This window comes from Lichenostomus cassidix, chromosome 6, assembly GCF_008360975.1.
Source record: "Lichenostomus cassidix isolate B80296 chromosome 6, HeHo_3.0, whole genome shotgun sequence".
Taxonomy (NCBI): Eukaryota; Metazoa; Chordata; class Aves; order Passeriformes; family Meliphagidae; genus Lichenostomus; species Lichenostomus cassidix.
This window is the reverse complement of record NC_139487.1, coordinates 925,202-996,682: the sequence shown is the minus strand read 5'-3', so window position 1 is coordinate 996,682 and position 71,481 is coordinate 925,202.

The window sequence follows — 71,481 nt, the reverse complement described above, 5'->3', positions numbered from 1 at the left end:
TTTGAAAATTCAGCATTAAAAGCTTTGATCAGGCAACTCCGGAATTGCTGCTTGCTTTTAGGGTGTGTGTCAGGGAGCTCTGCTGCTCCTCACTCTGCACGAGTTGCTTGCTTTCTCCTTGATTGCTCAGCCGCGAGTGAATTTAAAACCCTGATTATTTATATATTACAGGTGTAGAAAGTTAAGTCACAGGCTATTTATATCTACTTTAATAGGTGGTTTTTTAGGTTTTCGTATTCTCACCTTTGTGGGATTCTCAGGGTTCCTTGTTTTGTTTGTTGGCATTTTTAATGAACCCTGTTTTAATTAACTATTTATGTTGGGGTTTTTTTTAGGTTAGGAGATGAATGCTCACGTTTTGATGTCAAAATCCATCACTTCCAAGTGACACCAACAAGGTTAAATCCAGATTTTATCTGTGCTTGCTTAAGTACTTTGTGGGAAATATTGTTCTTTTTGGGAAATATTGTTCTTTTTGGGAAATATTGTTTTGTGTGCTTCGGGGTGGTTTTTGTGCTCCTTGGGATTTCTGTGTTTGTGAAGTTCATTAAGATACAGGATGTGGAAATAATTAAGGATTTTAGAGGTTTGGAGCAGCCTGGGGTGGTGGAAGGGGAGGAATGGATGAGATTTTTGGGTCCCTTTCAACCATTCTGGGATAAGGAAATGCAGATTTAAGAGAATATAAACGCTTTTTTGCTATTTTCTGCTGTTTTTGGCTCTGTTGTGGGATATCCCTGGCAGGTCATCTCTGCTCAGACGAGGACAAGGAACAAAGATCAAAGAGCTCCAAGCAAAAAGGCTTTAAAGACTTTGAATGTTCCTCGGAGCTGGGTGAAGCACTAATTTGTAGCTGGCTGTGTCACTCGTGCCAGCTGACAGCGGGGACAAAGCCACCCTGCTGCCAGCCCGGCCGGGAGTGCAGGGCTGTCCCAAACCAGAACTCACCTTGTGCCACCCTGGAGCTCCTGTCCAGCTCTGCCAGCGAGCTGGGCTTTCCTGCTCAGGGCTGTGCCAATGGGCTGAGCCTCGGGTCATCTAATTATCTGCTCTGTGCTAATTAACTGGCTGAGGAAACTCCTGTGCATTGCTGAGATCCTCCTCAGCAGCTCGGGGGGCTCAGTCCAAACTGGGAGCACAAATCCAAACTGGGAGCACAAATCTAAACTGGGAGCAAAAATAATCCCATTTTGGGAGAAAAAATAATCCCATCCTGAGAGCACAAATCCATCCTGGGAACAGAAATCCACCTGGGAGCACAAATCCCAATCTGGGAGCACAAATCCAAACTAGGAGCACAAATCCCATCCTGGGTGCACAAATCCATCTTGGGATCACTGCTGAGGGACCCCTGGGATCCTGAGGCAGCTCTGGAGAGCCCTGAGGAGCTGGAGGTGTCCAGGGAAGGGAACAGAGCTGGGAAGGGCTGGAGAATCCTGAGGGAGCTGGAAAGGAGCTCAGCCTGGAGCAAAGGGGATCAGGGGGACCTTGTGGCTCTGCACAGCTGTGACAGGAGGGGACAGCCAGGGGGTCAGGCTGTGCTCCAGGGAACAGGGACAGCAGGAGAGGGAACAGCCTCAGGCTGGGCAGGGAGGGGCAGGGTGGACAGCAGCAGGAATTTCTCCATGGAAAGGGTGCTCAGGAGCTGCCCAGGGAGGTTTGGAGTGCCAAACCCTGCAGGTGTCCAGGGAATTCCTGGCTGTGGCACTGAGTGCTCTGGGCTGGGGACAAGGTGGGCATTGGGCACAGCTGGGACTCTGGGAAGGATTTTCCAGCCTCAGTGATCCTGGAATTCTGCGGTTTGTAAACCACCTCCTGCCCTCCAAAAACCCCATGGTGGGGTGCAGAGCAGGCAGAGCACAGAGCTGACAGAGGGTGGCTCTGAGAGGTGACATCGCCTCGGTGGGTGACACACTGGGTGACACACTGGGTGACACATTGGGAACCTTCATCAGCGGGAACTCTGCAGCAGGCTGGCTTGGGAGCCTCATTCCATCAGGGATGATCAGCCCTGCAGCTCTGCAGGGATCAGCAGCCCCAGCTGCACCGGGTTAGTGTTCATCCTGGAAAATGGAATGTGACTCCTGGAATCGCAGGGAAAAGCTGCTTCAGCAGCTCCTGCTGTCACCCAGCCACCCCAGCTTACAAAACCATTTATTCCTGAGTCCCTCCAGGCCAGGCTGGACAGGGCTTGGAGCAGCCTGGGATGCTGGGAAGGTGTCTCTGTCATGGCAGGGGTGGGATGGGATGGGATTTAGGGTCACTTCCCACCCAAACCATCCTGTCTGTGGGGTGACTCTGCCCAGGGATCTCAGTGATGAGAGCAGCAATGTCAAATATCCCAGCTGGAGAGAATCTTCTTGGTGTCCAGCTGGTGGAGAAACTTCCTTTGATCCTCATTTTAATTTGGCAGAACCTCCTCAAGGGTTGTCCCTCCACCCACTGACCCTCAACTCCAGGATTCTTTTCCTCTCCAGGATTATTTTCCCCTCCAGGATTTGGGTTGGAATTGCTCTGAAGTGCATTTCCCACTCAGGATGTTCATCCCTCCTGCTCACTTTGTTCTGCAGCATCTCAACCTGTCCTGTTCCAGTCCATGTCCTTTTTCTGCAGAAATCCCAATAAATCAGGTCACTTTGGGGTCCTGCATGGGATTTCTGCTGTGCTCTGTGGGAATGGAACATTCTGGAACTTTCCTGCATGGGAGCTTCTCCTGAATGTGAATTTACTGCAGTAACTCCTCAGGTGATTAACAAACCTTCCTAATGACTCAATTCAGCATTAAAGCCACTCGAATGGCTTTTTATTTCCCATTTATCACTCGAGGTTTCCTCTGATAACTCTGGCAGTTTGTGGGTTTTTCCTCACCTACCTTCACACAACTTTAATATTCATGTTCTCTCAGGTCAAGTGTGTTCTGAATTCCAGAGGAGCTGAAAATCAACAAAAATGTTCTCTTTGCCCCTTTTTTTCCTCTCTTGTTCAGCTGTGCAATCCTCCAGTTTATTTGGGATTTTTCTCTCTGCTGATATGAAGGAATATCATTGCTGGCCACGTTCTGATCCCAGAGTGAGAGATCACATCCTGGGTTAGCTTAACAACTCTGAAAATCCTTCATTACTCCACTGGTGGAAAATGAAAACGCCTGACGTTTCCAGACTGTATTTTGAATAACCCAATTTTTACTCCCACTTCTAAAAAAAAATTATTCCAGCAGAGAGCTTTGAACTCAGTCGTTGCACAGTGAAAATGAAGGTGAGTTTTGTTGTCTTGATATTAATTTTTATAACAATTTTTGTCTTTAATTCTGATATTTAATTTTACATTTAATTTTTAGATTTAATTTTGATATTTAATTTCTCCCTAATTTTTTTTAATTAAAAGAGGTCTCACCAGTCTCAGCAAACCCAATTGTTGTGCAAAACTAACACTGCATTTAGCATTTGGAAGCTTCTTTAGCAACCTCCTATTAGAACTGGGGGATCAAATGGACTTTCACCCTTTATTCCATTACATAACTGCAATAACATGGTGCCACCAATTCAGCAGAGCCCCGTTTGCCTCCCAGAGCTTTGAGGGGAATTTATGGGGCAATGAAAATGTGTTCAGAAAGATAAATTTCCATTTGATCCTCCGGGTTTCTGTCACAGTTTCCCACCCCTGTATGGAATAATCTGTTTCTCCTCACGAGGGTTATACAAAGGCAGGGCTGGCAGCTGAGCTTGCAGGAAGCTGTAATTAAGCTGAATTGTAAATAACTGCATGAAAGGCCTGCTGCAAACACCAATCTCAGGGCTGAACGAGCCCCAAATCCATCAAAAATACAAAAGGTGTTCCACAGGTGGCTTCAGTTTCACCTCCTTGAAATGACTTCATTAAAACGACACCAAATAATTGAATCATTCAGTTTTTAGCCACAGCCCTGAGAGTTCCTTTTCACCAGAGAGATTTTTCCTGAGGGATGAGCAGCTGAGGCTGCGATGGTTTGGAGCTGCACACGGCAGTTTGAGAGGCTGTTGGAGTTGGAAAAGCTTCTAGGATGTTGGGAAATGGTGGGGTTTGGGTAATGTGGAGCCAAATTGCTCTTCCTTCAAACGAACATTGCAATTGTCCTGATTAATGCTGGCGAGACTTGCCAAGGAATGGTTTCTTCGCTGTTTTTCAGGGTTCACTTTTGCTGTTTTTCCACCCAAAACGCCCTGGCAGGGTGATGTGAGAGGTCCTTGCAGGACCATGCTAGTCAGGGCTAAAATAAAGCTACAAAATGAAATTCAATTTGCTGTTTCAGGCTGTGTCATCCCCGTGATTCCACCCCTGCTGCATTTCTAGGAGCTGCTGTGTGGAATAGAGATGAGCTGAGCTCCTCCTTCCCATAATGACTCCAATTTCCAGAGGGAAGCCTAAGTGCTCTAATTACCATCCAGAGCCTGGGATAGGGGAGGGAAACCAGCAAAAACACACCAGGCAGAATTCCAGCCTGCTCTGCAATTCCCTTTAATGCTCAAAGCCTTTTAGAGACCTTTAGAAACTTCTGAGGAAAATCCATCCCATCATTAAATCTCTGCCTGCCCTACAAACGAGGAGCTTTGCACCCCCTGAAGGAAAGGCAGCGTTTAAATTGGTCAGGAACTGCAGCTGGTGCTCCACAGGGATGTCTGAGGACCTCAGGCAGGACAACATCCCCTCCTGTCCTGCCCTGTGACACAGGAAATCACCCACAAAATGACATTATCCCCAGCAGTGCATTTAGGGGTTTTCCCGGATTTCCCAGAGGCTGCCTGAGGGATTTGGGGAACTCTGCCTGTGTTTGCCAGCAGCTTGGACAGGTTTTGTTCCCAACGTGCTCCTCCATCCCTTTTCAGAGGGAGGGGATGCTAAATGTTCATCATCCTGCAGCTTTGGGCTGGTTGTGTGAGGTGTGAAGGACCAGCCTGCTGCTGCAAACAGCTCCTGGAGCAGCCTGGGAGCCAGAGGGCAGCATGGAATGGGCTTTGGGGAAGGAATTCCTGGCTGGGAGGGTGGGCAGGGGCTGGGATGGGATTCCCAGAGGAGCTGGGGTGTCCCTGGATCCCTGGATGTCCAAGGCCAGGCTGGGATGGTGGGAGGTGTCCCTGCCATGGGTGGGACAAGATGGACTTTGGGGTCATTCCCAGGTGCCCCAGACTGTCTGTGACCAAAACCAGCTTTCCTGGGAGGATTGATGTGAATCTCCCAAATCCAGAGCAGAGTCACCAAGGCAGGCTGCAGCCCCAGCAGTGCAGGCAGAATTGCCAGGCTGTGTGCAGAACATCCCTGATACCCAACCTGACAGGCTGTGGAGACATCTCCTCCTGCATGGAGCAGGGTGGCTGCAAACCAGGGAAAAGCAGGGACAGGAAAACTCTGGGAGCTGCTTTTGTGGGAGGTTTTGCTTATTCCTTTTTAATTCCGCCTTTATTTCTTTTTATTTGTATTTACTGCGGGTGTTTGAATGGGCACAAGGCAAAGGCTTTTATTCCCGTGTTGTTCCACAGAGCAATTCTGCATCTTTTTAAAGCAGAAAGGGCTTTAATTGAGCTCTGCAGGGGGAGTTTGCCTGATTGTATCACAATGGCAAAAGTGAAGAGAAGGATGTGCTGAGGATAATGAGAGCTGAGACAATGGAAATATCAATTTGTGGGAGTCGTGTGCTGGTGGCTCTTGATGAAAGTGGCTCTGGGATGTGCTCAGACTCATGGTCAAGGCTGGAGAGAACGGTGGTTGGTAGGATGGGATGCAAAAATGGATTTCCAAGGCCACGTGTGGTTTTGAATGGCTGAGAAGAGCAGCAGGATCCCAGTCCTGAGCTGCAGCTCCAGCTCTAGAGGGAGAGCACATCCCGCTGTCTGAGCCCAGGAACTCACCTGGTGGAGAAGGAGATCATTTCTGGGGAGGGCTGGGTGTGCTGGCTCAGTTTTTGGAGTTTCCTCGTGCCTTAAGAGACGCCAGAGATGTGAAATAAGCCCAGCTGGCTGGCCTGGAGCAGGAGGCACTGCTGCCTGGGCTGGGAGGATTACATTCAATATTCACCCTGCTGCCCTGCCCTGCTCCAGCAGCTCTGAATGGACACGAAAATGGGATTTGCAGGGACTGAGCAGTGCTGCTGGCAGGCTCAGCCCATCCTGGCACTGCTCTGTCACAGCTCTGAGCTTCCCACCGCTGAGAGAGAGCCACACCGCTGCCCGCAGCTCTGCTAATTAATGATTAGCAGGTAATTTGGTCTCTGTCGCTCCGGGCAGTTGTGCTGTGCGGCTCTGGCAGTGAGGATGCTCTGCTGGGCCGCTGGGGTGCACTGGGATCCTGTTTGCAGCAGGAGTTCAGCATTTCCAGGGTGATTTCAGGATCCTGTTTGCAGCAGGAGTTCAGCATTTCCAGGGTGATTTCAGGATCTTGTGTGCAGGAAGATTTCAACATTTACAGTGTGATGCTGAAATCCTCTTTGCAGGAACATTGAAACATTGAAACTTTTAAACATTTAAACTTTTAAATATTGAAACATTTAAACATTTCCAGTGTGATTCTGGGATCCTGTTTGCTGGAAGATTTAATTATTTACAGTGTGATTTCAGAATCCTGTTTGCAGGAACATTTAAACATTTCCAGTATGATTCTGGGATCCTGTTTGAAAGAACATTTAAACGTTTAAATTTTGAAACATTTAAACATTTACAGTGCAATGCTGGGATCCTGTTTGAAAGGACATTTAAACGTTTAAAAATTTAAACATTAAAACATTTAAACGTTTAAACATTTAAACATTTAAATATTGAAACATTTAAACATTTCCAGTGTGATTCTGAGCTCCTGTCTGCAGGACATTTCGAAGTTTCCAACCTGCAAAAATCTTTCCTATCCCATCTCAGTAAGGGAAGCTCCTTGTGCCTCAGAAACCTGCAGGTTTTATTTTGGGAGACATTCTGGGACTCTTTCCAAACCAACACCTCTGGAGGGAAACCTTGTCTTTCCACAAGTGGCTCTGATGCTCCAGCTGAAGTGGAAATGATAAAATATAGAGCGGGACATAAATAATAGTAGAAACTGGGATTTGAGGTGTTTGAGTGACTCAGAGCACTGTTTTTGCAGGAACTGGTGATGAGGAGCAGATTCTCTGTGCTGTTTGACTCAGATCACAGATTTGGGGTTGAACTGTTCCACCTACTGCACATTCCTAAAAACCAGAGTGAGCTGTTTTCCTGAGATGGGCATGAAAGGGTTTTGCCTGCTGTAAAACATCAATGGCTGTAAAAAAGCTGAACATGGACAGGTTTTCCACAGCTGAGAGTTGAACAGGAATTGATCCCTGTCACTCTGGCACAACCCAGTTTCCAGGTGTTTCTTCAATGCTGTGCTCCCAAAAATCCATTTCAGGGCTCACTGATGGCTTGTAATTACAGCTTTGTGGGAAGAGACAATCATTGCCTGGCACAGGAGGAGGAGTTTGGATGCTGAGAAGGGTTTGGAGTGAAATCAAATGGAAAATATGAGAAGGAGGGAGAGAAATGAGACCCCAGAGGAGAGGAAAAGCTGCTGTCCCGTTTAGAACTGCTGCTGTGGGATCAGCAGGAGACAAAATCTCAGTTCAGGGTGGTGAAGGTTCTGTCAGACAGGTTGGATGGTGGCTGGCTGAACATCCCTGGTGGCTCTGGGCACATCCCTGGTGGCTCTGGGCACATCATCCCTGGTGGCTCTGGGCACACCCCTGGTGGCTCTGGGCACATCCCTGCACGGCTCTGCTGCAAGAGCACCTTGGTGCTGCACATCCATAACAGCACAGTGCCATCGAGCTGGTGCTTCCCAAATTAATTATGGATTTTATAGTTATGAGCAACTTGCCAGCCCTGCTCTCTCCCAGACATTGCCAGCTCAGCTCTGAAATCATTTCCCACCCATCTCCTCCAAAGGCTGGGAGCTCAGATAAATGTTCAAGAACAACGTGGGCACTTTGCAGCCCCGCGGAACGGAGAGCACATTTCCTGCTTGAATTACACCCCAAGAGCTCAGCGTTTCCCTCACTTGTCACAAAAGGTCGTGCCAAGCTGTAAACAATCAATAGTTCTCATGTCTGGGACAGGGAAGTTGGAACAGTTTTTCACGAGCTGTGAAGGTTAAACGAGGCAGTTGCAGAGATCTATGGAGAGCCATGCAGGCTTTCCACATTTTCTGGGATGTTTAGTGCATGCTCATTACCTCTGCTGCTAATGGCTCGGGATTCATCAGAAGGATTTGGGTTGGGTTGGATCTCACACGTGGAAATAATGTATTTTATCTTTTCTCCTGGAGCCACTGGGATGTCAGGGATGTTTGTGTGACGGTTTGTGGTGAGTGAGGAGCTGAGCCAAACCCTCCAGTCTGAGCAGGGAAATGATGGTTTTGGTGTAGAATATCCCATGTTATTGAGATTTTTGGCCCTTGTTGCAGGCCTGCACTGGTTTCTCCCAGGGAACAAAGGACAGCAGGGAATGGCCTCAGGTTGCACCATGAGAGGTTCAGATGGGACATTGGGGACAACTCCTGCACAGGAAAGGTTGTCAAGCAGGGCAGGGTGGAGTCACCACAGTGGAGGTGGCACTGAGCTCAGGGACAGTGGTGACCATGGTGCTGCTGGCTGATGGTCGATGATCTTAAAGATTTTTCCCAACCTTAATATTTCTACAGTTCAAAATATTCCACATTAGCCACTTCTGACAAGTTCAGGACTCTGGGGAAGGGGAGTGTGAGGTCAGGATGCTGGGAAAGCAAGGACAGTGCTGGAAAACAGGGAATTCATCAGTCCTGTGCTGGGGAGGGGCTGGAGGTGCCTGGAGCTCCACTGGCCTTGTGGGGCTGCAGCTCCTCTCAGCCCTGGGTCACTGAATCCCAGAATCATGGAATGGCCTGGGCTGGAAGGATCCACAGGGATCATCCAGTCCTGAATCCCAAAAATATGGAATCATGGAATGGCCTGGGCTGGAAGGACCCACGGGATCATCCAGTCCTGATCATCCAGTCCCAAATCACCAAATCCCAGAATCATGGAGTGTCCTGGGCTGAAGGGATCTGCAGAATCATCCAGTCTTGAATCAGAATCATGGAATACCCTGAGCTGGAAGGACCCACAGGGATCAGCCAGTCCTGAATCCCAGAATTATGGAATATCCTGAGCTGCAAGGAATCCACAGGGATCAGCCAGTCCTGAATCCCAGAATCCCAGAATCATGGAATATCCTGAGTTGGAAGGACCCATAGGATCATCCAGTCCAAGCTCAGCCCTGCCCAGACACCCCAAAATCCCACCCCTGGCAGTGCTGTCCCCATTCCAGCTCTCCCCATGGGGAATAGTCTCTCCCAGCTCTGCTGACAGCACTAACTCCCAGCTCCCAGCCTCTCAAGGGAGGTTTGCAGTGTTGTCAGCAGTCAATCTGGGGCAGAGCTGAGCAGGATTAGTGACTAAAGCTGCGGTCCCTGCGGCCCGGGGCAGCCCGCGGCTAATCCTGCCCGGCTCACTGGCACTGCCGGCAGATAAGGAGCAAAGATCTGTTTACACATCTCCTGCGGGCTCTGCGGGATTAATCCCAGCGTGCTGCCAGCCTCTGAGAGATGGGGAGGGAGGAGTGCAGGCAGAGTCGGATCTGCTCCATCAAGGGTTTCCTCAAGGGCTCCCGGGATGAGATGGGATGAGCTTTATCTCGGTGCTCAGGATCTGAGTGCTGACAAAGCGGCAGCGCGGGGCTGCGCTAAGCAAAGCACTGGTGTAGTCTGGATCTGCCCAGGGAAGTGGTGCAGGAGGGGATGGATGGGATTTGGGAGGGTATCGTTCCTGGGAGGTGGGGAGGGATGGGATGGAATTCCCAGAGCAGCTGTGGTGCCCCTGGATCCCTGGCAGTGTCCAAGGCCAGGCTGGACATTGGGATTGGAGCAGCCTGGGACAGTGGGAGGTGTCCCTGCCATGGCTGGGGTGGCACTGGGTGGGATTTGAGGTCACTTCCAACCCAACCCATTTGGGATTCTCCAAAAGACCAAATTGAGGGCTGTTGGGATGTGAGACAATGGGATTTAATGATCTCACAAGTTTCTACATTTGCTGATCCCATTTGTCAGGGAGGAAGAAATGTTGATTAATACCATTGGGATCCCTAAATATCCCCTGAAGCCATGCAAGGTTGACAGGAGATAGAGGAGGAGTCACTGTGGGAAATGCCCCGAGCTGGGTAGCCCTGGGGACACCCTTGGGGACACCCCTGGGGACACCTTTGGGGACACCCTTGGGGACACCCTTGGGGACACCCCTGGGGACACCCTTGGGGACACCCTTGGGGACACCCCTGGGGACACCTTTGGGGACACCCTTGGGGACACCCTTGGCACACCTCGTTCCTGAGCAGGAGGAGTCACTGAGTTCCTCATCACCTGCATTGTTCACTGGGACAAAAATCAGAGATTTTCCTTTGCCCATCAGCTCAGGGCTGTGGCTCCTCTCCTGCCTGGCACAGGGCATGAGGGAACTCCTGCAGAACTGTCAGGTGTCCCTAGGAAATTAAATCCATGGAAACCTTCCCACAGTCGAGCCCTGGGACTTCAGAAACCCAAAGTACTGTGAATTCAGAGACTTTTACTTGGTTTAGGTTGTGGCTTGGTTTTAGAGTTTTTTGGTTGGTTTTTTTTCTACAATTTTTTCCATTTTCTGTCTCTGCAGGTTTGCAGTGGTGAAGGAGGAGCCCTCAGAGCAGCTGCAGGAGCTCCAAACCCTCCAGATTCAGCTTTATTCGGAGTGAATAACCCTCTGCAGGAGCCCTGCCCTGCTCGGGTGATGTTTTGTGCTGCTGGAGGAGCTCTGGGTGTGTGAGGAGCTGCTGGGAGGGACTCAGAGCACCTGCAAGGCACAGCGGGAGGGACATTCTCTAACCCAGAGCTCCTTAACCCAGAGCTCTGCCCCTCTCCTCATCCCAGCAGTGCCACACCTGCAGCAATGCTCCCAGGGTCCCACAAAGCCACTTCTGAACTCCTTTAGGAAATCTTTTATTTGTGCCCTGCCTGGATGTGTTGCAGGCTTCACATAAATATTGATGAGTCCCTGCAGATCTTTGCTATGAAAGTGAGTTCTGCCGTGATTCCTGGGCAGGAATCAGAGCTTTCTCAGCCCTGCTCCTCCTGTACTCCCTCTGCCTGGCTCTGTGTGCAGCAGTGCTGCCTTTGGTCCTTCCCAGGGTGACAAAGTGGCACAGCCCGGTTGTCCTCAGTGCCAAATGGTGCCTCAGGCTCAGGGATTTGGAGCAGGATTGAGGAGACCATGAACAGCTCCAAGTCACCTCGGAGGTGGCCTGGGCTGGGGGATGAGGGGCTGAGGGGAGCTGCTGCAGGGCTGTCACCCCCCTGTCCCCAGGGGATGGACACAGAATCATTGCCTTTTGGGAAATCCCTCTGGGAATATCAAATCCAGCCATTCCCATGGTGTCCCTACATGCCACACCAAATGGCATTTAAATCCCCACAGGGACTGGGACTCCAGCACCTCGATGGCACCCAACTCCATGGAATGGCAGCAGATTTGTCTCCCTGCAGTTATTCCCTCACTTGGAGTTGTTAAGCCACCTCTCTGTCACCACCCCTGTCCCCAAAGGATGGACACAGAGCTCACAGAATTATTTCTTTTGGGAAATCCCTCTGGGAATATCAAATCCAGCCATTCCCATGGTGTCCCCACATGCCACACCACATGGCATTTAAATCCCCTCAGGGACTGGGACTCCAGCACCTCGATGGCACCCAACTCCATGGAATGGCAGCAGATTTGGCTCCCTGCAGTTATTCCCTCGCTCAGAACTGTCGAGCCACCTGTCTGCTTCCCCTGACAATCATTTCAGGAATTATTCATGCTGTGTGCTCGGAAGGATCCTCAGAGGTTTCCTTGGGAAGCTGCTGCTCCTCAGGGACTCGGCTGCTTGATATTCACAGGGCTCATTTTCCAGCAATATCCAATTTTCCAGCTATTCTTTAAAGAAAATGAAGTTTTCTCCCCTCTCCCGAGCTGGGAACACATTTCTCATGCGGCAAGCATGTTTTCTTTTGTCTTTTTTGGCGATTGCACCGTGAAGCAGAGCAGCAGCATTCCAGAGCCCAGCTCCTGGGCTGAGTCCTTATTCCCTGGAGGCACAGACAGGTTTCAGGGAAGCTGTGGGGTTTGCAGAGGCTGAAAACTCCATCCCAAAACCTGCCCAGGCTCCAGGGGCTTCCTGGTACCTGGGGATGTTTCTCGTGGTGGTTCGCCATGGCTGGAAGGGTTAAAAGCTGAGGTTTTGTGGTGTTTTGTGATGTTTAGTGGGAATGGTGGTGAAATCAGATGCTAATTAATGAGCGAATTGCTGTAAATCCTGTCAGACAGCTGGGAAAAGCTGTTTGTTGCATGGACAGAGCAGATTTTAGGGCCTGAAATATTGTAGGGCCAGATCTGGAATATTTCAGATTTTATTCTCTCTTTTTGGTGTTATGAGGCTCCAACCTCCCTTTCTTGTGTGTCACCTGGGTTTTCCTATTTGGGAAAGGTTTTCCTTTTCAGAGCTTTTTCACCTCAGCTGGTTGGCTTCGGACACAGCCACACCCTAATGGGTTAGTCCCTGGGGAGCTGCTCTGCTCTAATGAGGAGGGATTAATTAACTGAGTTGTCCTATGGATCTGTTGGGTTTAGCGCTCAGCTCTGCCTCTCTGGGATGCAAGCTGTGAGTGTTTATCACTTCACACATGGAGCATGGAAGGGGCTGCACGGGAGGGGTGGGAAAATGAGTTTGGTGTCAAGAGGATGCTTCAGGTGAGGAGTGAAGATCCATCCGATGGAGAATGGTTGGTTTGGTGAGACAGAGATCCATGGAAGCAGCCTGGGCAGGGCTGGGGAGAGCAGGCTGCTCTCCAAGTCACTCCCAGCCCAATCTGCCACCCCGAGGCACACAGACTCCACGTGTGACACCCAGCGGGGAGGGGGAGGACAGAGCTGGCACCCCGAGCCCCTGCCTGTGTCACTCGCACGGGTGACATTCTCACTGCAATGCATTATCCCGGCAGCTGCTGTGTGCTGGGGTGGGGCTGGAGCAGGATGGGGAGATGTCAGGATGCTGTCAGCGTGTTCTGCACGAGGCTGCAGAGCATCCCAGAGCGTGCTGATGGCACCCAGAGGAGCCTGGAGCAGCCAGGGAGCACTGCTGGCCGCTGGGAGTGCAGCTGCTGCCAGCAGTGCAGAGCCAAGGGAACAGCAGATTTCTCAGCCTCCAGCCGTGCTGGGGAAGCTGCTGCCTCCTGTCACACTGCGTGTGTGCACAGAGCTGGGATGTGACTGCACTTGTCACAGCCCAGCTCATCTCCCTGGGCTGCTGGCCGTGGCTCCAGGAGGGATGGAGCTCAGGGAAGAGTTCTGAGTGTGGAGTCACCTGTGAGAGGTCAGTGCAGGTGCTCTGGAGGTTTCCCAGCTGAGCTGAGTGTGCTGGGAGCTCAGCTGGCCCAGGGCTGGTGACACCTCCAGGGCCTGCTTTGTCCCCCTCTCAGCCCCTGATCTCCACATGTCCTTCTGCTGGTGCTCACTGTCTGGAAAGGCTGCAGCTGTGATCTCAGGTGGGATTGTCACCGAAACTGTGGGAAAAACAAAATCCCTCCAACAACATTTTAATGTCAGAGAGTCAAGGCATTAATTTGTTATCTGGCCAGGATGTTGTTCTGGCCAGGATGTACCACAGAAATCATCTCATCCACACCCAGCCTGGCTGTGCACAGAGAATCATTCCATCACACAGCATTTCACTAGATTTTTCAGATATTTTATACAGTCAGAATCCACAGCAATGCATTGGGTCAGTGTTCATTGGTGCAGAGCTGAGCAAACCCCCAGGATTCAGTTCCCATTGGATCTGAATCTCCTCACCAATGATGTTCATTAGATTTTTCATTCTCCAATTCTCCTCTCAGTCCTTTCCTGCCCAGATGTCTTCAGCCCTGCTGGAGGTGCTCTGGGGTAGCTGTTTGTAGATAGCCACTGCTGGCTGCTGATGTTCTGCTGAGAGCTCTTTAGCTTTGGCTTCCTCCAGCCTGTTGATCTGCTGAGTTCATCACACCTCACCTGGTGAGAAAGAAATCCTTCCACCCTGGAAAGAAACCTAAAACTCCTTTTCCCATTGTAAAGGCAAACAAAACTCGTTGATTAAAGTTATACAAAATTTTTAAACTGCTACATTTCCCAACAGTATTTCGGAATGAACCCATTTGCACTCACGCTGGGTGTGAAAACCCCACAGCTCTCAGCACAGCGAGGCTGCTGCTGCTGCTGCCCCAGTTCTGTCCCAAATCTCCTGGTGTGCTGAGCACTGCTGTTCCTGGAAATGATGCACTTGGGCAAGTTCATCCAGGGGAAACGCTGATCTGGCAGAGAGGGAGCCTGGCTGGCAGGATGTGTTCATGCTGCTCTGCACTGCTGCAGGAGATGTTGGCCTTGGCTGCCCCAGAAATGTCCCTGCTGACGCCTGGGGAGCCTCGGGGGCAGCTGGGCTGGGCTTTGCACTGGGGAAAGTGAGAAATCACAGCCAGAAGGGTTGGGATAAAGCTCTGAGGCACAGGGGGATTGCTGGGTGTCTGGGCAGGGAAAGGAGTCAGGCTGGATGATCCTATGGGTCCTTCCAGCCCAGGATGTTCCATGATTCTGGGATTCAGGACTGGATGATCCTGTGGATCCTTCCAGCTCAGGATATTCCATGATTCTGGGATTCTGGGATTCAGGTCTGGATGATCCTGCAGGTCCTTCCAGCCCAGGACATTCTGTGATCTCCCACCTTATGTTGTGTGCGTTCATGAAGTGCATTCTCATCACATTTAACACTAATTAAATAGCTTTAATTGTGCTTGAATGGTGGAGCAGCTCTGTGTTGGATTTGGATTCTTTCAGAGCAGAGTGTCACAGACTGGTTTGGGATGATTCCCACCCTGTTGTGATGCTAAAATAGATTATATGCTAATTCCAGATGCATCTATTAAATACCCCATATTTTCTTTTTTTGTGCAAAAGAGAAGGAAATTAAAAGTCAGTTTGGTTGAACTTTCAGGGTTTGCCCTGTCATTCCATGAGGGAGAGCCAAATCCCAAATTCCCCTTCCCAACACTTCCAGGCGTGAGGAATCCACAATTCTCTGGGCACCAAGACTGGAGGGAGAGCTTTGGAACAGCAGGTTCTGAGCAGCTCCAGTGGAATTCATCCACTGGAGAATAATTGATAATAATACAATTTAATCATATAATAATATAATTAATAATAATAATAATGAATCACTGCATTTGGCACCTGCAGAGTGTTGCCCCCATCCCCTGTTTCTCCAAGAGGAATTTCAATAATGACATTCTGGTTTATGATGTTTTTGAGGTGTGATTGATGTTTTCCTGCAAACTGAAACCACATCCCATCGCCAGCCACACAATTGAAAAGTTTCAGTCCATTAAGGTTTCCTTGCTGGAGGGGACAGAGCTGCACAATCCATCCCACAGGGCAGCAGAACTTGCTGAAAATATGGAAAATTTAGCTTTCAGTGATGAATTTGATCGTCACGACGTGCTCATGGCAGTGCTGGGCTTGCACTGGGATGTTGTTTCCTGATTTTGGGATGCAGAGGTTCCTCCTGTGGCTCTCGTGTGCTCTGAGATCCCAACGGCAGGAGGAATTGTTTATTTAGCATCCCTCAGTCAGCAGCAGGGGTTGCTGGGGAGGAGGAGCTGCCCTGGCCCTGAGTCTGTGCTCAAACAGCCCCACGATGGGGAGGATTCACCTCAGCCAGGAATTCCTTCCCAACATCCCATCCGATCCCACAGACTGGAAAAAGGGTTGGTTAATGGAGGAGCAAGACTTGGACTCCTTGGACTCAGGCAGGACCTGTTTCCAGTGCAGCTCCTGCCCTCATTGCCAACATTGCTGCGACTCAAAAACCCCATAATCTAAAATCAGAATTCTCTGGGTTTTGCTAAATGGGAATTTGGGAATTTTCCAGTTCAAATGAAAAAAAAAAAAACAACCAAACAAAACAACCCAAAAAACCCCAACAAACCAACCAAAAAAAGAAAAAAAACCCAAAACCCAACAACAACAACAAAGCAAAACAAAACAAAACAAAAAAAAAACCAAAATAACCCCAAAAACCAAAAAAAAAACCTAAAACCCCAACAAACCAGCCCCCAAAAAAATCAAGTAAATGATGTTAAAATAGGAATTTTCTCACCCCAAATCACCAGGAAGCCACTACAGAACTTAGATTTCTCTAGGAGAAGAATGGAATAATATTAAAGTGATGCTGCTGTGCTGCAAACTATGGCCAAGAAATGGGTATTTGCAGCAAGATAAATAAGAAAGGAGTCAGGAAGGGCAATTCCCGAGCAGGTTGGACACAGAGGGGAGATGTGCTGTGGGTCAGCTCTGCCCATCCCATCAGCTCTGCCCATCCCATCAGCTCCGTGGGTCAGCTCTGCCCAAATCCTCCATCCCCCTGCGCCTGGCAAAGCCTGTGAGCTCCGAATGAGTCAGAAAACCCAACTTGGGGATCAAATCACCACTGACCCTGGTGACAAATATCTCTGTTATTCCCTCTGATGGAACGTCTCTGAAGCTGTCAGACAGCTGGGCAAAGCTGTTGCTGCGTGGCCAGAGCAGATTTCAGGGCCATATTCAGATTCTGGTTTCTCTTTTTGGTGTTATGGGGCTCCAATCTCTCTGTTTTGTGTGTTGGAAAACCCTGAGGAGCTCAATCCCCTCCATCCCTCCTTCCCCTGGTTGTTCCTCATCCAGGGCTGGAGTTATCTTAGTTTAACTGAAGCTTTAGGTGTGAAATGGAAGGGGAATTTTCACATCTTTAATAAATAAAATAATTTCTCAGCTAAGGACACGCCAGGCATTGATTTACAGAGTGCTTTCTCTTCACTCTCTGTTTTTCCTCCTCTTTTCCAAGCAAACAAAGCAGCGCTGAGCTCCAGAGTGAAAACGCCGCCAGGAATCCCAAATCAAGAGTGTTCACTTGAATCCAGCCTGGAGTGAAGCTTCAAAGGGCCTGTGGAGAAGTGTGGATTGCAAAGGAATCTCTCTCGGTTTGGGCAGTCAGAGAAGTATTCCCCTGACACCCAGGGCTGGATGAGAGTTGGAGGTTTTGCAGTTAAATCATCCCTCAGTCTGTGCAGAGCTGGGCTCAGTCCTGCCCTGCCCTGGGGAGTTATTCCTGCAAATAAATATCAGAGAAATGTAAATTATAATGGAGTCATGGGATGGGTGGGTTGGGAAGGACCTGGAGGATCATTCCTGTTCCATTTAGGGACATCTTACACCATCCCAGGTGCTCCAGCCTGGCCTTGGACACTGCCAGGGATCCAGGGGCAGCACAGCTTCTTGGGAATTCCATCCCATCCCTCCCCACCCTCCCAGGAACAATTCCTGCCCAAAATCCCGCCTGAAGCTCCTCTCTGTCACTTCAAATCCTTCCCCCCTTGTCCTCTCCTGATCCCTTCCACCAGAGCAGGTTTTCCCAAACCCCATCCGATCTGCCCGGATATAAAACTGTGCTTCCTCTTCCTCTTTATCAATTTCAGTGGAAAAACAAATCCCATTTCCCTCTCTTTCTGCTCTTTTCTGCTGGGCTGCTGCTCCTGTCCTGCAGAGCTCTGAGAGATTTCCCTGCTGGCAAAGGGGGTGAGGCTGGAGGGATCCCCACACCCCACAGGATCCCCACACCCCACAGGGAATCCCACACCCCACAGGGATTGATCCCCACACCCCACAGGATCCCCACACCCCACAGGGAATCCCACACCCCACAGGGAATGATCCCCACACCCCACAGGGATTGATCCCCACACCCCACAGGATCCCCACACCCCACAGGGAATCCCACACCCCACAGGGAATGATCCCCACACCCCACAGGGATTGATCCCCACACCCCACAGGGATTGATCCCCACACCCCACAGGATCCCCACACCCCACAGGGAATCACTCCCAGGGCGTTTTCTCCTCACCCCTCAGTGGGAAAGGTTTCCCAGTTCTGTGTTTGCACAGCACTGAGCACAGCCTGGCCCTGAGCTGCCCTGCAGCAACCCCAGTGCAAGGGAAAATGTGGGATTTGTGCCTCGAAACAGCTCTGCACAGCTGGGATTCCTGAGGGAAAATATTCCTCCTGGAAGCCTGGAAGCTGCAGGAATTCCTGGGAACATCAGCCCAGGGAACAGGGAGTGTCCCAGTGATCTCCACCTAGGACAGCCCAGCCTATGGGAATGGAGAAAAGAAGAAATAATCCTTTCAAGTTCCCTTTTCCCCCTTTTTTCGGATCCAGCTGCCTCACTGATTTATATTTCCCCAGTCTGGTTTGACTGGAGGTGACACTTTGCCCTCCTGCAGGTGGGAAGGTGGGAAAAGGGAAGGAGAAGGTTGGTCTTTGATCTCAGAATCTCAGGATTAACAATCAGACAGAGGGAGGAGGATAAATCAGTCCTCTGAGGTATTCTGGGGGACAAATCATTGGAAATCTTTCACGGGAGAGAGATCAGAGTGGAAAATCAGAGAAAAAGGGTAAAAAGAGCAGTGAGGAAGGTCCAGGTGGAGATCAGAGCTGGGCTTGGGTGAGGAATCCAGAGGAAATGGGAGATGTTAGTGCAGGTAAGGAGCAGAGAGAGCTCAGGGGTTCCCATGGGTCCTTTCCAAATTAAGGTATCTAAGATTCCATCAGCCTCACCCACAGATAATTAATTAATTAATTAATCATTCTCTTATAAAATTCTCCCCAGTTATGTGCATCTCAGGATGCCTTAGAAAATTTAATATCCATGTTCAAGAATGCAAGAAAAATCTTTTCATATGGAAAAAAACGGAGTGAATCCATCCCTTCTTCTCATCCCTGCAAAATTCCTGTTGATTTCTGATGTCATTCCTTCAAAATTCCAAGTGCCTGATTGTTATTGAAACGGATTCTGGAACAAACAAACCACGGGATGAGTTGTGTGTGAGTAACACCCAAAAGTTCCTCCCGAAGTTTGAAATATGATCAAGATGCCCTTTAAATCTATGCAGATTTAAATCTACTTGGGAGCAGCTGAGGAGGTTGAGAATGAATTCCATCTGCAGCCAGAGCCTTGGCTTTCCCCCCGGAGCACCTGAGTCACTGTGAGCAAAGGCTGACAGAAACCAGAGTGTCTTTGTTCTGCCATCAACCCAGAAACTTCTGACGAGAAAACAAAAAGCAAACCAGGAAAGTAGCTGGGAATGAAAGTGCTGCTGCAAAGGGGATGCAAAATGGTAAAAATCCCTCCAATTTATGATTTTAATATGTAAGAGTTGGTTGATTTCTGTGGTGGCATTGGAGCTGAGAGTGTTCTGTCCCTGTGGCACTGGAATGGAGAGAGCTGGGGGTGGAATTCCCATCCTGGTGGGGTTGGCTTGGCCAGAAATCTGCTGGGAATTCTCTGCAGAACCACGGAAAGCTGGAATGGTTTGGGTTGGAAGGGATGTGAAGGATCTTCCAGTGCCACCCAGCCATGGCAGGGACACCTTCCACTGTCCCAGGCTGCTCCAAGCCCCAATGTCCAGCCTGGCCTTGGACACTGCCAGGGATCCAGGGGCACCACAGGTCCTCTGGGAATTCCATCCCAGCCAGGAATTCCCAATTCCCAATCTCCCACCTCTCCCTGCCCTCTGGCAGTGGGAAGCCATTCCCTGTGTCCTGTCCCTCCATCCTTGTCCCCAGTCCCTCTGCAGCTCTCCTGGATTCCCTTCAGGCCCTGGCAGGAGCTCTGAGCTCTCCCTGTCTCCTTCCCTCCCCAGATGAGCATTCCCAGCTCTCCCAGGCTGTCAGAGGGGTTTTTCCTGCCTCTGGCTCCTCCTGCTCCTCACCTGCAGCATTCCCTGCTCCCCACGACCTTCCTGACAAGAGAAACCCAGCAGCGAATCCTCCCCGGGCCAGGTGTCCAATTACCGGTGACAGAGAGATCCTCTGCTCAGCAAGAAAGAGATTTACACGTCGGGCAAGGATTAGCTGGGCGTCTTTAGCGATTCAGGAGGAGTTTTACGAGCAGTGGGAGCTCAGGGCAGCACTTCTGCCGGCAGTTCCTCCCTGCCTTTGACAGGAGCTGCGCAGGAGCTGCAGGGTGTCAGAGCTGGCAGGGATTAGATGGCTGAGAGCACCAGTCAGCTCTGGGAAGCTGGGAGTTGGGAGAGAATTCCCAGAGCTCTGGGCAGTGTGCACAGCCAGAGGAAATCAGGGAAGTTCCACGAGGCTTAGCAAAGCTGGATTATGGTAGCTGCTGTGCTGGAGCTGGGAGAGAACAGCTGCAGGGGTTTGGGGAGGGTTTGGTTTGTTGGGTTTGTTTATTCTGTGTGTGTTTGAGCTTCTGATCTCCTTTGAACTCCCAGCAACAGAGACCAAGCAGGGAGAAAAATGCAGAATGCTCCAGAAGCTGAAAGAGGGGAGATTTGGATGGGATTTTGGGAAGGAGTTGTTCCCTGGGAGGGTGGGGACATCCTGGATCCCTGGCAGTGTCCAAGGCCAGGCTGGACATTGGGTTTGGAGCAGCCTGGGGCAGTGGGAGGTGTCCCTGCCATGGCTGGGTGGGATGGGATGAGTTTTAAATTCCCTTCCCACCCAAACCATTCCATGATTTTATAAAATCATCTTCTCTCTAATTCATTCTGGTGAGCTCGAGCTCTCAACAACATTGATTTTAATTAAATACACTTCCACACTCCCATGAGATTTAAATAGACTTCACTCCTCACACTTCAGGGGGGCTGGAAATATTCCTGGTGTTGATTTTTCAAAGAAGCAAAGGTAAGGTGCTGTTTGGTTGTGGTTTAAGGTGAATCTCTCTCTCTCCCTGTACCCAAAGCTGATGCAAATATTTCCTTCAGTGGGAACTGCCCTGGTTCTTCCCTCCTGAAGCTTCAGCCTCTCAGAGCTCAGAGATTGGGACTGCAGGAGGGAAAAATATCATTTAAACATCAGTGAAGCCAAAGGGAGCAGCTGTAGCGCCATAAATAGAGATATTTATTCCCCCTGTGCCCATGGTGCTGCCTGGCTGTGTTACTGGTGACTCCTGCTGATCTGTGTGTTTTCCCTTCTGAATATTCCCAGTCCAATCCCAGGGTTTGGTGGCACTGGCAGCTGTGCCAGGGAGTTTTCCATCTGAAAATAAGGAATGTGAACTCCCTGAGCTATGAAATACCTGACTGTGCCTCCTGCAGGAGCACAAACACACTGCCCTGGGCACTTGAACTGCAGCAAGGACTTGTAAAATGTTCTCCTCTTTATTTCCCCACACATATTTCCCATTTCAGTTGGTATCAAAGATGCTCTTCTGACTCAGGAGTATTTTGGGGTTTCTGAAGGGGTGGAGTTGCATAGTTCAGTTTCCTTTGAGAACCAACAGAGCTCCAGCAAAGCAATGTCCTGAAAACCCCAATAACTCCTTGTGTGGCTGTCAGAGCCTGCCTGGCACGAGGCACCCAAAGCAAGAGCTCGTTCCTCCTCTGCAGCCTCTTTAGGAGGTAATTCTGATGGGTTATTCACCAAAGGGCTCATTTTCACTGAGGGTGAAGCTTCATCCTTTGCCAGAGAGGCTTCCTGGGAATCAGAATAAATGAGCTGCTCAAGGTGGGATGTTTCTGCAGCGAAAAACAAAACAGCAGCGACAGAAAAAAAGGAAAAAACAAGGCAAAGGTTGAAGGAAGAGGTTGTTAACTCGTCCTGAGTGTGCAGCAGGTATGGCACAGCCTGAGCTCCAGGCTGCTCCTGGGTCACCATGAGGTTTGTGGTGGCCAAGGGGCAAAATTGCTCCCTGAGTGGAGGATGAAGGTGGGCGAGGGGCAGCCTGGCAGAGAAAGAGGGGAAAAGAGAAGTGGGCTGTTCTTCCAGCCAGGGGCAGAGCTGTGGGTTGGGGTTGTGGCTCCTGTTTTGCCCCGAGGGGAAGAGCAGATGGCTGGAAAACGCGGCAGAGGTTGGAGAGGTTTCTGCAGGGCTTGGCTGGGGAGATGTGCGAGGAGTTCACTGCCGTGGGAGTGAGGAAAAAGCAGATTTAGCCCTAGAGGAGCGCTGTGAGCACTGCAGGGCAGGAGGGGCTGATGTTCCCTTCCAACAGCTTCTGTGTCTGTCAGAAAGCAAGGAATGGGCGATTGCTGTCCTGCCAAGTGCAATAAATATAAAACATCAGCTCTGGACAGACACTCGGCGATGCCTTCAGCCGGAGCAGAGCAGAAATGTCTGTTCAAAGAGAGACAAAGTGTTTATTGAAGGCTCTTTGCTGAGTGACAAAGGCTCTGTGATCGCCGTGATTGCAGTTCAAGAGCTCCTGGGAATTCCTCTCCTGCCTTTGATCTGGGAAATGCATCTCTTGATGTGCTGTGATGGGGAAAATCCTGATTTTACCCACGGGATTGATGGGGTTTGGCCAAAGGGAATTCCCTGGCACTTCCTGAGGGAGAGCCTGAGATGTTCACCTTCCTCCTCCTCCCAGAGCTCCAGGAAAGAGCAGATTTGATTCTTTTGGGGGAATTTTGCTGCTCCCTCTCCAGCTGGTTCAGGGTGATTCCCCTCCCTGGTGCATCCCTGGGCTCCTGGCTGCTCTCCCAGCTCCAAGGAACTCTTGGATTCCCTCAGGTGATGTCTTTGGGCTTTTCTCACCTCAATCCCCTCCAGGAAAATCTTATTTCTCCCCTGTTTGACAAAAATCCTTAGGATATTGAGACACCCCTGAAATGGAGGAGAAATCATATTGTCCAAGTGGTGGATAAAAATGTGCCTCAAGTTAAAAATGTGCCTCAAGTTAAAAATGTGCCTCTAGTTCCCCTAAACATTGAGAAAAAATGTTTAATTTATTTAAACATTTAAAAATTTTTAAATGAAGATGGGATTGGAATGGGATGTTTTGAGGATTTTTCCTGAATCCCTGGTTGTAAGGATAGGCACTGTTTGTACCACATGGTTTTGGCTTTGGGAAGGATGGAAGATGGATGGAAAATCCATCCAAGAGCAAGAGCAGAACTGAGTCTCCAGGCTGGGTGTTAAAGCCACACCATGCTGAGATCCACAGACAGATTTGTTTTGGGGATCTCAGTAATTTCTCTTTTTGGAGCCATTTTTTAAAAAGGGAAATCTGTTCTGCTGTGTGACAGCAGCACAGCTCGAGGAGCCACAGCACACCTGGTGCTGAATTCTGGAGAAAATCATGGAAAAACAGCCTGGTTTGGGTTGGAAGGGACTTTAAATATCACCCAGTGCCACCCCAGCCATGGCAGGGACACCTTCCACTGTCCCAGGCTGCTCCAACCCCAATGTCCAGCCTGGCCTTGGACACTGCCAGGGATCCAGGGGCACCACAGCTGCTCTGGGAATTCCATCCCAGGGAACAATTCCCTCCCAAAATCCCATTTAAATCCTTTTTCAGCTCAAACCCTCCTCCCTGGCTCCAGCTCTCTGCTGGGCACCACGAGCTCTGTTTGTGCAGCTGGATTTGGGATTTGCTATAATTTATGGTAATACTTCCTCAGCATTATGTTTCTGGACGAGCAGAATTAGTTCTCATGTTTTATGGAAGCATTTCCCCCACTCTGCTGTCATTATACATCGGGATTAGTTCTGTACTTTGCTCCCCACCTTGTGTCTGTAATTAATTGTGCTGCAGGATTTGTTCTCTTTGTCCAATGATCTTTGGCAGTGTGAGGGCTGTGGAGGTGGCAGGGAGTTCATTGGTTATTCCAAAGTGATGATGGATTTTGGGGTGCTGAGGGCAGGAGAAAAATTTGGGAAAACAGGGAGTGTGGACTTGGGAAAACAAGGAAACCAACGCCCAGCCCTGTGGCCACCCAGATCTGGAATTTCTCCTCATTTTGGCTGATTTTCCCTCATTTCTGCACATTGCCCTCCATAGAACAAGAGACAGGAAAAAGTCACGAGGAGGGAATGGGGCAGAGATGGGGCAGAGATGGGGCAGAGATGGGGCAGAGATGGGGCAGGGGGACAAATGGCTTTGTGGGGTGGCTGGAAAATTGGGAGTTGGCTGGAAAATTGGGACTTGGCTGGTAAATTGGGAACTGGCTGGTGCATAAACAGGTATTTTGTGTAACGTGTAATGTATTTTGTGTTTTGTGATGTATTTGCTTTTTTCTGGCTCCTCCTGCAGATTTATGAGTGCCTGAAGGAGGGAGAAACGAGCAGCCTTAATTGAAGACCTCAAAGGATGAGGAAATGGCCTTTGCAAATATTGCAGTTGGTGGAGAAAGTAATATTTTGTGCTGCTGGGAGATGTTATTGATATCAGATGTGTTTATTGTAATCCCTGTAATGGGTTCATTTATTGCTGGTTGTGCCTGGAGAACGAGGATCGTCCTGGGGTGGGAACTGCTTCTGCCAGGGGAAAGGGAGGGGATGGGATAAAATGGTTCTGATCTGGGGATGGGGGGAGAGAGGGGTGAGGGGTCACAGAGGGGTGTGAGAGATCCCAGAGGGGTGTGAGAGATCCTAAAGGGGTGTGATTGATCCCAAAGGGGTGTGAGAGATCCCAGAGGGGTGTGAGAGATCCTAAAGGTGTGTGATTGATCCCAAAGGGTTTTAAGAGATCCCAGAGGGGTGTGATTGATCCCAAAGGAATGTGATTGATCCCAAAGGAGTGTGATTGATCCCAGAGGGACTTGAGGGATCCCAAGGGGATATCAGGCATCCCAGAGCTCCCAGAGCAGTGGGAAGGATCCCATCAGAAGCCAAATCTGCAGTTTGATTTCTGAGTCAGCTTCGCCTCCCAGTTTTCCATCCATGGAAGTGATGAATTCAAGGGATCAAGCTCAGCCAGGCATTTATGTGCCTTTATTAAATGGAATTTAAATTTTAATTACATCTCCTCCAAAGCAGGTGCGATCACATGAAAGAAAAATCTTAATATTTCAGCTCAAAGAAAATACATTCACTCCACTCCAGCCCTTTGATTTCCTGAGGTTTCCTCACCCAGAACTCAGAGTTTGTTCTTTGGGATGGATGGAGGGGAGCAGGGCTGGGATTGATTATCCATGGGATGGATGGAGGATGGATGGAGATGGATGGATGGATGGATGGATGGGATTTTGGAAGGAATTCCTCCCTGGGAGGGTGGGGAGGATCAAAGCAAGCAGTGCTTTATTTATCTTTTATTTTGTCACCAAACTTCAGCTGAGAAAGCAGAGTGAGGTGGTTGAACCTCTCCCCTTCCCAGGCTGTAATTCCATGTAATTCTGGAGAGCCTTTCCCTCCTTCTGGGGCAGTCAGGAGCGGCTGGAAGTGGGAAAACCTGGAATACAGGCTGGAATTGTTCAGGGATGAGTGTTTCTGGGGGTGTGGGGAGCTGCCCTGGTTCTCACCTCAGCACAGGTGATGTTGCTCTAAAAAACCCCAAAAGTCAGAAGTCAGTTTTGATTCTGGAATATTTGGGGTTTCACAGGTTCTGCTTTCCCAGAGTTTTTACTTTTTTTTGATTTTACCTGTGAAGATTCCTTTTTCCAAGACAATACAAGACAGCTGCATGCAATTCCTTCTGCCCAGCAATGTGGAAATCCCTTTCTGTGCACAGGGAGAAGCTGTGCAGAGCCAGGAGCTGCTCACTGCTCCCTGCATTGATCCATTGATCCATTGATCCATTGATCCATTGATCCATTGATCCATTGATCCATTGATCCATCGATCCATTGATCCACTGATCCATTGATCCATTGATCCATTCACTCCCAAAGGTGATCCATCCCAGCAGGAGTGACAGGCTGGATCTGAGGGCAGAGCTGGTGAATCTGCCACAATCCCAGCTTCACTTCACACTCCGAGCTGGAATTACAGTGGAAAATGTTGGATTTGAGGTTTTCAGGAGAGCAGGACATGCTGAGAGGGCAGAAAGGACACAGCAGCTTTGTGTCTTTGTCACTCCAACTCTTCCCAAAGCCTGAATTCCTGGAATTCTGAGATGCTCCAGGGGTTTGAAGCAGTGATTTCCCACCTAATTCAAATTATTTCCATTCAGAGCAAAGCCTTTTGCAGGAATGGGAGCAGGAGGAGGAGGATGGATCCTCTCCCTGCTCTCCATATTATTTTTTTACTGCCCTGTTTAGATATCAAACATTATCTCCCAGGCTGTAGAGAATTCCAGGCAGTTCCACATCAAGGTAAGAGGAAAAACAATAAAAACATCCCAATCTCTTTTACAACCCAGCGCTGAGTAACCAGGGAACACTAAAGCTAAAATGACTTTTTGCCAATAATTGTCTTTGGGTTTTTTAGCTCAATATCATCAAAGCTCTGCAGACTTAATACTGCTGGTTATGGGATTTGGAGCTCTGCGAAATGCAAAACTTAATTCAGTGTTCACTTGTTTAAAATTTAAAATCCAAACTTGAGTGTGTAGTAAAAAATTGGGCTGCTGCTCCTGTTTATTAGGGGAGGGAAAAATCAGCTTAATTCCACAGAATTCAAGGCATTGAAGCCTCAGACAGAGGAGGTTTTTTTGTGGTTTGGAACATTAAATCCCAAATTTACTGTAATTTCCCTTAAAAAATTGCTGAACCTTGAAATTTCTGTCTCTACGTTTAATGCGCTAAAATAGCACTGAAAGTTTTCAGGAGACTTCTGGAGATTTCCAGGAAAATATTCATAAAGGATTGAAGGAAGCATTTGAAGAAGTGTCCATAATTCCAGTAAAATCCACTAATAAGAACATCTTCCTGACAGCAGCATGCAGGAGAAAAAATTACTTATATTTATTGTCTTATTGTGTTTCAAAAAAAGGCATTAAAATAGCTGTGAACTGAAAATAAAATTGAAAAAAAACATGAGAGTAAACCTCAGTCACCTTAGGAAAGCCCCATTAAAAATGCAGTTTCTGAACTCCCAACCATGGTCTGAAAACTCCCATTTTTGCAGCACTCCATAAAAGCGAGGCTGGGACATTTCACTCCTGGCTGGAGGAAACCTCCCTGAAATTCCAATGAAGTGCTCATCAAATATTCATGGCCAACGTGCAGAGGAGTGAAAAGGGCAAAGCCGAAAATCCGCTGAAAATTAACGTTGGAGTGGAAATGTTTCTTCTTAAAAACCAGGAAAGGACACTGGGAAACCTGGAAAGGATGCTGGAAAACCTGGAAAGACACTGGGAAACCAGGAAAAGACCTTGGAAAACCAGGAAAGACACTGGGATACTAGGAAAGGACATTAGAAAACAAGGAAAGAACACTGGGAAACCAGGAAAGGACACTGGGAAACCTGGAAAGGAAGCTGGAAAACCTGGAAAGACACTGGGAAACCAGGAAAAGACCTTGGAAAACCAGGAAAGACACTGGAAAACCAGGAAAGGTTGCAGGAAAACCTTTAAAGGACACTGGGAATCTTGGAAAGGATGCTGGAAAACCTGGAAAAAACACTGGGAAACCAGGAAAGGACACTGGAAGACCTTTAAAGGACACTGGGAATCCTGGAAAGGACATTGGGAAAACCAGGAAAGGACACTGGAAAAGCTGGAAAAGATGCTGGAAAACCTTTAAAGGACACTGGGAATCTTGGAAAGGATGCTGGAAAACCTGGAAAAAACACTGGGAAACCAGGAAAGGACACTGGGATACTAGGAAAGGACATTGGAAAACCAGGAAAGACACTGGGAAACCTGAAAAGACACTGGGAAATCAAGAAAGGACACTGGGAAACCATTAAAAGACCTTGGAAAACCAGGAAAGACGCTGGGATACTAGGAAAGGATACTGAGAAACCAGGAAAGGACACTTAGAAACCTGGAAAGGACATTGGGAAACCAGGAAAGCATATGGGAAAACCGGGAAAGGAGACTGGAAAACTGGGAAAGAACACTGGAAAACCTGGAAAGGACACTGGGAATCCTGGAAAGAACACTGGAAAACCAGGAAAGGACACTGGGAAACCAAGAAAGGATTCTGGAAAACCAGGAAAGATACTGGGAAAAATGGAAAGGACACTGGGAAACCTAGGCAGGACACTGGGAAACCAGGAAAGGATACTGGAAAACCTGGAAAGGACACCTTTTCTCCTTAAATATCCCGCAGGGATGGCAGGGTGTGGACCTGATTGGGAAGGTGGTTGGGATTCGATGTAAATCCATTTTCAGCAGTTTTCCCATGTAAATGCTGGATTTACAGTCTCCTGTCAGGCTGGCAGAAAGGGAGCAATAATCCCAGGCTAAGGTTTTTTTGCTTCACAGCCTGATGTAAATCTTTATGAGAGGCTGCAGGGAGTGAAATAACCTTTGGCTTGGGGAGCTCAGAGGAGATGGAAAACCCTCCTGGAGCTGAGGGAGAGCTGGGAATCCTCATTTTCTCCATCCCAAACTCCCTCCTTCACCACTTCATTTAAATCCCCTTCTGTCTTTCCGGACTTTTGCTGGTGCTCCATCCTGATTCATCCCGAGAAAAGTCGGAGGAGAGAGGGAATTGGGGAAATTCCTGAGGGAGGGAAAGCTGGAGTGTGCTGTCCTTTAAAATGGAGAGCACAGTGCTGCTCCAGATGCCTGCCCTGGGTTTTGTAAAATAAAGAGGTTTTATCCCAGAATGGGCTGGGCTGGAAGGGAGAATCAGAGAATTCCAGATGGTTTGGATTGGGAGAAAACTTAAATCCCCTTAAATCCCACCCAGTGCCACCCCAGCCATGGCAGGGACACCTCCCAGTGTCCCAGGCTGCTCCAAGCCCTGTCCAGCCTGGCCTTGGACACTTGGATATTTAAGGAATATGTGTGTAATTCCCTCTTGATCCCATTTAGTTCCTTGAACGTGTGTAATTCCCTCTGGGGGAATGTTGTCCTTTGGCCCTTCAGGAATTCTCTGTGTAAGAACACAAAGGTATGAAATCTGCTTCTGATGCCATTGGTTGCTTTACTGTGGATTGTGTAGGGAAAAGTGAAATAATTTGGGTAAAAAGGTTAATTTGGTGGGGGGGGAAATCCTTTCTTTTTAATAAAATAGTAAATTGTGGCAAAAGTGTTTAGTGAAATTGTTGATTTTACAAAATACTGAACCCTGACCTGACACAACCCCCAAAAATACAAAGCTCCAAGTGGAGCTGTGTGAGTTAGTGAGCAACAGCCAGGGAGGTGACAAAATTCATTCCAAATTGCTCTGTGCTCCAAAATAGCGAGAGCGAAGATAATGAAGGATTAATGGAATTTGCTGTTGTCTCTCTGTAAAGAGGGGGAAAAAGGCTGCTTAAACCAGCCTGGGCTGCTGTGCTGCTGGAGGTTATGGAAATATGGCCCAACTGCTCGTTTGGGTGATTTAATTAAGATATGGCTGTGAGGAGAGCAGCAGCAAAGGGGTTCCTCCTGCTGCTGCAGTGGAGAAACAATTCCTGGGAGGTGGGAAAGCAGTGGGAATGAATGGCTGCTGAAGAGTGGGAAATGCCAGGGGAGGAGCAGCTGGGAGGGAAAAAAAGGGAGAATGTTGATTTTAGTGAATCTGGGGGGAAATGGATTATCTGGGAGATGCCAAGGGTTGGTAAGGATGAGGGCTGAGGTGTGCAGAGGAATTCCTGGATTTTGGGCTGGGGACAAGGTGAGGATTGGCACAGTTTGGACTCTGTGAGGTCTTTTCCAACCTCAGGGATCCTGGGATTCTGTGACCCAGGGAGCAAAACCTAGCATGGCATTTTCTAGTGTTTATTTTTCACCTAATCAAATAATGATGAAATTTAAAATGTCGTCTCCCAGCACCCATTTTTTTCCCGTTGAAATGCTCCTTTCTCCTAATCAATCCATGCCCTAATTAGTGCAACTGCTCCAGTGTCTCAGATCCAGGCTGAGGAGCTGCGAGATAATTAGCATTTCACCAATTAAGCTTGTTGCAAGTTCATGAATTCACCTCTCAGATTTTATTTTTTTCCCCCTGGCACGTTCTAAGCGAATCCAGTAATTTAGCAGCATCTCCAGGAAGGAGCAGAGCAGCTCCTCAAAGGGTTTTTGGGGCTTTAAACCTGATTGTGGCAGCAGCTCCAGGAGTTCACCTTTCCCTCCCAGCTGCCCCCAGCTCCCCGGGATTCCTCACCAGACCTCATTAAATTATGGCTGTCAGATGATGGCTCTGACCCCGCTGACCCCACAGAATTTGTTTCCACATATCTTTAATGTAAAAAAACGTACAAATAGCAGGGCTGGGAGTTGGGATGAAGATCAGTGTGGGTTTATTCTCTTTGCTGGTTGAGCCCCAGCTGAGCAATTCCCAGAGGTTAGCCCTGGTTCTCTTCTCCAGGTGAAAAATCCCAATTCTCCAGCAGCTCCAGCTCCTCCCTGTGATGGGGCAGAGAGGTCTTTCCCAGCCTAAATAATTCTGGATTCTTTCGGGATAAAGGTGCTGGTGGGGAGAAAAATAGCAAAGTATCCAAATTCCTGAAGGGATTGACTGAGTCTGCAGCTCCTGGGGATGGAGGGATGGAGGGATGGAGGTCTCACCTTTTAGAGGAATTGCTCTCAGGTTCTGCTCCCAGATTAATAAAATCAGATTAATAAAATTTATTAATTAATAAAATCCCTCTGTGACCAGGGGGAGCTGGAGGCTGAGGAGAGCTGAGGTAAAAAGTGACAGAACAGGGTGGTGAATGGATCCAGGGCTGATGGGGATATTCAGGAAGTTGGGAGGGACAGGTGGAGTGAACTTCTTGTAAATGAGGAGGCAGTGAGGTCAGAGTAGGGCAGGAGAATGTGACACTAAAACCTGTCTGAATCTGCCTTGGTGGCACCTGTGGCACCAACCTTCCCTGGCAGAAACCTCCCCTGGGGGAGGAAATTCCACGGGAAAAGCTGGGACAGGGGAGGATCAGGTCACCAAATCATGATTCTGACCCAGAGCTCTGGGAGAGAGCAAAGACTCTGCCAGAATCCAGTCCTCACCCAGTCTGAGTTGGATCTTCCCTGTGACCTCTCTGCCTGCTGGCTGGGATGTCCCCCAGGGCTGGTGGCACTGGCTGTCCCTGCAGGAGGACACTGCTGCCTGGCCTGGCAGCTCCCTGAGGTGGGAATGTCAGGGATTTGGCAAAGGGCAAGGTGGGAACAGCAGAGAGAGGTCACCTCGATCCCAGTGGGATTACAAACCCCAGAAACCCTCATGTTGATCCATTCACCTCCAATGGCAGCAAAATAGAACCAAAAATGTTTTTAATCTAACGTGGAAAGGCAAATCCTTTTCCTGAGAATGGATTTTTTTTCCCCTCTCAATTCTTTCTTGGCTGTTTCCACTTCCTTTTAACACTGGTGATTCAGGAAAGCAAAAGATGGAAACATCAGGGATTTGTTAAAGTGCCAGGGAGGAAGAGGAGAGCAAGGAAACCTCGACCACAGTGAGTTTATAAACAGAATAAAATCCACTTGTGCTTGATTTATCCATTCTCCTCTAATTGCAGCAAAAATAGAACCAAAAATGTCTTTCATCTGATGTGGAAAGGCAAATCCTTTTCCTGGGAATGGATTTTTTCCCCTCTCATTTCTTTCCAGGCTGTTTCTACCAAAAAAAGGTTGCTGGAGGTTCCCAAATCCCTCCAGGGAGATCAGGGAAACTCCTTCAGCTGCTCCTGCAAGGAGCTGGAAACAAACCCATCACGGTGCTTAAAACCAGAAAAGCACAGAAAAGTCGTTCTGCTTATTGTCTTTCCCCCCATTTTCAATGGGGAACAAAGCTTCCCAAATTGATATTCTGATTCCATCCATGGACACCTGCTGCTGGCAATGATGGAATTAAGCAAATGATCCTTTTATTGCTTTGTTCCCCAGCCTTTATCGAATTCTCCTCGTATTTTCCTTGTCACTGCAGCCTCTGGAACCTTTCCAGTGAAACTGATTCCTCTTGGAAGGGACTTTCTTCCCTGCTTTTTGGAGGGAGACAGAAAAGCTGGAATTGCCTCGTGTGGTTGATGTTTCCAGGGTTCATTATTTCTATTTTTTCTGGGCAGGGTCAGCAGTGGGATTTTGATCATTCTATGGGTTTCTCCCAGCTCAGGATATTCTGTGGTTCTATAATTCGAATTATTGCCACTGCAAATCATGTCATCAGCTGGTGTTGCTTGCCCCAGTTTGGGGTTTGGCTCTGAATGTTGAATTTCGTGGTGAATGTTGGTTTTCTTGAGGAGTGACAGAAATCCCGGATTTTGGAGGTATTTTTTCCCCCAAAATGACAATCCCATAGGCTTCCTTCGAAAGGCTGTCAGAAGAGGCTGCACAGAGTCACAGCTGAATGATTTGAAAATCAAATATTTGCTTTTTTTCCCCTGAATTCCCAGGGAACTGGCAGTGGTGGGGATGATGTGCAAGGAAAGCTTTTCCCCCAGAGCCACCAATTCCTGGAAGTTTGGCTGTCAGATCAGATTTTGATGCTATTCAGCGGTTTGGGGTAAATTCAGGAGTGGTGCAATGAGCTCTGGGGTTGTGGGTCTCTGACCCAGAGACCCTGGGGGCACCTGGAGGACCAAAAATCCTAAAATCTCCGCCGGTCTGCAGCTTTGTGGAGTTTCCCGAGGTGCTGGGGAGGTGTCCAAGGTGCTGCACTCGCGTTCAAATTCCCCGATAAGGCTCAGGAAATGCTCTTTGGGTTTGTGAGGCTGAAAAACAGGAGCCTGGCTGCAGGAAAAGAGCCCCGAAACACCAAAATAATGCTGAAAACCAGCAAGGCTTCTGGAAGTTTGCTGCAGGACAGCGGGAGGTGACCTCTGAAGGTCCCTTCAGGCCAGACTGTCCTGCAGTTCCAGGATTTTATAATCCCTGAGCAGCAGAAGGAGCTGGTCTGGCGGCTTGTAGGTCTCTGGGTTGGGCAGGATGGCAGCAGCATCCTCTGGGATGTCCCAGCCCCTCGGGAATGTCTGTCACAGCCCCTCGGGAATGTCACAGCACCTCGGGAATGTCTGTCCCAGCCCCTCGGGAATGTCTGTCACAGCCCCTCGGGAATGTCCCAGCCACTCGGGAATGTCCCAGCAGCCCGGGAATGAGCAGCAAACACATGGTTTACCCCTCCAGGAGTAAAGCTTTCCTCTCTTGCCACCCCAATAGAATGAGAATCTCACTCTGAATAGAGAATTTCAGAACACCATGGCTCTGGAGGGACAATTTCCTGCTGCACATTGGGTTTTTTTTCTTTTGACGTATTTTTTCTTCCTCTTGTTTATTTATTTATTTGATGTTGTTTGTCATTCTGGTTGTTTTTTCCCCCTCCTGCTTTCTCCACATTCCCTGTAAGAATTCCTGCTCCGGGTGATTTGCACTCCTGGGACTGAGCTGCAGCTGCCTCGGGAAGAGATGAGAGCAGAGCAGGAAATGATTGTCTGCCGCTGCTCCCTTTCCTTCTTTGCTCTGCCCTCTCCCGAAGGGAAAACAGGGAAGGTTTGAAAGGCAAATCTGCTCCGTGTCTGTGCCATTCCCAGCGGGAATTGCCTCTGCTCTGGGCTGCCGGGCTGGGCAGCTCTCACTCCTCTGGGATTGCAAGTTTTACTCACAGAATCCCAGCCTGGGTTGGGGATGAGATGGGAATTGTTCACAGTTTGGACTCTGGGCTGGGAGAGATTTCTGATTCGCCCCAATCGAGCTCAGAGACACTTCAGAGAGCAAGTCAGAGAAGTGGGTATTTGCTTTATTCGATGCACAGGGTGTGTGGGAATTGTTTCCACCAAACACACACCTCAGTACGCCAAAGACACAGAGTTATAGGTAAAATCATGAATATTCATTACATTCCTCAGGATAGGAGTGGTTATACAAATTACTTCTCATAAGTCATTAATATTATTAGCGATTTCTTGTGCTCAATGGCAACAGGATTCCTTTTGTCCCCTTTTGTCTCGATAAGATTAAGGGAATCCACAAGGCCAGAACTGACAGGCGCCGTGCTGGTGGAAGGGGCAAAAGCTCAAAGAAACAAGAATGGTTGAAGTGCAAATAGATTTGGGTTTTCTATTTGACCACTCCTTTCTCATTTCCAACCTCTGCCATTCCATCACCCTGTGCTTCTCTCCCAAAAAAGGGGGAGGCTGAAGGAAAGAGGAGTTTCAGACCATTTTTTTTTTTCCTCCTGAAAAGACGGGGAAAAAATTCCTGCAGCAGGTAGGTTTTATCTTGAGAAGTCTTGACTTTATTCAGAGCCCCAGCCCTGCCCAGCAGGGATATTTCCAGCCTGGGGGAGCTGGGAGCAAGGAGAGCTGCAGAAATCCCGGGAGAAGAAGAGCTGCAGAAATCCCAGGAGAAAGGAGAGCTGCAGAAATCCCGGGAGAAAGGAGAGCTGCAGAAATCCCAGGAGAAAGAAGTGCAGAATCCCGGGAGAAAGAACTGCAGAAATCCCGGGAGAAAGAACTGCAGAAATCCCGGGAGCAAGGAGAGCTGCAGAAATCCCGGGAGCAAGAACTGCAGAAATCCCGGGAGAAAGAACTCCAGAATCCCGGGAGCAAGGAGAGCTGCAGAAATCCCGGGAGAAAGAACTGCAGAAATCCCGGGAGAAAGAACTGCAGAAATCCCGGGAGCGCTGATTCCAGAGCCAGGGAATGATTCCATTCCTAGATCTCTTCTCGGGGCTGAGCGGATGGGAATCACTCGATGGGGATCGATAAACATGTCATGAAGTGGTGTTTTTTCAGCCCCAGCTCAGCCCAGCCCCGCGAGGAGGGAAGGAGGAGCAGGGAGGAGTGTGGCAGCTCAGCTCCCCGCGGGGCTCTGCTGGCACCGCTGCCCACGAAAAGGAGTTTATTCCGTTCTGGAGACTCTGCCTTGGCTGCCAACAGGAAAAATCAGGTTTTTAGGGAAAAAGTTCTGACGAATCTTGAGGCGAATCTCAGATTTTTGTGAAGAAGTCTCTATTAAGACCCAAATTTTAGCCTTGTCCCTCTTTTCCACGTTATCCCTTGGGGTGCAACCAGAAATTCCAATTAAACAATGCCTTGCTTCTCCAGCTGAAGGAACAAAGGAACTGCCCAGGATGGATTAACTTCTGGATTTTTCAGGAGTCACTGTGAGTGTGAACTCCAGTTAAACAACACCGACAGAGACATAATTTATTATCTAATTGATAAGAAATACTGCAGGGAGAGCCCAGACAATGGAAACAACTTCTGCAGGAAATATTTCACCAAGGAGAAGCTACTCGGGGCTGGAGCGGGGGCAGAAAATTGAGTTGCAAATTAAAAAAGGATAAAAAACATGGAGCCGTATATAACAAAATTCTACTTTTTAAAATGCAGCCGGTGAGGGTCGTAATTTATTTGTGGAAGGGAAAACAGCAGGGCAGAGAGGGCTGGAGAGGGAGGGTGGAGAGGGAGGTGGGAGATGAAAGGAAAGGAGCTGGGAGGGGCTGGAGTAATGGGAAGAGGGAGAGTGGTTTGGGCAGGAGGGAACAGGAGGAATTCCTGAGCTCTCGGGATCCTGGGGCTGGGGACATCTCCGGTGGGCTCTGAGGGACACCTCTGGTGGGCTCTGAGGGACACCTCTGGTGGGATCTGAGAACAACCTCTGGAGGGCTCTGAGGGACATCTCTGGTGGGCTCTGAGGGACATCTCTGGTGGGATCTGAGGGACACCTCTGGTGGGCTCTGAGGGACATCTCTGGTGGGATCTGAGAACAACCTCTGGTGGGCTCTGAGGGACATCTCTGGTGGGATCTGAGAACAACCTCTGGAGGGCTCTGAGGGACACCTCTGGTGGGCTCTGAGGGACATCTCTGCCCCAGCAATGCACTGGAGTCCCTGCAGAGCAGATTTACCGATGGAATTGTTTGGATTTCCCTCATTTGCATCCTCCCAGCAGCTCGGATCATCCCGGGAGCTCCATGATTTCTCTCTTCCCTCTGTGCTCTGCAAAGCAAGAGCTCTGCTGCTGGAGGAGCTCTGAGCCTGCCTGGGCAGAGCTTGGACTGTCCAGCTGCTCCTTTGCCACTGTCCTTCCCCAGCCCTGCCCTCGGGATAACAGCAGTTCCTCTCCCTGCTCTTCTCCCAGGGGAAAATGCCTCAAAAACGACTCCAGTTCAGGGTGAGCAGAGCCAGGTGTGATTGCAACTCTCAAATATTCCCTGATTTTACAGTTTTGCCCTTTGAAAGTGTAAAGGAGGTGATTTCCCTGGGAACCCCACAGGCTGTGCCATTCCAGCTTCCCAGCTTCCCACCTTCCCAACTTCCCAACTTCCCAACTTCCCAACTTCCCACCTTCCCAACTTCCCAACTTCCCAACTTCCCAACTTCCCCTCTGTTTTCCTCCTCCTCAGGCTCTCCTCTGCCCTCCACCTGCAATATTCACCTTTAGCTCCCAGAAATGGAGGGGAGAGCCTGAACCGAGGGGAAGGGAAGGGAAAAGGGGAAATCCATCCAGCCCTGGCCCAGTTGCCAAGGCAGCTCGGGGCAGCTGCTGGCTGGGGTTGGGATTTGAGGTCTGGGGAGAGCCAAGCCAAAGCCCTCCAGCTGCCAGCTCACTCTGAGGAACCAGAAAGGGAAGGGAAACAGGGGGAATTTGAAATGCTTTCTACTCCAAGGGGTTTTGTACAATCCCAGAGTTGCTGAGGCTGGAAAAGAGCTTTCAGGTCATCCAGTCCAAGTATCAACCTCCACCTCAGCCACCTTCAAACCCCACCTGAGCCACATCCACCCAGCTGTCACTGACCCATCCCCGCTGCCAAGGCTGCTCTCCAGAACTTGTTTTCCCACTCAGACACACCTTTCTTCTACTCCTAATGCCGTAAAAATTTTCCAATTTTCCAATAAAACGTTTCCAATGGAGTTTTTAGCTCTGTCCTCAATCTCTTTTCAGGGATGAGAGGATGGAAATCGCTTGATGGGGATTGATAAACAGTCATTAAGGGCTTTTTTATCACCCAGAATTATGCTGTAGGTGAGGTTTCAATGTTCCTTATATCAAATATTGGTCCAAAAAGGAGATGGATTGGATCTTATGGATCCATTCAGCTCCAGATGTTTCTGGGATTATTTCTGTCAAAGGTCAGTGAAAAGGTTGGGGAAACACAGATCCAAACCTTGGCTCTCCAATATTTCTTACAATAACCTGACCCTGGAACTCACAGGGCGCAATGAAATCCTTGCTAAATCATCACCTCACGGAGAAAATTGCTTTTTTAATTTAATGTTCCTCTTTCAGCCGGTTCTGCAGAGACATGCTAATTTGGCAGCTTAATTTGTTATCAGGAAGAACATTATCCCAGACACGAGTTCTCCCCAAATCACTTCCAAGTGAGACTAAAAGCTCACGCAAGCGAGGCGAGGAGCAGAGGCACAAATTGCCTCCTAGGCTGGGAATAATGGAATAATGGGGAAACAGGAGCAGCTGAAGGGAGGATGATGCTCTAGGCTGCTGGTTTTGGGCAAAAAAACCCTGAGAGTTCAGGGAAAAGCTGCAGGTTTTTGCAGGAGGTGGAGAGTGGCAGAGGGGCAGCAAAATGGGATTTTCTTCAGAGCATGTGGGGGCAAACGTTGACTTTTGGATGGACAGGAACAGCCCTGTTTGGATGGGTGAGAAAAGCTGCTGAGATCTGGGCAGAAATGGGGATAAAATCTGAAAATAGATCCACGGATTCCTTGTGGTTTTGTGACTGAGAATTCTGCAAAGCCTGAGGCTGCAAACTGGGTGTTCCAAATCAAACTGGAGTATTCCCAATCAAATCTGGGTGCTCTCAGCCCAATCCTGAGTGCTCCCAGTGTAAACCTGAGTGTTCCCAGTCTGGTTGTTCCCAGTCAAACCTGGCTGTTCTCAGCCCGCCCTGAGTGTTCCCATCCCAAATCTGAGTATTCCCAGTCAAACCTGAGTATTCCCAACCCAAACCTGAGTGATCCCAATCCCAAACCTGAGTATTCCCAACCCAGTCCTGAGTGTTCCCAGCCCATCTTGAGTGTTCTTGTCCCAAACCTGAGTGTTCCCACTTCATCTTGAGTGTTCCCAACCCAAACCTGAGTGTTCCCAGCCCACCCTGAATGTTCCCCACCCAAACCTGAGTGTTCTCGTCCCAAACCTGAGTGTTCCAAATCCCACCCTGATTGCTCCAAATCCAACCTCCTGAACCTGAGTGTTCCCAGCTCATCCTGAGTGTTCCCAATCCCAAACCTGAGTGTTCCCAGCTCATCCTGAGTGTTCCCAGTCAATCCTGAGCGTTCCCATCCCATTCCTGAGTGTTCCCAATCCCACCCTGAGTGTTCCCATCCCATTCCTGAGTGTTCCCAATCCCACCCTGAGTGTCCCTTCCATCCCAGAATCCTGTCCCCACCCCAGCCAAGCGGAGCACAGCTGGCTGATCTCATCCCCTCGGTCTGCAGCACATCCTGTGCTCAGCAATCTCTCTCCCCCGGCAGTGCAGATTAACAAACGATCCACATTTCACACAGCCTGGCAGCAAAGGGATGCTAATTCTGCTCCCTCCAAACAGCCATTTCCGCATTAAGGAATTGCCAGGGAATTGCCAGCTTTGTCTGAATCACAGAAACCATCGAGTCCTTTCTGTTCTCCAAATGGGATTTGTGCAGAGCGTGAGCTGCAAGACAGAATCTCCATTGAAAACAGCCCAGCAAAGGGATTTCTGCTGGTTCGGGGCAGGGAAAAGGCAGCAGCATTTCCCAGGATTTCTGCATCGCTCCTTCCTGCAGTGGGAAGATCAGGAGGTGATAAAATCAAAGGGAATGGCTGATTTAGCGGGGAGCTTTTCCCAGCCCTGCCTTGCCCAGAGTGCAGCTGCTCCGTGTGAGTTCTCCATGGACCAGGAGCACTTGTGGAGCTCCCAGCACGGACCAGAATTAATTGGGAACCAAGCACAGGAGGAGTGGAATCGATTTTCTGTACCTGGAAATTCAGGCAGTGCTTGGAGAAGCCCGAGGAAGGATTGCTGGGATGAAAAAACCACAATTACCCAGCATCAAACAGGAGTTCCACTCACAGATCCTGAAATCACCACACCTTAAACAGCTTTCATCGTGCCCAGGAGTGTCTCTAGGACGAGACTAAAGAGTTCTGAGATTTACAAGTGATTTATCAACCACTACCATGAGGTTTGCCTTGAAATGAGGAATTTTTTGCCTTGAAATGAGGAATTTTTTGCATTGGAATGAGGAATTTTTTGCCTTGAAATGAGGAATTTTTTGCATTGAAATAAGGAATTTTTTTGAGCTCAGTTGATGTTTTTCAGGACAGATCCTCCTAACAGTGAAGCTGTTGGATCAAGCCACACTGTGAGGTTAAAACCAGAATTTCTCCATCTTGCACATGCCAAGGCTGTGGAAGTGTTGGAATCTTAAGAAGGGAATTGTTACAAGAAATGGCTCCTGAGTGTGAACGGATGCTTCTGGAGGGTTTATAGAGATATTTATGAAGAAATAGAACCAGAAAAGTGCAGTGAAGCAGCTTTTCCAGTGGGGTCCATTGGCAGGAAATTGGCTCTGGCAGGGAAAGCTGAGATGCTGGAAGGAAAAACACCAGGAAAAGGAAAGGAATGGAATGTTCCAGACACTGATCCAGGTTGTTAGAGGTGGGATTGCCATGTCCTCCTCCCTGCGCTGATTCATGGGGAGGAAAATTATCAAAAACTTTATAAAGTATACAAAACCCCGCAGCTCCTGCCGAAATGAATCCAGCAAAATCCTGATGGTTTAAGTGAATCAGGGCATTTTGAATTGCTGAAACAACGCAGGCTGCAGGTCTGGAGCTGTCTGACCACTGGGGATGGATGAGTCCAGCTGGAGGCAGAGATAACTCAGGCTGGAGAGTTCAGCACTCCTGCCTGTGGAATGACTCCTCAGCTGAGGCTGGAGAGCTGCAGGGTGGGAGAGGAGCTGCAATTAATATCCTTTCAATTACAATGCATTTCACTGTCACATTCTTCCAATATTCATGAGCTGCTGAGCTGCTGGGGATAAATCTAATGGAGAGGGAAGGAGAGGGATGGGGAGTGTAAGTTGTTTTGGTTTGAAAACAAACTAGTGGGAGATCACAAGTCAAGATTGAAATTAAAAATAAGTGAAATAATACAAGGAAAAGCACTGACAAAGTCAGATACAACCTAACACCCTGTTAGGGTGGTAGTAGCAGTCCAACTGAAGTAGTCCAGTTGAAGCGGTGATCTTGTGAAGGTCTAGTCTCTAGCTGAAGATCTAGTGGTAGCTCTGGTCTTCTGGGAATCCAGTAGACAGGGCTAGCTCAGGCAGTTCTAAGGCTAGGTTATATCCAGGTGGGAACACCTGGCTCTTCTCTCCTCGGCAGAGCATCTCACAATGGGATGAGATAAGTCCATGAGTCACATGGTGGGTCTCTGATGGCCCATTGCCTGTCATGCGGGGTGGGTCATTAGCAAGTGATAATAGCTAAGGATGGCTCATTGCTTGCCATCCGGAGTGGGTGATAGCAGCTAATGGCCCACAGCTGGTGGTAATAGAATACTTAACTACATCAATATTGCAACTTAGGACATTATCTACTCCTTATTTTATTACTATCTACACAGTTTTCACTCAAGATAAGGTCTCCTTGTGGTACACAACAGGTTTCTTCATCTGCCTTTATCACCCACCAAGTATAACTAGGTCTTTGGGCAAAAACTACTCTACGGATGGGTTTGCCTTTGCCTGAGGTGGGACTAATCTAAACAGTCTTTTTTAAAAAACTTCTTACGTGTACCACAGGGACTTTATCTTTATTTACTGTGTGCAAAGGTTCGGATTCGGCAGGATCGGCTCGATTGATAGAACTCCTTGTGTTAACCATCCAGGTGGCCTTTGCTAAGTTTAGTTTTCAATTTTTGAAGGTTCTCCTGCCAAGTGCTTTCAAAGTTGTCTTAAGTATTCCGTTGTACTGTTTAACTTTCTTAGCAGCTGGTGCATGATAGGGGATGTGGTATATCCATTCAATTCTGTGTTTTCTAGCCCAGGTGCGTATGAGGTCATTCTTGAAATGGGTTTTATTGTTAGACTCGATTTTCTCAGGGGTATTATGTCTCCACAGGACTTGTTTTTCTAGACCCAAGATGGTGTTCCGGGCAGTAGCATGAGGCACAGGGTAGGTCTTTAACCATCCTGTGGTTGCTTCTACCATGGTCAACACGTAGCGCTTTCCTTGGCGGGTTTGGGGAAGTGTGATGTAGTCAACTTGCCATACTTCCCCATACCTGTACTTTGACCATCGTCCACCATACCACAGAGGCTTCACCTGCTTGGCTTGTTTGATTGCAGCGCAAGTTTCATAGCTGTGGATGACTTGTGAGATGTTGTCTATGGTCAAGTCCACCCCTCGGTTATGAGCTCACTTGTATGTCGCATCTCTCCCTTGATGACCAGAGGCATCATGGGCCCAACGAGCTAGAAATAATTTTCCTTTGTGCTGCCAGTCTAGATCTACCTGTGACACTTTTACCTTGGCAGCTCGGTCCACCTGCTCGTTGTTACGATGCTCTTCATTAGCCCGACTCTTGGGTACATGTGCATTCACGTGTCGAACTTTCACGGTCAGCTTTTCTGCCCGGGCGGCAATGTCTTGCTAAATCTCAGCGGCCCAGATGGGTTTTCCTCTGCGCTGCTAGTTAGCTTTTTTCCAGCGATCTAACCATCCCCACAGTGCATTGGCTACCATCCAAGAGTCGGTGTAGAGATAAAGCTTTGGCTATTTCTCTCGTTCGGCAATATCCAAAGCCAGTTGGATGGCTTTAAGCTCTGCGACCTGACTCGATCTACCTTGTCCCTCGGTAGCCTGTACAGCTTGTCGTGTGGGGCTTCATACTGCAGCTTTTTATTTCCGATCTGTGCCTACAATTCGGCAGGAACCATCGGTGAAGAGGGCATAGCGTCTTTCACTCTCTGGCAGTTCATTATACGGGGGTGCTTCTTCGGCACGTGCTACTTGCTCTTCTGCATCTTTTGAAGATAATTTAAAAGTCTCACCTTCAGGCCAGTTTGTTATGATTTCCAGAATCTCAGGGCGATTTGGGTTTTCAATATGGGCGCGCTGTGTGATGAGGGCAATCCATTTGCTCCACGTGGCATCAGTGGCATGGTGGGTAGAGGGAACCCTTCCCTTGAACATCCACCCCAGCACTGGCAGTCGGGGTGCAAGGAGAAGTTGTGTTTCTGTGCCGATTACCTCTGAGGCGGCTTGGACTCCTTCGTAAGCTGCCAAGATTTCTTTTTCAGTGGGAGTGTAGTTGACTTCAGACCCTCTGTAACTTCGACTCCAGAATCCCAGTGGTCGGCCTCGGGTCTCACCAGGCACCTTCTGCCAAAGGCTCCAGGACAGACCATGGCTCCCGGCTGCAGAGTAAAGCACATTCTTTACTTCTGGTCCTGTCCTGACTGGTCCAAGGGCTACCGCATGAGCAATCTCCTGTTTGATCTGGGTGAAGGCTTGCTGCTGTTTAGGGCTCCAGTGGAAATCGTTCTTCTTGCGGGTTATGAGGTAGAGAGGACTCACGATCTGGCTGTACTCAGGGATGTGCATTCTCCAAAAGCCTATGGCGCCTAGGAAAGCTTGCGTCTCCTTCTTGTTGGTTGGTGGAGACATCGCGATGATCTTATTGATGACCTCAGAAGGAATCTGACGCCGTCCGTCTTGCCACTTTACTCCCAGGAACTGGATCTCTCGGGCAGGTCCCTTGACTTTGCTCTTCTTGATGGCGAAACCGGCTTCCAGGAGAATTCTGATGATTTTTTCTCCTTTCCCAAATACTTCCGTTGCTGTGTCTCCCCACACAATGATGTCATCAATATACTGCAGATGTTCTGGAGCCTCACCCTTTTCCAGTGCAGCCTGGATCAGTCCATGGCAGATGGTGGGACTGTGCTTCCACCCCTGGGGCAGTCGGTTCTACGTGTACTGCACACCTCTCCAGGTGAAAGCAAACTGAGGCCTGCACTCTGCTGCCAGAGGAATGGAGAAAAAGGCATTGGCAATATCAATGGTCGCATACCACTTTGCTGCCTTGGATTCCAGCTCATACTGAAGTTCCAACATGTCCGGTACAGCAGCACTCAGTGGTGGTGTGACTTCATTCAGGCCACGGTAATCCACCGTCAGTCTCCATTCTTCACTGGACTTACGCACCGGCCATATAGGGCTATTAAAGGGTGAGTGAGCCTTGTTGACCACCCCTTGGCTCTCCAGATCCCGAATTATCTTATGGATGGGGGCCACAGAGTCTCTGTCAGTGCGGTATTGCCGGCGATGCACTGTTGCTGTAGCAATTGGTACCCGCTGTTCTTCAATTTTCAGTAGTCCTACAGCAGACGGGTTATCTGAGAGACCAGGCAGGCTATTCAGTTGTCTTATGTCTTCTGTCTCTACGGCTGCTATCCTAAAAGCCCAGCGATGTCCCTTCGGGTCCTTGAAATATCCACTCCTGAGATAATCTATGCCGAGGATGCATGGGGCGTCTGGACCAGTCACAATGGGGTGTTTCTGCCACTCATTCCCAGTTAAACTCACTTCAGCTTTCAGTACAGTCAGCTGCTGGGATCCTCCTGTCACCCCAGAAATAGAAATGGATTCGGTCCCCACATACCTGGATGGCATCAGGGTGCACTGAGCGCCGGTGTCAACCAAAGCCGTGTATCTTTGTGGGTCAGACGTGCCAGGCCATCGGATCCACACAGTCCAATAGATCCGGTTATTCCTTTCCTCTACTTGGCTAGAGGCAGGGCTCCTCTAATCCTGTTTTTGGTGCACGATGTTCTTGTCCTGTAAATGTGTTCTTGAGGTCCCTTCAAGCGGATCAGTCATATTATCACTTCTATTCTGTCTGGAGTTCTGTCCACAAGAGACTGGGGTAGTGTTGTACCTAGATGAGCTTCCTGAAGTGGATGTTTCCTTTTTCAATTCACGTACCCGGGCTGCTAAGGTGGAGGTGGGTTTCCTATCCCACTTCCTCATGTCTTCCCCATGCTCTTGAAGGAAAAACCAGAGGTCACGTCGTGGAGTTTGTCTTCTTTCCTTGGCTGGGGGACGTCTGCTCCTGATGGCAGAGACTCGGGTTGGTTTCGGTGTGGCATGGAAAATTCCTTCTTTGAGCTCTTTCCTTAGTTTCTGATTCTCTTCAATCAAGCTCCGGACTTGCTCGGCCAGGTTTGTTTCCACTGATGAGACCTGAGTGCGTAGTGGGGCGGTGACAGTGTTCTCATAAATTCTCAGTTTGTTTGCTAACACGCCCACTTGGTCTTCGCCTTCTCTCCACTGCAGTGTTGCCAGGTAACGAGAGTATATCTCTGGTCCGAGCCGCGCGAATCTTAGCCATATTTGTGAAGTGCACCGGACATTATCTGGGCTCTTGGGGAATCTCTCGTTGTCCGAGAAAATGATCTCTAGCACGGCCAATTCCCTCAGGCATCGGATACCTTGTTCTATTGTGTTCCATTTCCTTTGGTGCATCTGGAGGTTTTCTTTACATAGGTATCTGTCTCGTACACTCGCCAGCAATCGCCGCCAGAGGTTGAGAGTTTCCTGGGTTTTCCCAATTCCCTGGTCAATGACTACATCCTGGGACAGGGATCCCAGTTGCCTGGCTTCACTTCCGTCCAGAATGGTGTCATTAGCGGCGGCATCCCAGATGCGGAGCAGCCAGGTTAAGATGGACTCGTTCGCCTGCCGGGTGAATTCCCTCCGTAGGTCACGCAGCTCCCCCAGGGATAGAGAGCGAGTGATAATCTCTGGCTCTGTCTCTTCTGCTTGGTGAGATGGTCCTGCCGCATCCTCATCAGTTGCTATGCGGACTGATTTGCTCTTGGATTTCTTTTTCTGGACGGGGGCAACTGCTACAGGCTTCGGCTGTTCTGATTTGCTTTGTTTCTCCTCAAGAAGACAAAATAATGTTCTGTTCTTCAGCATGAGGTACACGGTGCTGGTCAAAGAGAACAGAACTGACAAAAACATTATGCCATCCCTAACATCCAGAGAGAACTCAATATCCTCAAAAACGGCTGTGCCTGACCTGAAAGGCTGGAAGAAACCGCTCTCTCCTCCTAGCCCCAGAGGGTGGGTGCGATTGCTGAGGAGGTCCCAGATGGAGCAGCTCAGGTTAGGCCAGGCAGACAAAGTCGAGTATATATAACGAATGGTGTTCATTGCCTCACAGGTTACTATGCAATAGGCATAATAAACCAATAGAGCAATTTTCATGCTATGCCCTGATCGTAACAAGAGCAATACGACGGGCAGATAGCTTCCCATTTGAGGAAAGATATAGAGAGCGAGATAAAGCACCCATATAGATAAGCTGAGCATCATGGTGATAGGATTTCTGAGTTTCCCCTGGTCGTGCCCCACGTTGGGCGCCAAAATATGTCTTGGTTTGAAAACAAACCAGTGGGAGATCACAAGTCAAGATTGAAATTAAAAATAAGTGAAATAATACAAGGAAAAGCACTGACAAAGTCAGATACAACCTAACACCCTGTTAGGGTGGTAGTAGCAGTCCAACTGAAGTAGTCCAGTTGAAGCGGTGATCTTGTGAAGGTCTAGTCTCCAGCTGAAGATCCAGTAGTAGCTCTGGTCCTCTGGGAACCCAGTAGACAGGGCTAGCTCAGGCAGTTCTAAGGCCAGGTTATATCCAGGTGGGAACACCTGGCTCCTCCCTCCTCGGCAGAGCATCTCACAATGGGATGAGATAAGTCCATGAGTCACATGGTGGGTCCCTGATGGCCCATTGCCTGTCATGCGGGGTGGGTCATTAGCAAGTGATAATAGCTAAGGATGGCTCATTGCCTGCCATCCGGAGTGGGTGATAGCAGCTAATGGCCCACAGCTGGTGGTAATAGAATACTTAACTACATCAATATTGCAACCTAGGACATAAGTGCATCTCCCCTCCACACACACCTCTAATTCCTGCCTGCCATGCATTATTCAGCTCTTTGCTTTTCCAGGTGGAGACAGTGATCCAAACTCGGCCGTCAGCTCAGCGCAGGAAACAGAGAACTATTAAAATTTTATTGGAATTTCAGTTTGGTTTTGTTCAGGTTCCTTGATGGGAACTCAGCCTCGTGTGGGGTTTTGTCAGGCTGGGTTTGGATGTGGCTTTTGGTGGATGTTAGAGGAGATTCAGTGCTGCAGGGCTGAACCCTTTGGCAGAATCCCAGAATCCCTGAGGCTGGAAAAACCACAAGGTCCCCTGAGCCTCCTCTGCTCCAGGCTGAGCTCCTTCCCAGCTCCTCAGGATTCTCCAGCCCTCCCCAGCTCCCTGGCCATTCCCACAGGATGGACTCTCCAGCAGTGGAGCAGAACCAGAGCTGCTGGTGGCACCAGGCTGAGGTGGTTGAGGTCAGATGATGCTCACGTTTGTTTAAAGTAAAAATAAATCATGAAAGGGAGAGAAACTGTTTTTCCCCGGATGTTGGAAGGATCAGTGCCTCACGCTGTCCCTTTGGAAGTTCATTCCTGACACTTTCATTATTTGTGTCTTTAATTTGTTGACTTCCCCTCATGGCTCCATCCCTGCCAGCCCACAGTGGGTACAGCCATGCTGTTGGGATATCTTTTGGGATATCTTTTGGGCTAACAGCCTTTTCCCTGGACAGGCTGCTCATGGACAAGGATGTGTTCAGGTTCTTCCATTTGGATTACAAATCCAGGTTGGACAGGACTTGGAGCAGCCTGGCACAGTGAAGATGTCCCTGCCATGGCTGGGGTGACACTGGGTGGCTTTAAGGTCTCTTCCAAGCCATTCCATGATTCTCTGATCCTATGAGATAAAACCAATTTTTAATCCAAGTTGGGAATGCAAACAACACACTCAGTTTTGTAATTAGGATCTCCTTCCCGTCTGTGTGGGTGAGATGTAAGATACCACAGCGCAGCCAGAAAATGAATAACCTTGGAGAATCAGCTGCATTTTGATAAAAACTAATAATTCTGAACAATAAATAAACCAAGAATGGTGTCCACAGCTCCTGCTACTTGGAAATCACAGCTGACAAAGGAAATAAAAGCTTGATGGTGACAGATAAGTGTGAAAGAAAGCTCTTTTCACTTGATCTACTCCAGCAGTCATTAAATAACAATGTGCTGACAGCTCAGGAAAAACAACCACCAGGCTGTTATTCACTCCCGAGCTGTGAGCAGCACCAGGGCCAGGATGGGAATTTGGGCTCCCAGGGATGTGCAGGGTGGGGTTTTTGGGATGGGCCAGGGCTTGGGCTGGATGATCTCTGGGTTACTTCCAGCTCAGGACATTCTGTCAGTGTGGTGGTGTGGAAGAAGTGGAGCCAAGAGGCAGAAACTGCTAATAATGATGATATTTGTGGTGTAAAAGCAATGTTTTGTTGTGTGCAAATTCAGTGTAACACGGGCAGGAGGCAGAGCTGGGCTGGCAGCTCAGGAAGCCCTAAAAGAACGAGTTTGTCCTTCAGGAAAGCGGGGAATGTGGGTGTGGATCAGTTGGTTGGGGTTTTCCCTCTCTAGGGCAGTCTGATGAGGGAAGTGCCAGCAGCCACTGCTGGGGAATGCAGCTCTGGCCAAAGCTGAGCTGCTTTGGTGCCAAACAGCTCTGCCTGCAGCCTGCTGGGTGAGGAGCTGCAGGGCTTTGGGGTTTGGGAGGCACTGCTGGTCCTGCTGATCCCAGGGAACCAATCCAGGTCAGTCCTGCTGCTCTCCTTCCCTCAGGCACTGCAGAGCACCAGATCTTTGATGCAAACCCAAGCCCTGCTGGAGAAGAGGTGCTGTAGGAGAGACATTTCTCCTCTGTAGGAGGAGAGTGTATAGAACTCTGTAGGAGAGACATTTCCAGACTCCCTGCAAGGGAGAAATCCATGGCACATCCTCCCCACACCCAGAAAGTATTTTTATACTCAGGTGCGTCAAAAAAACCCAGAAAAACCCCCAAAATAAAAACACAAGAAGGTGGTGATGGGAGAAGATGTAATAATAAAACTGCACTGGGCAGGGCTGTTCTCCGAGCTGACTGAATATCGTGACACAGCCAATGTCCCACCGAGCAGCTGGCAGAGAGCTGTGGGCTCTGAGGTGTGGCAGCAGCACCAGATGTTCTCCAGAATGACACCAAACTGGGTCAGAGAGCTGCAGATGAGGACTGGAGAAAGGTCTCTGTAGCCAAACCTGGCTGGGATGGAATTCCCAGAGCAGCTGTGGTGCCCCTGGATCCCTGGCAGTGTCCAAACCAGGCTGGACATTGGGCTTGGAGCAGCCTGGGACAGTGGAAGTGTCCCTGCCATGGCTGGGTGACACTGGATGGGTTTGAGGTCATCCCAACCCAACCCATCCCAGGATTCCCCAATTCTCTGACCTGCCCTGAGCTGAGCTCTGCAGCTCCCTGGATCCTCCCTGCAGCCCCTCGGGCAGGGTTTGTCCCCTCGGGCAGGGTTTGTCCCCTCGGTCACCCTGCAGCCCCCAGGACATCCCTGCAGAGCCAGGGCTGCTGGGAGATGATCGACTGAAGATTATTACAGACGACATAAAAGTCTGATTTTCCTTGAAGCATCAAACCAGAAAATGTGTCTCATCTCCCACTTCTGCAGCTCCTCCGGGTCAGAGCTCAGCTCAAAAGCTCTTTTGTGGAGATTTCCCTGTGATCCCAGGATTCTTCTCTCTCTTTTTTTTTGGCTGTCTCCAACTTCAAACCCAGCAGCTTGCACATGTCCTTCCCACATGCCTTTGTTTTTTGGGGGAAAGTCTGGTTCTCTGCAGACTGGAAAACATGATTAGCAGCTCTGTCCAGCTCCATAATGGAGTTAATGAATTAAACCCACTGATTTAAGGGGAAGGCAGGGGGAATGGCAGGGAGGATGAAGTTTTTCAGTGAGTTAAGAAAAAAAAAAACCCAAAAAACCAAAACTCTGGGAAAGAATAAAGAGGATAAATGGTGGTAGATAAATTAAAATGAAAAAGATCAGCTATTATGCAGAGCTCTCCTGGTGTACATCATAAACGTTTGCTTTTTTTATGGAGTCTCCACCACTGCAAATGCACTGCTGGCTACGAGAACATTTTAATAAAGGCCATTAACACTCATTTCCCTGAGATATATTCTAAAGGGGAGAAAATCCAGAAATCATTTATAATGCTTATTACCAGTGCTGCAATAATCCTTGAAGGTCTCTGGCAGGGAGTTCTTCTTTGGGAGGCTTTTATTGGGGAAAAAAATAACATTCCCTGGAGGCTTTTTTTGGGATTTGAGCAGGGCTGGGAGGTCAGATGGGTTGGAAAATTCCCATTGGGATCTCAGAGTGTTCTGGCTCTGCAAAACCAGCCAGGGCTGGAGGAGAGGAAGGGAAAGTGGGATAATCTGGAGAATATTCCCTAATTTCCTACCGTGGGATATCAGTGGAGGCATTTCACCCACAGTTTCACTGGGCAGCACGTGAAATGAATGAATTAATTAGTGTTAATTAATGGAGGGGCAGCTTTGCCTTCAGTTCAAATTCCTCAGGAGGGAGGAATTCCCCAGGAGCTCCCAGGGAAAGCACTGGGAATTCCCTCATCCTGGTGCCATCTCTGCCTGATGATTTTATCCCAAATATTGCTCCTCCCTGGGTGGGAACGTTGGGATCTCCCGAGGCACAAACCCTCTGGAGAGGTGCAGCAGGGTGGGATGGGGTTGGAGTCAATTAGGGTGAGATAAAGTGCAGTTTAATCCCAAAATTGCCCTCTTGGTGTGTGAGAGATCCCAGGGGAGCAGCCAGGACCTGGGGGAGGCTAAAGCCAGCTTTAGCACCAGCTTCTGAGGAATTGGTTAAATGTGTTTATTGTTGGTTTTTCTGCACCTTTGAATGTTTCCTCACATGTTTCCCCAGTGGAAAAAGCATGGTTTTGTTCCCAGTGCTGTAAAAAACTGTGGATATCTCAGGAACAATTCCAGGGGTCACTGCAGGTGGATTGATCAATATTGCATGGCTGCTGAGTGCTCGTTTGCTGTAATTAACGCTGAGGGGAAGCTCACAATGAGTGCTGGGGAGAGGGGAACCATAAAGAATGAAACCTCTCTGATTATTTATTGCAGAGGTTCAGACCTCCATCCCCCAGAGCCTGGGGTGCTTCAGGGTGTTTGATAACCAGCTGGGCTTGGCTGTCAGCTGCAAAAGGCAATTTAAAAAACATTTTAATTTAGAATTGCATTCTTTGTGAGCAAAGGAGGAGTTCCTGTTGTTGTTCAGCCGCTAGCAGAGAAAAGACCCAGATTCTCAGTGTGGCATAAAAAAGAGCTTTTATTATTTGATTCCAACTTATATAGACTTTTCAGAGGTCACCCAGATTGGTCAGTCAGAAACCTCCCCCTAGGCCTGATTGGCCAGGCCTGAACTGCCCAAATCTCAAGACACTGTTTTTAATAACATCCAAACTTTATCTTTGTGTATAAAACACAGGAGAAAATTCTCATGGGAAAGACCTGTGCTAGCCACAAGTTCCTACAAGGTTTGGGGCTGCTGGTGTGGGAGAACAGGGTTTAGGGCTTGCAGAATTTCCATCATTGCAGAGGGTGAGGTTTGCTGTGCAGGGAAATATCAGATCAGATCAAATGATAACTGATCAGATCCAGGGATGGGAAAAACACAATCAATGGGATGGAAAAACCCCAGGGATTGGCCAGGCAGAGCCTCCTTGCAGGGAAGATGGATGAACACTCCTCCTGCCCCTGCCTGGTGGCATTTCCTGGTGGAGGAACCAAAGCAGAGTCCTTTTCCATGGGAGGGAATTCCCTGGGGACAATTCCAGCCCTGGGAAAGAACTCATCCATCTGTAACTCAGAGCAGAAGCACAACAGGAGCTCTGCAGCTCTGCTGCCCCAGGCCCTGCAGGGGAGATGGATGTGGGCAGAGAGGCTGATTTTGTTCTTATTCAATTCTGCTCCTCGCCTCGACAGGTCCAGCCAGGAGGGAATCCATCCCAGATGGATTTGTTGAACAACACAGCCAAGGGAAACACGACTGAAAATCTGGTTTATAGAGCTGCTGGATCCTCAGCACTTCAGGGCTTGGCTGGGCCCAGGTGGCAGCAAATAACCAGCATTTCACCCTTCTAATCCTTCAGGGTTTAAAAAAGGTACTGAAATCCTTGGGTTTTCACCAGTTCTATGATTTTTTTTTCCCCTAGACAATACTACCGGTGTTTTAAAAACCCAAAGAGCATTTGACAAATCACCCACTGGACCAATCATCCCCAGGTGGGCTGGGATTGCTGTGTCCCTCTGGGATTTGGGGATTCCCTCCTGGCCATCCCTAGCTGTGCTCCCAACCCCTCCTGGCCACAGACCCACCTCGGGCTGGGGAGATTCCCCATCCCTGGGAAGCTTTTTGGCAGTGGGAGAAATCCAAATGTTTTAGGGACACCTGGAAAAAGGCTGCAAGGAAAGGCACGAAGCAAGGGAATTCCTGCCTGTCCCTTCTGTTGGAAATATTGCTTTTCCCCAACTTCCCTGCCTGCCCATGAATTTCCTGAAGCTGCTGCATTTTCACTGATTCCTGGCTCTGCTCAGTGTCACCTGCAGGTCAGAGCTCTCCAGAATGACCCCAGCCTCGGAGAGGCTGAGCTGGAGGGAAGGTTTTTGGAGTGAAAAGGCAACAACTTGAAGGTCAAATTCATATTTGTCCTGCAGCCTTCCTGCTCCTCCATCCATTTCCATGGTGGGCATGGAGTGGGAAAGCTGCCCTGCGAGGCTGTGATTACAGGGAATTATTGCACAGTAACTGCCCAGCTAAGGACATGATGGAGCTCATCCATCCCACAGCAACATCCCGGCCCAGCCTGGCCTCAGGCCAGCCTGGCAGCCTCCAGCAGCTCCCCTGACACTGACTGATGGGGTTTGGCTGCTGCTGGGTGGAGATCAGACATCCTGTGCCAGCCTCTGCTGCTCCAGCCTGGGCTCTGTCCTGCTGGGGGGAGAGGACACAGCAGCACCTCGGGGGGTGTTTCATTTCCCAAGAATGGTGGCAGGAAATTGCATTTCTCTGGTTGGAGGCTCAGGGTGGATATCAGCAGGAATTTCTCCATGAAAAGGGAGGTCAGGACTGGCAGGAGCTGCCCAGGGAGGTTTGGAGTGCCAAATTCCCTGCCAAACAGGGAATTCCTGGCTGTGGCACTCAGTGCGCTGGGCTGGGGACACATTGGGGATTTGGCACAGCTTGGACTCCATCCTGGAGGGATTTTCCAACCTTCATCCTGGGATTCCTTCTGTCCTTGGAGAGGAGCAGCTGCCACCCCATGGAGAGCACCACCAGGGTCAGGCAGTGGAGCTGCAGCTGCCCCCAGGACAGACTGGGAACTATCCTGCTTTCTTTATTATTTTAATTAGAATAACAAAAATCACAATATTAACAACTTAGCCATGCACAACAGCCCAGTCCTGCCGCTGCTCCCCAGCTCCTTGCAGAGCACCACTGAGAGGAACAACACAGCAATTTGGGGCAATTTGGGCAAAAACTCCTTCCAGCTGAAGGGGTGGGAGGGGACATGGAAAGGACATCCCCAAGGGCCCAGTTTTGCTCTCCCCACGTGGGACGATGGCTTGGATGGCTCTTTGTCACCCCACTCAGCTCTGATCACTGTCCTCCTAAAAAAGAGGAAGGAGTGGAAAAGGAATTTCTCCTTGTGCAATTCCCAACATCCCAGACCATCAAACCCAATCCTCAGCAACACCAGCACTGCTCAGCTCCTGTTAACAGCAGTGGATATTGCTGTTATATTTTTGTCTGCTGGATCAGCCCCAGTGACAGGCAAACAGAAAATCCATTAGAAAACATATCTGTGCTCTGCTGCTGGGGAGGGGGAAGCGAAGCTCTGTGGATGTTTGGGTACAAGGAGTGGGATGCTCAGGGCAGGGAGGATCCCCCAGGACAGACTGCTGCTCACTCCATCATCCATGGCAGCCCTGGGCTCTGCTTGCATTTCCTGCTCAGCTCCACACTCACTTTCACACAGAGGGATGGCAGCAGTGAATATTTATGTCAGAAAGGGAAGGGTTTTTAGGCCATAAATCCAGGGATGGGAGAGGCTGGAGTGAATATTGAAAGGTGCAAGTAGGCAGAGTTGGGTTGTAATTTCTAATTGGGAAGGAGGGCAGAAAATGAGTGTTGTGGTTCATTTCTAGAGAGATGGAAGAGGAGGTTATGAGACACTGATTTGCAATGATTTGCAGCCAGCAGGGAGGATGAACTCAGATCTCCTGCCATGGCCAGAATCCTTCAGTGCCACAGGGCAGGGAGATGTTCCAGGGCTGGAGCTGCTGGAGCCAGGCTGGGAGAGCTGGGAATGTTCATCTGGAGAAGGGAAGGATCCAGGGAGAGCTCAGAGCTCCTGCCAGGGCCTGAAGGAGCTCCAGGAGAGCTGCAGAGGGACTGGGGACAAGGCATGGAGGGACAGGACACAGGGAATGGCTTCCCACTGCCAGAGGGCAGGGAGGGATGGGATATTGGGAAGGAATTCCATGTCTCCCCACCCTCCCTGTGGAGCTGATCCCACGAGCTTTGATCCAAAATCAGCAAATGGTTTATTGAGAAAGGAGCTTTCAAAGTCATCTCTGCCCCACTCTGAGCGGGGACAGCTCAGCTGGCCAGGCAAGGTGGGGATGGCCAGGAATGGAGGGACAGGGACATCTCCTCCTCACTGCCACCTCCTGCCCTCCCCACAGCCACCGGGGCAGCTGGGAGCGAGGAAAGCTCAGAACAAAGAGGCAAATCCTCTCTGCTCTCTGTGCCACACCTGCAGCTCCCTCACTGCAAAAATGAACTGATTGTGGGGGAGAATAACATTATAAATCACGTTGGATTTCTGTTCCAATAACAAAGCCAGAGCATGCTTTCTATATGCTAAATATATTCATGGGCTTATATTACAGTAACATTCCTTAAATTGATGATATTTATCAGCTGGGGAAAACAAATTGTTATATACAGGAGGAAATAATTAAAGGGGGGGGAAGAGTGATGGTGGCATCCCAGCAATGGGGTCTGGAAACGTCTGAGAAAAATACTGATGTGCTTTGGGGTGCAAGTCAAGGAGAAATGCAGAGACAGAGGGGCAATTGCTGCTCCAGTGCTAACTCCAAACTCTCTTTACTGCTGTCACACCCAGCCAGGATGGAATTCCGGCTCCAGCAGCTGCCCTGCCTTTGTTTCCTCCGACAGGGGGAAGAAAAATCACTCACAGGAGAATTTCTGTTCCTTTCTCTCTCTGAAATCGGTGAGTTGCAGCCAGGCTGAGCTCCTGTGTCCCTGGGAAAGGGGAAAACAGCCTGGAGCTTGGAGGGACCATTGCAGTGAGGCCCAGTGGGCTGCTCCATTTATCTAGCAGCTTTTCCAGCATTTCCCCTCCTTTCCCAGCCCAAAGGAGCTGTCTGTGTTTGCCCAGGGTGAGAATTCCTGTGGGATTGCACAGGCTGGGAGCTTCCATGGGAACGGATTGGATTCCATCCCATGTTCCTACAGCAGGGAGGCCAGGAGAGCACATCTGGCACATCTGGAGTGCAGGAGGTGGTGCTGCATCCCACAGGAGTCCAGGTGATGTGCAAAGGGGGAAAAGAACATGGGATGGACCCTAAACCCCATCCCATCCCATCCCATCCCATCCCATCCCATCCCATCCCATCCCATTATCCCATCCCATTATCCCATCCCATTATCCCATCCCATTATCCCATCCCATTATCCCATCCCATTATCCCATCCCATTATCCCATCCCATCCCATTATCCCATCCCATTATCCCATTATCCCATTGTCCCAGTATCCCATCCCATCCCACCCCTGCCATGATCAGGGACACCTTCCACTGTCCCAGGCTGCTCCAAGCCCCAATGTCCAACCTGTCCCTGGACATTCCAGGGATCCAGGGGCAGCCAAATTCTCTGGAAAATCTGTTCCACACCCTCTAAGCAAAGCCTTTCTTCCTAATTGAAGCTTGCACAAAAAATGAGGATTGGTACAAAACTTGTCTCCAGCTTTTCCAGCCTCTCCGTGCTTCACTCCAGGCTCCTTTACAGATGTTCTTCTGCACAGAAAACAGCTTGTAAACAGTGGAAAAATGGAAATTTCCTCGGTGCAACATAAATGGGAGTGATCTACAGCTCCGGATGGAAAATATTCCGTGTGAAACTGCACTATTTGCAAAAGCAGACGTGGCTCTGTGTTCTGCAGGAAACTCACACATCCCGTTAAGGAATACATAATGCTGGCAGCCATGGGAGGGGAAGAGAGCTCGCTGCAGTGACTAGAGCTGGGGGAGCAGGTGAATGGGGTTTGCAGCTGCTGGAGGAGAGTCACTGCTGGGCAATCCATCTCAGCCGGGAGGGAACTGGGAAACATCCATGGGGAGAGGGAGGAGAGTCACTGCTGGGCAATCCATCTCAGCCGGGAGGGATGGGAACTGGGAAACATCCATGGGGAGAGGGTGTGTCAGCTGGGCACAGACAGCTCTGTTCTCTGCCACAGCAGCACGGGGACAGCCCTGGGGCTGGCTGGGGTCAGCCAGGTGGGTGGGGTGAGGGATGTGAGCCTCAGGGAGCACGGGAGTTTGGGAATGCCTCAGTTTCCCCAGCTGTTGGCATGTGGAACTGAAGTGATGCCTGAAGGTGTTGAGGATTGTTTAGACTGGAGAAGGGAAGATTTGGGGTGAATAAACTGAGGCTGAAGGGAGAAATTGAGAGGGATTTGGGACAAGGGATGGAGGGACAGGACACAGGGAATGGGGACACACTGCCAGAGGGCAGGAATGGATGGGATTTTGGGAAGGAATTGTTCCTGGGAGGGTGGGGAGGGATGGGATGGAATTCCCAGAGAAGCTGTGGTGCCCCTGGATCCCTGGCAGTGTCCAAGGCCAGGCTGGACATTGGGACTTAGAGCAGCCTGGGACAGTGGGAGGTGTCCCTGCCATGGCTGGGGTGGCACTGGATGGGATTGAATGTCTTTCCCACCCAAACCATCTGGAATTCTCTGATTCTGTGGTTCCAGGATTCCTCTTTTTGGCAAAATCCCATTTTCCTGGTGCTCCTGCTGCCCACTCCCACCTCCTGTAGAAACCTCCTCACCACATGCTGCCTTGCTGTGACCAAGCAGGAAGTTGTTATCAATATCCCAAACTTCAGGGAAGGATAATGGGCTGGAAAAGAGACATTTATGAACTCGAGTGTTTCTAGTGCAGCACTTTGCACACAATTGAAAAATGATCAGCCTGACATTAAAACAAGCCTGGTATTAAGTGAAGGAAGGCAATAATTTTTTACTAATGGATTGTTCCATTTCATTTACATATCTTTTCCCAACAATTTTATGTTTAAGAAATCATTGCCCTTTTGAATTATGTGAGGCTCTTTTGACTGCGAGGCTCCAGCAATTTGCCAGCCTCATGTGTGTAATTAGTTTAATTAGCGCTGCAGCTTTAATGAGAGGATCAGTGTCTGCCGTGTGCTCTGCTCTTTCCTGGACAAAGTGAAAAATTGGGTTTCTTAATCAGTTGCATCTGAAGAGCTCCAGACTTCACAGTCCTTACAGAGTGCCTGGAGAGAGGGAACATGTTTGGGTTTTTCTGCAAGTGCTTTCAGGGCTAATTCCTTCAGTGCTAATTCCTTCTGTCCCAATTCCTTCAGCCCTAATTCCTTCAGTGCTAATTCCTTCAGTCCCAATTCCTTCAGTCCCAATTCCTTCCTCTGCTCCAGGGAACAGGGACAGCAGGAGAGGGAACAGCCTCAGGCTGGCCAGGGGAGGCTCAGCTTGGACAGCAGCAGGAATTTCTCCATGGAAAGGATGCTCAGGGACTGGAAGTGCCCCAGGAGGTTTGGATTCCCCATCCCTGGAGGTTTCCCAGGAATTCCTGGCTGTGGCACTCAGTCCTCAGGACAAGGTGGGAATTTGGCACAACCTGGACTCAATCCTGGAGGGATTTTCCAACCGAAATAATTCCATGAGAGCATCAAACTCTGATTTTTGGCTCAAAATCTGCACCCACCCGGGCTGCACTGAGGAAATACTCACTGAGCTGCTTCTCTCAGCTGTTAAACTCCCTGCTCTGGCCTTTCCAGGGGTTCCCTAATTATTAACTGTCCTTCAACAAACTGTGTGCTTTTCTCCCGTGAGCATAACGGATGTGGAGAAGGAGCTGCAATGGATCTCCTGCAGGCAGGAAGGATATTTCAGCAGCCCTGAGAAAGGCTGGCATTGAGAACAACTGCTGGGGAGCTGTCGAGGTGACAAGAGGAGCAGCACTGAGGATCTCTCAGGGTGTCACTAGCTCTGCTCGTTGGACCTGAAGAGGCTCTGACTGTGGATTGTTGAGTTCCACAGCAGAGGAATGCATCAAGGAAAAGATCCTTATCGAAATGGTAGGAAATCATATTGATTCCAGAATCCACATTTCAGATTTGTTTATTCTTGTGTCACTTGGTTATCAAAGGGAGAAACACTCAGCAGAACTCGACAGCTCTTGAAAATTCAGAACTATCTCACACTAGAGGCTCCAGCCTTGGCTGAGCTCCTCTCTGGAACATGTTGGTGTAAACCAGGCTGGAGTCTCACTTGGGGGGTAATTACAATAGGGGGACAATTACCTCATTTATTAAGTTTCTTATTGGGGGATTTCGGGTAGATATGCTACTTTTTAAGGTCCATCAATTTGAATATGTGTTGTACACAGTGTGCTCTTGGGGTGTTTCCACCTTTGCCAAGTTGAGCACCTAAAATCCTATTAAACCCAGGAAATACCCTTTTTCCCTTTACTGCTGTGTCTATTCACACTTTTACCAGCCAATAAAGCATCACCTGAATTCCCTCTCTGCACTCCGAGGCCTCAGCGCCAATTCCTATCGATTTGGGACAATCAAGCTGTCAGAATAATGCAGCAATGAGCCAATAAAGCAATGAGAACTTGTGGTTTTCTTGGCTGGGAAGGAGAAGTAACTCACTGCCCTCCATGGAGCCCCAACCTGGCACAAAATTCACATTTTGGATTTGGAGTTTGGGGCTGATTGCCACAAAACTTGATCCTCAAGCTGGGAATGTCTTTAATAAATACACCCCACGATCAGTCTGGGTGTCTAAAAGGGGAATGGATGGGAAATACAACAGCTAGGGCTGCTCCCAGATGGAAATGTTGGGGAAAAAGCAGGAAAAGTTCCCAGAATGTTATGGGAAAAAGCAGGAAAAGTTCCCAGAATGTTATGGGAAAAAGCAGGAAAATTCCCCCACACTTCCGACTGAAGCTGGTGGAGAACAATCCTTTGCTGCCCCTTCACTGATTGTCCCAAACACAGGCAGAGGGATTTTCTCCCCTTTTCCCTCCAGGGATCCTCTGGCACTGCAGGACACTCAGGAATTTGGGATATTTGGATATTTTCCGTGTGGTCAAATAGCACAAACCCACTGTAATCAAACACCTGCAGCTCCTGGAGCACCTTTGTGTTGGGAGCTGTAAATAATTGCAGCATTGAGGAGAATTTACAGCCCTGGGATGAGCCCTGGAGGATTAAAACCTCCTGGAACCATTTACCTTGAGCAAAATGAAACATTTCTGAGGGCTGGTGGTTCCTTGGGAGGAGATTGGAGCAGAGGCTGTGCTGCTGTGTCCTTATCCAGTACCAATCCCAGTTCTCCCAAAGACATTTTCCCAAGATGATGATATCCCTGCCCTCTCCTGCCCCTGGAGGATGGGAATTGTGGCTCTGCAGAGATTCAATTAACAAAGCCCAGAGCTGCTGACCTTTCCCAGGCTGTTATTCCATCCTCCAATTGCTTCAGGGGAAATATTGCTTTCTGTCCTGGATAAATATGAAATAACAAATAAATAACCAACGATTGATTTGTAGTTTGAGGGGAAAAAAGCCAAGAAAAGCAGAAGGAGAGGAAGGGACGAGGTGGTGAAACTCAGGCTCTGCAGTGGCTCAAGAAATTCCTGAGAAATTCCACCTGAGAAGTTCCTTCTGTCCCACCAGAGAGGAGCTGCAGGATTTCTGGAGAAGTTTTCCAGGGAATCAGTGACCTTAAATAGCTCAGTGCTGCTCTGGGGTGAATTCCTGCAGAGAGGAGAGGAAATGCTCTCCCTGTGACTCTGTCTCCTGTGGCACCTTGGACAGATCCCGGCTGGGGGTTGGTGGGAATCAGAGCAGGAATGAGAACAGCTCCTCCCAGAGCTCAGAAACCAGCCAGCAAAGCACAATAAACCCATTTTCTGTCCCTCAGCTCCAGCAGACAGGGACAACAACCCAGAGAGGTGTTTGGATGACCATCCTCCTCCCAAATGAGACTTTGAGGTCTTTGTTTCCTGGTGGATGAGAACAAGCAGAAAGCTGGAGATGTGACAATCCACAGCAGCACTAATTAAATTACTAATTGATTTTAATCACTAATAAATATTAAAAATTTCATTTTTAATGTGAATTTTCCATGCCTCTGTCAGTGACTTGCAAGAACCTCCATCTATTTCTCCTGTAGTTCCTCTTTCCACCAGAGCTCCACAGGCTGGAATATTCCCCTCAGGGAGCTGCAATGTCTGTCAATAGGAAAGCAGCTCCTCACCAGACCCTGGGAACCCCACAGGCTGGTTGTGTACACTGGGATTACCTGAGGAAACATCCGATGGGCTGCAGAATAATTAGAATTATTTCTTTTTTTTTTTTTTTTGAGAGAGAGCAGAAATCAAAACTTCTAAATTAAAAATACCTTTTTTTTTTCTTGCTTTAATTCAGTAAGGTGTTTTATCGTCTCACAAACCTGCATGGGGGGAAGGAATAATCCCTTAATGAGGAACAAAGATGAGGAAATGTTCACTTGATGTCTGAGCTCACCTGCTCTGAGCTCTCTGTCTCTAGGACTGCTGCCTCATCCCTGCTCCTTTCCTGGGGTTTCCACCCCCTGACACCATCCAGGAACCCCACAGACCCCAGTCAGCCCTGTGCCCTGCTTTCCCCCTCCAAACCCACAGCTTTTAGGACAAAAGGGTTTTTGTTCTCTTTGGAAACCTTCAGGTTTCACTGGATGAAGTCTAGAGCACCTCATATCTCCTGGGATAGTGGAGATGTCCTTTGAGGTCCTTCCCAACCCAACCACCCCGGGATTCTGGGATTCCATGATTGCTTTGTGAAAACAAACCCTAAAATTGGTAAAACAACCCCAAATCTGCTGTATCACTGTCAAATATCAGCTCCCAGCCCTGCCTCTCATCCCAGCCACGACTGGGAGGAGCTGAGCAGGAAAAGCAGGAGAGGCTGGAGGAGCAGCTGTGCTCTGGCTGCATCCTCCTCCACACCTCAGAGAGGGGGAAACGTCAGGAGAGAGATCTGGATGGTGTGGATGGAAAAGAGAGGAGCAGGGAGGGCTGAGGGACACCCTGACACTCATTTCTGTGGGATTGAGTCTGCCTGTGCTAACCCAGCACACTGTGCTGCCATCCTGCTCTATTCCTGTCCATCCACACTCCTTTTTGGGTCATTGCTCTGTTCGTGAGTTCCACAGACACAGAGCACTGCAAACCTCAGAGCTGCTCCAGCTCGAGGCTGCCCAGGCAGTGCAGATGTGCTCAGTGCCTCCCAAATTCCAGCCAGGGCAAATCCAGCCGTTCTCATTCCCACAAATGGCCTTGGGGTTTTTGTTTTCCATCTTGTTGACAATGCAGCTCACTGGGAAAGGCTCTTCAGGCTGGAATTGCTGATGGAATCCAGCCTGGGATGTTGGAAGAGGTTCCCTGGATGGATCTAGATCAGGGCAATGTTGGGTTCAGTGCCAGGTGCTCCTGAGAGCCTGGAGTGCTGCAGGCAGCAGCTGTGGGGAATGTGGGCATTTCCTGGGATCAAAGTCAGCATTCCCTGCTTTAGCTGGGATTTCCACACTCCAAAGTCAGCTCTGTGTCTGTGTGGATTTCCAGGAAAAGCTCCTGGGAAAGCCCTGCTGCTGTGTGGGGTCACTGGGGAGCCCTGAGCCTCCCTGGGGACATCCCAGGCAGGAATTTCCCTCCTGGCACACCCAGGTACAGCTGCCCAGGAGCTGATCCTTGCCTCAGTCCCACCCCTGCAGAGCACAAGGAATTCCATCTGCAGAGAGCCACGGGATGAGCTGAGCTGGGAGGATCCCAGGCTGCTCCTCGGGCACTTCCAGGGATCCAGGGGCAGCCAGAGCTCTCCTGGGTAATTGCAGCAATTTCCATTCTTTTGTCATGAACCCCCCAGTCCTGGCCCAGCAGCTGCCCCAAATGCCCAGAACTCCCAGCAGGGCAATATCCCAGCCCTGTTCCTGCATCCAGCCATCCATAAATCCCTCATGCACAGGGACAGGCTGGCACCAGCTCCTTGCTCCTGTAATCTCCGTGTTCCTATTGAAGGCTCATTATTGCCTTTAATCAGCGAAATGAATTTGTTAATGAGCTGCCTGATAAGCTTGCCATGGCTAATGCTGGGAGGGCTTTATCTCCCTTTTTCTTTTTTTTGGTTATTGTTGCTTCCACATCAAATAACTCAATAAATACATTAAAAAGCTGCTGCAGCAATGGCAGCCTGGCCTTTCGCTTCAGGCAAATCACGGGAATAAGTTCAGTTACAATTGCTTTGATGGGGAGAGAAGTTAATGGGAATGAGCTGCAGAGGATTTGGGCAGAGTCCCTGTGCTGGGATGCAGGCAGAGGCACTGCCAGCCCGGCTGGCTGCCATCCCAAAACTGCCATCCGGCCGCTGGCACTGGGAGAGCAGCTTGGGAACAATTCCCAAAGGTTCATTTCTACTCATCCAACCTCTTCCCAAGCCTGAGGAGTCTCCAGGGACAAACTGGTTCTTGGATACTGGGAGGAGCAAAATCTGGACTTGGTCTGAGAGGTTTTCCAGCCCACAGGATTCTGTGATTCCATGGGGATGTCTGGGCTGAGGCTGCAGTGCTGATTTTGGGGGTGCAATGGGATGGGAGAGGCTGGAAAAGTTCACATTGTGCTTGTGCACCTTCAGTGTCCTGGGGAATGTAAAAACCTGCATGGGATGTTCCCATTCCCTATTTCCCGATCCCTATTTCCCATCCCCTGTTCCCATTCCCTCTCCCCATTCCCCGTTCCCCATTCCCTGTTCCCATTCCCTATTTCCCATTACCTATTTCCCATCCCCTGTTCCCATCCCCTGTTCCCCATTCCCTGTTCCCATTCCCTGTTCCCATTCCCTGTTCCCATTCCCTGTTCCCATTCCCCATTCCCCATTCCCTGTTCCCATTCCCTATTTCCCATTCCCTATTCCCATCCCCTGTTCCCATTCCCTGTCCCCGTTCCCTGTTCCCATTCCCTTCCCCATCCCCTATTTCCCATCCCCTGTTCCCATTCCATGTCCCCACTCAGCTGTCCTGATTTATGGCACCCTTGGGGACACCATGGGGCTCCAGCCTCCCACCCTACAAAGCTCCAGTTCAAATCTGTCCCTTGGTGTGTCCCCAGGGGGTGGTGTGGCTGCACTGCTGGATTTGGTGATCCTAAAGATCTTTTCCAGCCTCCAGAATTCTCTGATCCTACCCAGGCTCATTTGGGGATGAAGGAACAGGTGCAGTGGGGTTGAAATCCTGTGTCTCCTGAGAGAGAATCTGCCTCAGCACCTTGTTGGTGCCACCTGTGCTTCACCAGAGCAGGGGGGACGTTGGAGGTGACAGCAGGGCCAGCAGGGCTCCTTGGGGACACTCCATCCCAGGGACAGCTCTCCTGGTTCCCAAGGCACACAATGTGAGGCTCTAATGGTTCTAATGCACTTCTGCTGTAAGGATTTCCAGGTTCAGAATGGATCCCAGCAGCCCATGGACATCTTTGAGTAGAAATTCAGGGCAAAAAGAGATGTTTGTGAGAGAAATGGAGCTAGAGAGCTGGGGAACAGCAGATTTCACCTTGAGAGGAGAGGATGAGCATTGCAGGAGGAGAGGAGATGGGCTGGGAGCTCTGTGTGAAGGTTAGAATTGCTTTCCCTCCCCTTTTGTTTCTCCCCATTCATCTCCGAGAGGATGGCACAGAATAATAACAATCCCCTTGTTTTGTCTGGCTGATAATTGCGCTGATAATTCGGAATCATGTCACTGATCACCCTGCTGGTGGCTCGTGCGGCAGAGCCCGAGGGCTGGGCTGCTTTCATCTCCACCATGAATATTCATCATGCCATTAGAGAAAAGAGCTCCAAACCCATTGTCTGTGAGACAAGGCTGCTTTGAGACCCAAATCCAGCAGGAGCTGATTGATTTGTCCTTCCAGAATTCCCTCTGGTGATCAATCTTATCCCTCCCTTCCCTCCTGGTGTCTGTCCAGAAATTCCTGATGTTTTCCTGATGTTTTCCTGAGGTTTTCCTGATGTTTTCCTGATGTTTTCCTGATGTTTCCCTTCCATCTCCAGCCCGGGTTGGGATTTTCCTGCTGCAGCACAACATCCTTGATGTGCAATTCTCCTGGAATTGCCCCTGGAAGTGTCCCAGGCCAGCCTGGAGCACCTTGGGGCAGTAGAAGATGTCCTGCCATGGGAATGGGATGAGTTTGGAGATCCCATGATGTCCCACAGCCACTGCCACAGCCTGGTTTCTCATCCAGCCTTCCTTGTGTCTCTCCTCATGCTCTAAACTCAGCACATCCCTATTTCCCAGATTGCTGTGGGTGTGGATTTTATTAAATGAGGATTTTGGGAGCTTGGGTTTCAACTCCTCAACAGGTAAAGACAATAAACCCAAGATAAGAGCCTCTCAGATCTTTAGGACACTCTTTTTATATAAATTGGAGCATTTCCCAGATCAATTTTAATCTAATTTATGGCCCAAGATAAAGAAAACTCCCTAAGAAGCATCTTTATGGAGCAGCCTTTGCTTTGGAAGGTTTAAAAGAAAAAAAGGTTATTCTAGAAATAAAAATATTGACATCCCCAGGTCACACACCTGTAATTTTACTGAGTTTGGAACTAAATCTGTTGTGGTTTTGGGGGTTTTTTGGATCCATTTTTGGTGGCACTTCGGAATATGGCTCAGTGGGCAATGCAGGATTCAGCCAAAGGTTGGACTTGCTGGTCTTGGAAGTCTCTTAGAGATTCTGTGCTTTGAAAATGTGATTTTTGAGGAAAAGCAGCCACGGGAGAGCAGCTGATTCCATTGGTGAGAGGGAATTGAACCACAATAAACCCTGAATTCCCCATGCTGGGGCACTGTCACTTGGAAACCCACAGCGCAGGGTTGGCAAAATGTAGGAAAATAAAATAAATAAATAAAATTTCCCACGGAAACGGGCTGATTTTGGAGTATGAAAACATCCCACTGAAGTCAGCTGAACGATTCCCAGACTGCAGCGATGGAGACATTGGGTGAATCATTTAATGCAAATTCCTAAATGAGCTATTTTCGATTCCTTTGTTCCCAAATTGCCTTGAAGCAGCTCACGGGTTTTTCCCCATCAGCTGGGCTGCAGTCCCTGTGCCTGGTGAGAAATTTGGCAATTCTCCTCCCTCCCAGCCCTTGGAAAGATGGAAAATGTAGGATTTCTGCACAAGCAGCTCTCCGAACGTGTTCCCCATTATTGTTATTTAATGTTTGCACATGGCAGGGCTTGGATGAGAATTCCAATAAAGGAGGCAGAATGCAAAGAGATTTTCCCCAGGAATAGGTAATTCCTGCCTTGTGCAGTGGGACTGGGCTAGCAGCAGGAAGGGGGTGGATGGAATAATCATTCTCCATGTGCATATTGGTATTTTTATATTTTTATAGGAGTTACTGAAATAATTATTCTCCATGTGCATATTGATATTTTTTATATAAATTACTGAGGTGAAATATGGGAAATGAGAACCATTTCCCTCGTGTGTTTCTCCTGCTTTTTTTATTTCATTTTTTCCTGTATTTTCTCCGTTCCTTTTCCTCTGGCAAAGTCTCAGCAGAGCAGCAGAACTCCACATTTATTGTAAAGCTGTGGCCAAAGCCTCGCTGGTGCTGTTCTGGATTGATGGCTAAGCTGAGCTTTAATCCCTGCAGGATTCCCTCTGTTTGCTCCAAAAGTTGAGCTCCAACCAGGCAATTCCCGAGGGGCAAATTCAGGGAAGGTTTTTACCTTTATTTAATTCTTCATGGAGAAATGCATCCAAAAATGCTGCCGGTTGAAATATGGAGAATTAGGATTTTTTTCCTTCCATTCCATCTGAGGTAATTAATAGTTTAATTACTGAGCAGAGCTTTTTTCAGGGCTTGGATGAGGTGTAATGTTTCTGTTTGCTCAGATTTGGCCATTAAAGGCTTTTAGTTCATGCTTTGAACAGGGAAAAAAAATCCTCCAAGGAGGAAATACCTTCCAGTGATTACATTAAATGATTGTGTGTATTTAAAAGTCTTGAAGGCATATTTAAATTTAAAAAAAAGGCAAACTATTTAAGTGAGTCAAGTTATAGTATTCACTACTATGACTAAATCATTTCTAAAGGATTTTTATCCTTTGACCCTGAGTTTATTATTCCTTACCAATAATTCTGTGTTGGCTCCTGGGATCTGCCAGTTTGTCCATCAGCTCTGCCCCAGGAGCTAAATTTTGCCTGATTCAGGAGATGCTCAGGAGAAAATTGGAATTAATACATTAATTTTCAATGTATCACTTGTGTTAGAACACGAGGGTGGAGTGAGTGAAAGGAAGAAAATCTGGATGGGAGGGGAAATTGCCTTAAAGCCCTGCTAAAGTTGGGATTTGGCATTTGTTCCTATTAGCTCCCAAGGAGCTGGAAAAGCTGGATTGATCCATGTCACTTCAGGGGAAAACCAATTAATTTCCAGAGATTTCTCTTGTTCTCAAAGCTTTATTCGCTAAGCAAGTTCAGTGGAGCTCAGACAAGCTCAGCTTCATCCTCTGCTAAAAATTCTCTGGTAAAATGGGAGATTGTGAAGGAAAATCCTCCTGGGGAGGGGAAGGTCGAGGAGCTGGGGTTTGTCAATAGGACCAGAGATACCTATTGGCTTTCCTGTTGTCTTGGTGTCAGAGCAAATACTAATCACCCTAATTAATTAGCGATGGATTCAGGGCTAGACAAGCAGGCTAGGCACAGGTAGAAATGCATTCAGTGAAAGCTCCATTTTCTGTGGCCACATTTCTCTCTTCTCCAGAGTTCACCTCATTTGTAGCAAGGAATTCCAAGCCTGCTGCTCTGTTAAACCTGTAAAAGGTGTAAAATCAGCCTGCAGTGACACAACTCCTTTTTCCAAGGTAACCCTGAGCCAGAGCCCAGCTAACCCATCCCAGCCAGCGAGGGACTGGCAGAGAGCAGAGCACTGGGCAGCCAAGTACCTGGAACTGCCTGCAGAGGAGGTGGCTGGGCTGGTGATGCTCCAAGACCTCCTGGCTGTGAGGCAGGAGGAGTTCTGGGCAGGCAGGGGAAAGGAAAGCCTGCTGGAGCTGATTAGACAGTGAGGATTTACTGCTCAGAGCTCCTTGCCTGGCTGGGGAATGTGGGGAGAGGCTGGGTCACAGCTCTGATCCCCACGGAGGATCTGCACCACTGGATCAGAAATTATTCCCACATTCCAGGATCACAGCTCTGATCCCCACGGAGGATCTGCACCATCTCATCAGGAGTGATTCCCAAATTCCAGCTCTGTTTCCTGGCATTGTCACCCCCAGGGAAGGATTTGGGGGGTGAGAGAGCCAGGGGGATCACCCCGAGTGAAAACTCATATTTTAGGCAAGATAGACATCCAGAGAGGAAAGTAGTGGTGGTGCTTGGCTTTCCCAACGTCAGTGATTTTATTCCCAACTTCAATTTATTTTCCCAACTTCAATGATTTTATTCCCAACTTCAATCTATTTTCCCAACTTCAATGATTTTATTCCCAACTTCAATCTATTTTCCCAGCTTCGATGATTTTGTGAATCTGTGAGTTCTGTATTCAACATGAACAACTCCAAGGTGGGTAATTCCCCATTTTGAGATGTTTGCCATTCCCTAGCAAAGCCCCTTGCACCACACACCCTGGAAGGCTTCAAACACGATCCATCTTCTCGATGTACTGCAGGAGAAAGTCTCTCTCTGGGAATATCAGTGACTTCACAACTGGAGCAAATAAATCCTGCTTTCCCTATGCAGCGCAGCTTATGGTGTGGAGCTAATTTTAGATTCCCTCTGCTGCCTCTAAATCTTTGCTCCGTGTCTTCCCCAGCTTGATGGAAGGGCAGATTGAATTATCAGGAGTCACATTTGTATGGACAGATCTTTCATCACCAAAGCATATGTCTTTGGGGTTTGGAGCCACCGAAATCCCATTATTGCTGAGCTCTGAGTGACTGAACATCCCAAGAACATCTGCAGTGGTGCAGCAGATGCTGATCCAGAGCAGAAATGGGGAGGAACAGCGTGTGGGGAGGAGATTTGATCCAGCTTGGATTCCCAGCTCCCAAAATATCAGGGAAAACCTTGTCCCCATCAGGCCTGTGAGTATGAATTTCATTCTCATGGAATTGTTTGGAGGGTCCAGTTTCAGCCCCCATGGTGGCTCCAGTTTCAGTCCCCTCACTTCCCCTGTGCTGTGTCCAAAACCACCCAGCCCTTGTCTTTCTAATATTACCTGGAAGGTTTTCCCACTTTAATACTCGAGGCCTGTTTCTACGTTTTGATAATTACTCAAATATCATTATGAAAACCAATAAAACCCAATCAAAATCCACCAAAAAGGCACAGATTGGCTGTTTAGCCCCAGGTCCTGTTCTCTGCCTGGCCAGTATCTGTGCTTTGTCCAGTCAAGTCCTGATTATCCTCCAGTCACTCTGTGCCAACAACTCCTGCCTCAGCTTCATTGCTCTTCCATTAAAAAGCTGTTCTTGAGTCCATAAATTTATTTTACTCTGTCTGCTACATGAAAAGTCATAAACCAATTTATGAGCTGAGAAATGCTCCTCTGGCTGCCAGGGCAATTTGACATCTGCCAGCTTTCCTCCTGGCTCTCCTACAGCCTGTGGGGGCTTGGGGAGGAAGGGGAGGAGAGAACCTTCATCCCGAAGGGGAGGAGAGAAGAGAACCTCCATCCCAACTCCAGGAGGATGTCTGATCCAGCCAGGGAAGGGTGGCCAAGCCCAGCTTTGCCATCACCCCCTGCCTTGGGGTGATGTCCCTTTGCCAGCCTGGCCCCTGGTGATGCCAGCAGCCTCATTAGGGTCCTGCTGAGGAGCAGAAAGGCTTTGCAGAGTGAGAGCCTTGCTGCCTTTGTAAAATCCTTGCTCGCTTCTGGTGCTCTGGCTAACAGGAAAAGCATTCTGGGAGTGACTCAGCTGAACTAGAGGTGAAAAACAAGTTGCATGATGGTAAAACAATTAGAAACAATTGTAAATTAGAACAATTATAAAATAATTGGAAGGGAGAAGTGCTCTCACCATGGGCCTGTGGTTGGTCACACCTGATGATGTTGCTATGGTGGAACCAATCACTGTGGTGTTGGTTTAGCTCATTTGTTTTGCCTCACAAGTGTGGAAACTCAGAACAAACTAACAGTTGAAGAACTGTCGTGGGTTTGAGACAGGACCCTTGCCAGGAGGACACACGAAAAAGCATGTCCCTCTGTGCCCTGCAGTCTGATCCCTCCTCCTCACCCCCAGCCTGTGCTGGGCATTCAGCCTGCCTCACCCTGTCAGCCCAGCTCAGCTCACTCCCATTTCCCTCTGCTCTGCTGTTTTGGTCTTTCCAGGGTCTCTATGCACGAAAGGGAAGGAAGCTCAGGTAGGGTCATCACCTCTGGGCCCAGGGTGGGAAATGCTGTTCTCCTGCTCAGCCCCACAGCAGAACTGCTTCGTTTCCAGCACTGCACAAAATAAAACCCAGATGGCAACCCAGGGGAACATCCAGAGCAGACTCTGGGAGGTTATGGAGGGAAGAGGAAGCAGAGTTTCTAAAGAATCCCACATTGGTTTGGGGCTGGAAAAGACCCTAAAGATCAGCCCTTCCTGAGATCCCAGCCAGCCAAGGCTCTGGGCTGCTGGGACACAACCTTTTTGTCACTGTGGTGTTAAAGTACTCCCAAAGCAGGGCAGACACCATTCCTCACCCTGTAAGTGTCTGTCTGTGTTCTCTCATTTCCGTGGCTGCTCCTTGCATGTACCTAATTTGTCTTTATCACCAGAGCTAAACAAGGCTGATATTTACACTTCCAGCAACGCATGCAAGAGACAAAACACAAATGCTGGGCTTTGACTCGTAAATAAACCTTTTGTTGTAAGCAGTGCAGCAAGCCATTGGCATTTTCTGGGTAACATCCCCACTGGAAACTGATATTGCCAATCATCAATAACTGCTCTGGAGCAGCATTCCCAGCCTTGCATTTCCCATCCCAAAATCCTTGTGGAACTCCAGGAGATAACTGAAGACACTCAGAGCTTCCCTCCTGTGCTGCTCAGTGATCACTCCTGGCTAGTTAAATCAAGGGTGTGGCCAGGTGGGGCTTGGCTGTTGTCCAAGGTGACAAGGGATGGGACAAGAGGAATGGCCAGAGGAGGTTCAGGGGGATATCAGGAAAAATTCCTTCTCAGAAATGGTGCCAAGCCCTGGCACAGGGCAGGGCTGCAGTCCCCATTCCTAGAGGGATTTAAAGCCCTGTGGATGATGTGGCACTTGGGGACATGGGGCAGTGGTGGCCTTGGCAGTGCTGGGGATGGTTGGACTCGATGATCCCAAAGGGTTTTTCCAACTTGAGAGATTCCATAATTCAGCTGTCCCTCTGTGTCCTGCCCTGCAGTGTGCCTGTCCCTGAATGTCACCTTCACACTGAGGCTCTCCTGCCCTGTCCCTGGTGCCTCCACAGCACGGAGGTGTCTGAAAGGCAAAGGTGTCACTGAGCTCTGAAAAGCACCTCTCAGTGCTGCTGCTTTGTCTCCCTTTGATGAGCACCCAAAGGAAAGGTGACATCTGCTCCACAGTGTCTGTGTTTTAATCACCTCTGAAAGCCTGAATTAACCTGCAGCTAATGAGACTTGACAGTTTTACTAATATTAGAAATGGGATTGAAGGAGGAACAATTCCCACCTACATTCTATAGATCTTTGCAATGTATACCTGAAGTGTGGTCTGGAAAATCTGTCTGCAGCTTTCAAACCATGCCCATCACCTCCCTGAGAACAGACAGAAAGTCCTCATTTTCCTGTCAGTGATTAATCAGCAGCCTCAGATCTCTGGGTGTGCTGGGAAAGGGAACTCAGAGCAGGCAGGTGACACACAGAAACTGAAATACACAGAACTGGGGGAAGTTCAGGAGTGAGACGTTCATTTGTGGCCTTCAGCTGAAGGAGGACAGGGTTGGATGGGATTTTGGGGAGGAATTGTTCCCTGGGCTGGAATTCCCAGAGCAGCTGTGGTGCCCCTGGATCCCTGGCAGTGTCCAAGGCCAGGCTGGACATTGGGATTGGAGCAGCCTGGGATGGTGGAAGGTGTCCCTGCCATGGCTGGGGTGGCACTGGGTGGGATTTGATCTCCTTTCCAACCCAAAACATTCTGGGATTCTGTTCCTGGAAAACCCCAATTCCTGAGCCCTGCAGCTCCAGCTCAGCTCAGCTCATCTCCAGATTTGTCCCCATCAAGGCAGCTCTGCTTTGTCCCTCTGACCAGAGAGCCCAGAGGTTCCCTGCGGCGAGGAATTGGAGTCACCAAAAGCCAACACAACCTCCAGCCACGTCCTTCTGCATTCCTAGCAGGAACACCTCAATTCTCAACACTCCCCGACACACCCGGCAGTGTTTTCCACACCAATGGGGTGGGAATTCTCCCAAAATCCTTCCCCCGGAGCTCTCTGGCAGGAGGGAACGCTGCCAGCTCCTCGGCAGAGCGGCAAATGGGGGTTAGGGAAGTGGTGTTCGACTCCATTTGCTGTAATTGCAGGGGTAATTGAGAAGAAAGACTAAACAGAGAGGTCAGATCTCCTTCTCCAAGTAATTACGTGTGATTTATACGGAGGGTGGAACAGCACAGAGACACGAGAGTGTGTAAATTTGGGAATGATTTTCCTAGAGAAAACCATTATGAGGTCAAGAGTAGCTTAGCATCCTGAAATTGGAAATGATTTTAAACTCCATGTGTTCGGGGAATTACCTCTCCCATGGAAATGCAGATCCATCTCGTTAGAGGCTGTTTGGGAAGCAGAGAGGCTGTTTGAGGACCGGGAATGGCTCTGGAAGGGAGGCAGCTGGTGGCTGAGGTGGTGACAGGCTGTGCATGGGGCACAGGGCAGGACACAGAGCCAGACCTCTGCTCCACCCCTGTGGGAAATATTCCCGAGGAAACGGCAAACCCCGGCAGCTCCAGGCACCTCAGCAGCCTGCAAACAGGAATTCCTGCCACATGTTCAATCAGGAATTCCTGCCACATGTTACATCAGGAATTCCTGCCCCTGAGCCACCACAGCTCCCCCAGTCATTGATATTCTCCTCACACAGCGCTGGGCTGAAGGAACTCTCCAAGAGGGCTCAGAAAATATTTCTGGGAGGGGATGGAGTGCCCAGGGAAGCTGAGGGAGCTGGGCAGAGCATCCATGGCACGGGATGGACAGGGCACAGGACACCCCAAAATCCCACCGTGGCCATGAGATTGTCCAGCTGGAGCTCAAGGGAAAACCTGCAGAGCTCCAGGTGATCTGCAG